This window comes from Pan paniscus, chromosome 12 (genome assembly GCF_029289425.2).
Source record: "Pan paniscus chromosome 12, NHGRI_mPanPan1-v2.0_pri, whole genome shotgun sequence".
Lineage (NCBI taxonomy): Eukaryota > Metazoa > Chordata > Mammalia > Primates > Hominidae > Pan > Pan paniscus.
In genome coordinates this window covers 105,237,716-105,309,804 of record NC_073261.2, presented here as the reverse complement: position 1 = coordinate 105,309,804, position 72,089 = coordinate 105,237,716, and the positions used below count along the sequence as shown (strand labels likewise).

General features: G+C 41.8%; 1 long non-coding RNA gene across 1 annotated transcript; it reads left to right on the top strand.

The window, feature by feature from the left end:
* The first annotated feature begins 16,449 nt into the window (after window positions 1–16,449).
* On the top strand, window positions 16,450–45,741 carry LOC117979095 (uncharacterized). The gene is made up of 2 exons (XR_004669739.2): window positions 16,450–16,832; window positions 45,355–45,741. It is a non-coding gene; the product is annotated as an uncharacterized LOC117979095 (long non-coding RNA).
* Window positions 45,742–72,089: the final 26,348 nt, after the last annotated feature.

Here is a 72,089-nt window from a genome sequence, read left to right as displayed (position 1 = left end):
ATTTTGTGGCTAATTGCCACATGGAACCTAAAATGCTGCTGCTGTCTGGGTCTGAAGTGCTGTCAGTTACACATCATATTTTATGTAAAAATCTACAATGAGGACTAGCAATTATTTCAAGTAAAATCATTGGCTTTTCACTACAATGTGGGGTATAGATAAAATCTAGGACAACCTCAATGGCTAATAGAGTTGAGGAAGGGATTTTGAGAAAAAAGGAACAACTTCCTCAACATTGCCTTAATATTGCTAAAGGTGTTTATGGTCTTTCGTGTGTGTGAGAGACTCAGGTTCTTTGGATCAATAGTTGTGTGTGTGAGAGACTCAGGTTCTTTGGATCAATAGTTGGTGGAGGTCCCTTCTCCTGAAAATGCATCCCAGCTTAGAACAGGTTCATTTTTCATATCCTTACACAGTAGGCTCTGATATAACCTTTTAAGGGCGTGACTGAGTGTGAAAATGCTTTTCCTCACCCATGAGTTTATAAATCTTATCCAGCAGTAGTATAAAATGAAAAAAATCTGAAAACTTTAAAAATCCCTGATGGAAGAGCATACTTATGATTTGAATGTTTTATATTTCTTAAGACTTATATTGTGGACCAAAATATGGTAGATGTTCTGGGTGCATTTGAAAAATACATGTATTCTGCTGTTGTGAGTTGGAGTGTTCCATAAATGTTAATCAGGTCAAGTTGCTTCATTGTGTTGTTCAAGTCTTCTATATCCTTCGTGATTTTGTATCCACTTGGTCTGTCAGTTTTTCAAAGAGCATATAGAAATCTCCAGTTGTAATTGTGAATGTGTCTATTTCTCTTTGCAGTGCTATCAGTTTTTGTATCATGTATTTTGAAGCTGTATTATTAGGTGCAGAAATATGTCAGATGATTATGTCCTTTTGATAAGTTGATCCATTTATAATTATGGATTTATTTTCTAATGGCTGTTAATTGTCTTTTCTTTGAATAATACTTTGTCTGAATATAGCCATTCTAGTTTTCTTTTGGTTAGTGTTATCATGGGGTATAGTTTTTTAGTCTTTTTCTCTTAAACTATCTGTGTCTTTATATTTAAAATGAAGTTTTGTAGGCGGCATGTAGTTGGGTATTGCTATTGTATCCAATCTGACAGTCTCTGGATTTTAAATTGTATTATCAGACCATTTATATTTACATTTAATGTGGTTGTTGATGTAGATAGGTTCACACCTATCATTTTGTTATTTTCTATCTGTTTATTCTTCATTCCTCATTTTCTTTTTTTTTCCTGCCTTCTTTTTGGATTAATTCATCCTATTCTATCTCCTTTGGTGGCTTATTAGCTATAACTCTTAGCTTTGTAAATTTAGTGGTTACTTTAAGGCTTATAGTTACATGTTTAACTTTTACTTTCAAGTGATATTATACCACCTCACATATAGTGTGTTTGGAGTTGTATGCTTCTGTTTCTTTGACACATTTGTTTTCAGATGTTTTACTGATAAATATGTTATAAACTCCATCTCGTATATTTATCCGTGTAGTTACCATTTCCAGTGTTCTTTCTTCCTTTGTTTAAACCCATGTTTCCACCTTTTATCCTTTTTCTTCTGCCTGAAGAAAATGCCTGATTTTCCTGCCTTCTTCCTTTAACATTTCTTGTGGTGTGGGTTTACTGATGATGATTTTTCTGCTTTTATATGCTTGAAAAATTCCTTATTTCACCTTCATATTTAAAGTACACTTTGGCTAGATATAAAAAAATAGATTGACAGATTTTTTTTCCAGTATCTAAACATTTTGCTCCACTCTCTATTCACTGCAATGTTTCTGACAAGAAATCTGCTGTCACCATGACTGTTGCTCCCCTCTGCTTAGCATGCTCCCCTCTGCTCTCCCTCCCACTTCCCTCCCTCCAGCTGTTTTTATGATTTCCTTTTTATCACTGCTTTTGGGCCATTGATAATAGTGTATCATGGTGTAGTTTTCTTCATATTTTGTATGTGTTTGTGGTTAGTTGGAATTATTGGATCTGTGAGTTTATAGTTTTCACTAAATTTAGAAACTTTCCATTATTTCTTCACATACATTTTTTCTGTTCCTATCACCCACTCACTGACTTTGAGGTTAAGGTAAGCAATGATTTGGGTGGAAATCTACCATTACTTTGTCTGGCCCATTAGTTCTGACCTAGAACCCCACCCATACTTTTGTAAATTAAAGTGTTTCTTTTTTTCCACTGAGAAATCATTTGTCAATATTACCAATTTCCAGTGCTCTTGCAGCTGCCTTTCTCATTCTGAGATTTCTTGTGCATTTTGGTAAGCAAATCAAGGGTACGGAATTCAGTGCTACCATCTGCCTTACATTTTAACTCTTTGGTCTTAACTTAGAAGAACATTTTTATAATTTTTCCTGTGCTCTGATGTTGTTTCATTTAAACCTGGAATGACGCAGTTGTTACTTTTGAATCTTAATGACCTGTGTGATGTGGAGCTAAATTTAGAAGGCTGGAGTAGGGAAAGTTGGAGTAGATTTGCTATCCATTGGATTCTAATACGATAAAATACAGTTTTCTTTCCTCAAATTTAAAATGCCCGATTTTAATCTCATAAATATCTATGCCTTCCGAGTTATGTGATAAAATTAAACTAAACTCTAGTAAACATCATTCTATATGCTGCAATATGAATAAGATATCAGTTATTTAGGAGTGGGAGTCACTAATATGTACATGGCAATTTCTGATTAACACTGACAGTATCAGAGCTGTTTTCACATTAGATTAAAATAGTAATTTAGCTGCTTAGTAAATGATTGAATGCCAAGAGTGTTATATAATCTGTTCACTAGGAATTAGTAAATGTTGCCAAGCATGAATGATTCATTTCCTTAATAACACAGGAAGTACCAGGCTATAAGTTTCCATTAAGGAGGTTTGGTCAGGACTGGACTCAGCACTGGCACAGAGGCAGCACAGCTATGTGGGAAGAACACAGGCTGGTCTGCAGGTCTAGATTTGGATCCTAGCTCTGTTACTTACTACTTTGTGACTTGGAGCAAATTCACGTCTCTGAAAGGTCAGCTTTCCTTCTGTAAAATATCCCAACTTCTGTTGTAGAATTATTATTATAAATAAATAGTAACATATATAACAGTAACATATATAAATAAATAGTAACATATATGTATATATATGTGTGTGTATATATATGTGTATCTATATATGTGTGTGTATATATATGTATATGTAGATAATGTCTACCTGTATTGTTGCTAGGGGCTGCCCTGGACTATGTTTATTACTTTCTGTTGTACCTAAGATGGCATTTTTTTTCCTCAAAAAAAAAAAAAAATAGTACTCTTTAGGGAGAGACCGGAAAAAAATGGTGAGTACTGTCTTTGTTCCAGGATTTTACAGGGAAAGATGAGGCAGCTTTATATTATATTGTAGTCAGTTTAAAATTTTTCTATTGTTTGTTTCAATGATGAAAAAATCCAAAGAGAAAACCTAGAAAGAAAAATCAATAGCTTTGTACAAATATAGTATGACAATTGAGAACAACTGGTTTTGCTGTTAAATGTATCTTAAACTAGGAAACTCAGGGTTTTGTCAAATGGTATCAGAATGAGAAACAGACTTAATTTTCTTTTTGGGTCCAATGGCTACATATGTTCTTCAACAGTTGGAAAGCCACTGTATCCAGGTGAAGTAATTTTGCTCAGGAATTAATTGAAGATCATGGAGGTACTCTGAAACCAAGATATAGAAGAGTCAGTTTCAAATGGTCTTTTTTAGTGAACAACAACAGCAAAATCTGACAACTACCAAAAAAAATTGAGATGGCTGTAGCCTGTGGTAGGGAGAGCAAACAGGATGAATGAGCAAAACACAGTAGTTTGAGTTTTATGTGAAGGTGATGATAAGTAAGGAATATTAATCTCTATTTTCAGAGAAGCCCTCTCATCTCATGTTTGTTCATGGGTACATTGTTGTTCCCAAAGACTGCCCATTATTACTTTGTTATTACAATCATGTAGTGTATACAGTGGTAGTACTACTATGTGCACTGTGTTTTTGTGCATAATAGGCTTTTAATTTGTTCTTTCAATAAATATTTATTGGATACCTATTATGAGTTAGGGGCTGACAGTACAATGGCAAAGAGGCAGACAAAAATCCCTGCCCTCATGAGGCTTAGATTATAGTAGAAGAAAGCAGACAATAAACAAATTAAGAAAAGATTTAGTATGCTGGAAGATAATAAATGGCATGGAGGAAAATAAAGCAGGACAAAGGGATAATGTGTGTGTGTGTTTGGGGGGATGGCTCATTCATTGAGGAGGTCATATTAGAGCAAACATCTGAAGGAGGTCTGTGAGTTAGTTATAGTGAGTGTCTGGAAAAGGTGGAGGCTTCGATATAGAGAGACCAGCAAGTGTACAGGCTTTGCATGGGCTTTTGAGTGGTCTCTCGTGTTTGAATAATAGCAAGGAGGCTAGTGTTCCTGGAGCAGAGTGAGTGAGGGGAGAGGAAGAGATGTCAGAGATCACAGGGAGTCAGATCATAAAGACCTTCTAAGCTTCTTCTAAGTTCGTTACTTGGAGCAAAATGGGAAGCCAACACAGGGCTTTGAGAGAAGACTGATATGATTTGACCTATTTTTAAAGGTTCAGTGTAGCTTCTGTACTGAGAGTAAAATATAAGGGGGCTAGAGAGGAAACACAAAGACTAATAATCCATTAAACAGAGCTAAGTTAGTGGGTTGCTCACTTGCTTCCTTATAAATGTTGTGCCAGAGAGAAGATTAGTGGCAAATACCCATTAAACCTCTGTGAGATTGGAAGGGTTGGCTTCCTCGAGGGGAACGTGAGTTTCTTTTGGCAGATAAGGAAATACTCCTCGGTGATACAGAGGCGTCTTTTCTCTTATTAGTGATGACTTGGTGACAGGAAAGTGAAGTTGCAGGCTCCGGCCCACCTGAATGTTTCAGATCTATTTCTGGAAAACAGGTATTAGGAGGTATGCAAGGAGCCTCTTTCTATTATTTCAACTTAAAAGTTCCCTAATTGGATTGAGTTCAAGTTCTGTGTCATGGTTCTGTTTTGCTGGGAGAAGCTAATAAAGAAGGAAGCTGTGGATTCTTTGTTGTAGGACAAATGGAGTGCAGCAATTAGGCAGTATTGTCCCTCCACTGGACAAAAGCCTTAAGCAGCTCAGGCAAACACCAAACAAAAACCTGTCACATGCACACAGATGTAGATGCCTGGTGAAATCTTAGAAAATGTATTCACATTTATTCTCTGGCAGTAATATTCTTTTCACAAAGCATTCCACACTATGATAGCTGTATCATTAGTCTGATAATCTCAAGTTAATTCTCTATTGCTTTTTATATGGTGTGCTCAGTGTATTGGTTTAGAGAAAAAGGCTGAAGAGCTTAAAGAGATTGGTCTAAGAAAGTGCAGGTTAGCTGGGAAAGGAGAATAGACTACCGTTAGAAAAACGTATAGTTAAATCCAAAGGGAGCGATTGTCTTTGGATAAATTGATTTCTACATGTGTTCAGCAGATGGTGAGTAATTCCCACGTGTTCCACCCTGTGCTAGATACATGGGAATTCAACAGGGTGTCTGCCCCAGAGATGCTAATATCTCTTAGGAGAGATGCTAATATCTCTTAGGAGAGATGATTACATTGACACATGACACCATATGAACAATTTTCTGTCCAACCTATGGGTGGTATGGGTGGGGGGATTCTTAATGAGTCTTTCCCCTAACAATTAGCCATATATCTTTACAGTGGAGACCAGATATAAAGAAACAGTAAACACAGCAATTCAAAATTCAATACTAGCCATTCCTTTATGTCTAATATCAGATGACCCCTTCAGAGCATTTTGTCTTATAATATTCTGCACATATAGTTTTGTTTTCTACTTCTCAATCAAGTAGTTAATAAATATCAGGGTACCATCTAGCTGTCTTAAAATGCTATAGCTTCTTTCTTAATCATTCCACATTATTGAATATTGGTTGGTATATAACTTAGCATAGAACTGGTGGTTTTGTTAAGCACAAAATTTCAGTGGCTTAAAGAATGCAATGAAAGTCTATTTCTTGCTCATTTAAAGGTCTGGTGCAAATGTTCGTGGTTTCCAGGTAACTTTCTTCCATGTGGTGATTCAGGAACCTAGGATGTTTCCACTTGAGGCTCTACTGCCCCCTCAGGTCTTGGAGTCTTCTGTGTTCAGTCAGTGGACAGAAAAAGAGAGTAGAGAATAGATAGTTACTACCTGAGCAGTCACTTCCTCTTCTATGGGAAGAAAGCACTTAGCTGATCTTTGTATGTATGATTTCTATTTTTTGTAAGTTGCCAATGGCAGTACTTTTAAATAGCTTTGCACAAATGGATTTTTTTTCTATTTTAGATTAATGTATTTGAGATGTATTTCTAGAAGTAAGTGTATTAGGTTTTAATTATAAAATTATATTGAATTATATTTTATTTAATACATCAATTAAAATCATAATTTATATACCTGTAAAGTTATTGGATATGAACCATCTCACTTCATTATTGTTCAGGCTCAGCTGAAGAATATCTTTGCTAGCCTATATCCAGGATAATGAATACCATGAGAAAACAGACATATTATATTGTCATATTTAACTGAAGAAAACGCTATTGCTACTATACTTTATTCAACTCAAAACATGAGTTACCTAATTTAACAAAAGAGATACACATACTGATAGACTAAAATGATTTTACCAGTATATGTGATTTGAAAAGAAAATTAGAACATATGTCTAATAGTCTTTACATTCCTTTTGTTTATTTATAGACAGAAGAAGAAAGATATCATTTTAGGCTTCTTAATTTAGACTGAATCTGCCCCAAAGCAGGAAACATTCTTCCTACACACATTAAAAGTTACTATTTGGAGGCCGGGCACGGTGGCTCACGCCTGTAATCTCAGCACTTTGGGAAGCCAAGGCAGGCGGATCATGAGGTCAGGAGATCGAGACCATCCTGGCTAACATGGTGAAACCCCGTCTCTGCTAAAAATACAAAAAGAAATTAGCCGGGCGTGGTGGCAGGCGCCTGTAGTGAGGCAGGAGAATGGCGTGAACCTGGGAGGCGGAGCTTGCAGTGAGTCAAGACCGCGCCACAGCACTACAGCCTGGGCGACAGAGCAAGACTCCATCTCCAAAAAAAAAAAAAAATAGTTACTATTTGGAAAAGGTAATCCTTTTCATAACTTGAGATGAAACCAGATATGTGAATAAGTTGAGCAGATCACCAATATGAGGGATTTTCATTTTGTTTTGTTTTGGTATTTCTGGCATAATTAAAACAAGACTAAAGGCTGATACTGGGATCTATTTTGTGTTAACTAAGATAATAAAAAAATACATTGCTTTATAGTAAAAATTAAGAAGTTTGCATAAGAAACGATGGGGTCGGAAAAATTTCTACCAGAATTATTTTGGGGAAAAACACCCCAAAGATCTCAAATATTTGTAGAACTCATTCCAATTTATAAAGCTCTCTCTACTTTGACAAGCTGTATCATTAAATAACTACAGGTGGAAAGCATATGGAAAAATGTTCTCATTTGTTAGTTATAAAATGTTTTCATTGAATTAGCAACCCTCCACAAATTTGGTAGGGCCCAGAGAATTCAGAGACACTCTTGAATTACTGGGGAGTGTTGTAGAGTAGTACTGACTGAAGATGTTCCCAGCACATAGCTAAGTGCCTGACATGCACTGTGCTACCTGTGAACAATGGATCTCATCCTCACAGTATCTGCAGGGCCCTTGAGGGCTGCCACATGGCAATCAACAATCCATCATGGCTGCTTCCTGCATGACTTGATGTGGCCTCTGATGAACATGAGCCTTGACAAACTTCTCTCACTCTGTTCAGATTGCTGCCCATCTGCCAAGACCTCCGGGTCTGGGACTGCACTCCACTTAGGTCTCTATCTCTGGCGTTCCTCACATTTATGTATTTATTTTTCCCGTCATTAATATTTCTTTTTAAATAAAGTATACTATTTTACTGCTTCTTGAATAGTATAGTATTCTTCTTTTAAGTTATGGCATCTTTTTGTAAATACTATGTGGTTCTGTTTTGCTTTGTACACTCATTCTTGATTAAAATGATATTTTTTTCAAGATCTAACATTTGCTAATACCCAGGTTGAATGATTTTTCCTAGTTCTCACTACTTACTGGTTCTCTTTAAAACTCATCTTTAAAATAATTTTTCAAAATTGAAAAAAATTAATACATGCGCTAATAAGTAATTAAATTAGAACAAGAAGATCTGTCTGCTTGATGCCCACATCCACCATTTACTAGCTGCATAAATCTGAGCAAATTACTTAACTTTTTTAACAATCTGGGAAATAGGGATGAAAATATTCATTTCATAGTGGGTTGTGAAGATCAATGTTAAAGTCATATAAGAACGTGCTTTACAAATGGTAAATTGCTATATATAGATGTTAATTATTATTGTCACTAATGGAAAATACATTAGCACTCTTTCCTACCATATTTTGGGATGGAGAGTGGGGAGATAGTTTCAGCTACTTAATGTCTGTTTGTTTATTTATTTATTTAAACTCAAGTCAGAATTTTTCTGAGAACTATGGAAAACTTGAATATACATGAGAGAGAGAAACCTTTGAACCTTGTGGTGAAAAAGTGAGAGGAGGCAGTGGCAGAGAAATAAATGGAGAAGATCTTTTATTAAGAAATTGGCTTCTCAAGCCACACTTACTTACAGTTCTTTGTATATCTTTCCAGAACTATTCCATTCACTGTGAACTATGTGTGAATCGCTTTTGAAAGAGTCAGACACAAATGCAAGCACACCATATGCTCTACTGCACTTTATGCACTGGACAATATCTATTTGAAATCACTTTCCATTCATAGGAATCTGCTTCATTCCTTTTTAAAATTATTATTTAAATACATTCAATTGTGTATATTTAAGGTATACAACATGATGTTATAAGTTACATACAGGCAGTAAAATGATAACTATAGAGAAGCAAATTAACATATCCATCATCTCACATAGTTACCCATTTTTGTGGTAAGGGCAGCTAAAATCTAATCAATTTGCAAAAATCCCAAATACAATTTTATTAATTGTAGTTCTCATTTTGTTTATTAGATCTCTAGATTTGCTCATCTTACATATCTGCTGCTTTGTATCTTCTGACCTATGTCTTTGCATTTCCTCTCCAACCCTTCACCCCTGGTAACCACTGTTTAATTCTCTATTTCTGTATATTTAACTTTTTAAAGATATATTCCACATATGAGTGAAATCATGCAATATTTTTCTTTTAATAGTTTCATGACATTCTTTTATGTGGATATAAATATAGTTTATGAAAACAGCCTACTTGATATATTATTAAACATTTTTTATATTATTAGCACTGCTGCAATGAGTACCATATACCTTAGCTTGTATCTACCAATATAGAAATACAATAAATACCCAGAAATGCTGAATTAAAGTGCCTGGGAGTTTTACATTACAACATGTGTTGCCAAATTGCCTTTATTTACTTTCATTTTATAGAAATTAGAACTTTGTTACATATATTGCAGTTTTTCATTTTTCAATTTGTCCTGTAATTCTGTGTATATTTTTTCATTTAGAATTTTAAAATATTTGTATATAGTTACATTTATTGATTTATTTTCTTTTATGATTTTCAGGGTTTTGGTTAATCTACTCCAAAATGTTTTGTTTTTATCATTTTACAATATCATTTTCTAAATCTTTAAATCTTTATTTACTGGTTTTCATAATGCGCTATAGTTATGTAACGTGTCACTATTGGGGGAAATTGAGCGGTGGGTATAGAGGACATCTCTGTATAATTTTTGTAATTTCTCGTGAGTCTATAATTATTTCAAAATAATACATTAAAAGGTAATAAGGTAAAGTGAAAGGTGAAAAGCATTCTAGTTTAGACGTGCCAAAGGAATATTCAGCAACCCTTGCCTTCTATAAGTGCTCAAAGAAGACAAGTCTTTTGCTTTAAGTGCCAGTGGGATCTGCTGGGTTTTCCAATAGCGTGCTCTGCAGTAGTGTGATAACAACAGAAAATAGCAGCCACTGTGCATCTGGGTAGCACTACTACTAATTTTCTTATTCATATACCATTTCACAACTTCCCAGCCTCTTTACATAAATATTGTCATGTAATTCTCTTAACAGCCTTGTGGAGGTCAGTGTTAGTATTTGTGCTGTATGTATGTGGAAACGAACTCACGGAAGCTGAGTGACTTGTGTGTGGTTCCAGGTATTTTCAAGCAACAGAGTTGAGGCCCTCCCCGAGGTGGGGCTGCTTCTCATATGATACCACAGTGGCCTTTGGCCTTTGGTGACTCTTTATTTTAGGGCAGGAAACGACTCTGCTCTCTGCAGTACACAGCTGGTTGACCTGATAGGAGCTGCATAGGCCCTGCTGAGAGGATTGCCGTAGGATGAAAAGTGTGGGGGAAGGATTGCAGAGACAGAGAAGGACATGGCCAAGAGGCAGAGTTGCTGTGACCCTTGTTAACATGACTGAACTGCAGTCAATCATTTGAATACCTACTTTGTCCAAGATTTATGCTTAGCATTTAATATGTATTATTTTATGCGTGCTTGATAAACGGTTTTTAATCTCCATCTTGTAGTTGAGGAAACCAAAGCTTAGAAATAGTAAGCAATATACTCAAAGAACATGGCTAGAAGGTGGCTGAACTCAGATCAGAACTCTGGCCTTCCTGATTCTCTTAGGTTCAGAGAGAAAGGAATGAGTAAAATAGGATTAGATAGGTTTATAGATCCTTTTGCTTCCTTTCCAGGAAACTTGACTACATTATTTTATTAACTTGCATGTGACAAATGAGATCCGAAGAAACTTTTCTTAGGAGTTATCACTTTCTCCCCAGAAAGACACAGTGGTCCTATTGCTACCACCTTTTCTCTTGCCCTCACTCCAGCCAGGCAGCAGGCTCTACACACTGTGCTTGCTGCTGTTGATTGCCTTTGGCCGTACATGCTTAGAGCTGTGACAGTGCTACATGCATTTTACAAGGACTTGTTTTCTGAATTTCAGCCTCCTATCCTTCTTGTTTTTATAGATGATGACTGTATTTTAATGGAATCTGAGAGAGTAGACTGAAGAAGTGCCAAGCCTGCAATTAGGTGCAATAGTTTAGTGACCTCTCCTGTGCAAGAATTGTAAGGCTCTGGAGGATAGGGGTCTCTTGTAAAATAATGCACTCAGATTCAACAGACATTTACTAATAAGCATTGCAATGTGGTAAACCCAGTGCTAAGCTCTTTATATCTGTAATCTTTGCAACAGTCCTGCAGTGGAGGTATTATTTTCATTTTGCAGATGAGGAAAGTCTGAGTGCATTTGACTGTCCTAAGATCGCATCTCTTGTCACTGACAGGGATAGGATTTTGACTCAGATCTATCTGATCCCAAGTGCAGCTCCCTTCACAGAACTGGGGGGTGAATCCTTGGATGTGCAGGGATACTTACTAATTGTAGGTGCTTTAATTATTTTAATCTGGGAGTTTTCCTTTGCTGAATCCTGATTACCTAAAATGCACGGCCACTGATGAAGATCATCTTTTCAGCTACATGGTATGTTGTCCATTGGTGTCTGAGCAATTTTTCTTCCTTTTAAAATATCTGCTTGTTATTGCCACGGTTCCTAGGCCATCCATGCTCACTGCACTCCCCTTGTTTCCTCCTACATCTCTAGCTGGTAATTTTCAGTCTTATTGCAAGTTTTTTAACCTCATTGGGGTCCTTTCAGTGTTGAGGCTTCTCAGGGTTTTGTTTTGGACCTTCTCTTCCACTCTACACACTCCCTTTCACCACCACACTCCCCTGGCAATCTTCTTCATTTCAATTACACCTGTAAGTGACAGTGTTCACAACTATTCATCTAGACCCTATGTTTCTTTTGGGCTCCAGATCTATGTATTATTCAGAATCTCATTGGGATGTGCCATAGACGATTCAAATAGCCCATATCCTTTCCCTACTTCTATGATTGCATCATTCTTGAATCCTTCTTCTTACATTCAACCAATCACCATGTCCTAGTGATTCTACTAAATATTTAGCAAAACCATTTTTATTCTAACTTTACTGCCAACCCCAGAGCAGGCTGCTACCATCTCTGTCCTAATTTTTCATGCCTCCAGACTATCTCCTCTTTGAATTCATCTCCATACTACTGACAGAATGTTTTTTTGTTTTCAAAAACCTAATTATGCTTATTCTCTGTTTAAAGATTTTGCAATAACTTTACATCTCTCTCAAAGTGAAGTCAACTTCTTAATATAACCTACAAGGCCCTCAGTGTCTGGCCTCCTGTCTCACTTTGTTATTTTCATCCTTTGCCTCTTCCTCTAAACCAGCTACTAATGTTTTCTGACCTCTTGGTAGTCTGGGATAGGGTGCCTTCTCTGGGTCTTGCTTTCCTTTTTAATAGCATTTATCATATGGAATTATAACTTTTTACGTGACTGCATTCCCCCACCAGACTGTAAGCTGCTAAAGGTCAGAGACTCTATCTTGTTCACACCTATCCCCAACCAAGCACAGTGACTGGCACATTGCATGTACTCAATAAACATGTATTGAAGTTCCTTTTTATAGCCCTTAGCCCAGTACTGTGTAAAATCAGGCACACAGTCATTTGTTTCTATTTGGAATCTGTAATGAAAATATCAGAAGATTCAGTCATGTAGAAAATGAAAACCTCTCTATTTAACAGTATTTTTCTCCTGTTTATTACATTTCCTTAGTGAAATATAGGTGATGCGATAAAAATAATTATTATATCACATAAAGTGCAGCATCTAGCCCACCTTTACCGTACTTCAATCTTGAAATTTCTTGCAGATCAGTCTGAATTTTATATTAAAGAAAATTCAGAAGATCAAGAACAAGTGACTTATTTAAACTGCAGAAATTGATTTCAAAGAAACGATATTATAAATTTAGCAAGAAGTAAAGCATCAAATGACTTGTCAATTTACCTTAACTGATTAAAATATGCTCAGGGCATGACTTCTTAATATACAGGTCAAATATCATAGGGAGAGTTTTCAGTGTTCATGAGAAATATGACTAGAAATTAAAATCACCTTTTTCAAATAAAAAAAATGCACGCTGCCACTGTAGCACAGGAGATGAGAGTCATCAGCCAGGTACAAGTGTTGTGAGCATCTGTTTATGGAGAGAGGGAGGATGTAGTGCAAAGGTTAATGATGTTCTTTGGGCCCAGGAAGAAACCTCATAACTGGATGGTGCCTTGATTTCTCTTTATCTCAGGTTTATTGCAAGCATCAATGAAAGGACAATTGGGAAGAAAGGCACAGAGCATTAATTAATCTAGAATGCAGATTAAGAAAACTCAGGAAAATATAGTCCAGTTTTGAGCATAGCTGGAATTGGGGGGTAGTTGTAAGATTTGCTTCAGTATTATTATGGTGCTTTTAAAGTAGAAATCAGCAGATTTGAATTATTTCCACCTAATTGTGAAGAACCTCCTTTTGGGTTAAAGTGATTGAGTAAAAAGAGGTAGAAATGTGATGTGTTATGCAACAGTTGAATCCTAGAGCTGTTCAATGGTGTGACAAATGAATAAAGGAGTGGGGGAATTGGGCCACTGGCAATGGAAGCCCCCTGAGCAGCTACTTGTAGGGTGACTAGGACCCTGTCTTGGGACCCTGTCTTGAGACAGATATAAAGGATAGGGTAGGGTAAGTTGAAGGATGAAGAATAGAACAGCAAATAAAGTGGAGTAGGAGAAGGACTTTTGGTCACAGAAGATTCAAATAGCCTTCAGGTTCCTCTTTCTCTTCCTGTTTTCTTTTCTTTTTTTTTTTGACTGGCCCAGTGACTTTTGGAGTCACACACACTAGCAAAGAACCTTTGCCATCTCCCAGACACTTGCAAACAGAAACAGTTGTATTTCCAACCTGCTTCCTGCACTTACCTAAACTTTGAAAAGCTCTGTGTAGTATATGTCAGTATCATGATGCCAATTTGACAGATGAAGAGAAGGGCTCAGGGAGGCTAATGTGACTTGCACAAGGTCACTTAGTGATTTGTGTCAGAACAGGGACTGCCACCTCTGTCTCCTGCCCCTGCTGCTTTGTGAAGCCACATGCTGGTGGAATATGTGACCATTATGTACTATGTGTTAGTAGGATTGATACTGCCCTTCATAACCCCAGGATCCCAGCCAGAGTTTTTGACAGCGTTTGGTCAGGTGGAAAACTGGGAGGAAGATCTAAACCATTTGTTTGCCTTTCTCTTCGATTGTTTTTGGGAGAGATTTTGTTGTGCTTCCCAAGGAGGCTATTTTCCATTATAAATGATGCTGCTTACAATAAGACTAAAAGCTTCATTAAGCTAAAAAAAAGAGGAAAAGGAAACAAAGTAGCTCACATATCAGTATTGCATGGAAGCAGTTCTGAAGAATACATTAAAGATAATGAGTATTAGGCTACTTAAATTATTTACAAGACTTCAAAAATTTTAATATGTTGTCTGGAAATAGAAGTAGGTTCTCTGCCACATTCTGGTCAGTTTCCTAGACTGTAGAATGATTGGGTATTTTCTCTGGGACCCCCACACTCAGGTCTAAAGGGGGTCCGTAAATGATTTTAGCTTAGGTAAAATGAATGGGCTTCAGTAAAATCCCACGTACTTGTGTGGAGGGTCCAGCCTTGTCCCCTACCACACTTTCCCCTTTTCTCTTAGAAGTCATCAGCTCTGTACCATTCTAAACTTACTCTGAGGATTGAAGGGCTCATACTTCCTGTAGGCAAAGAAGTCAAAAGAATGATTATTTAATGACAGAGTTTTAGGCTGTCATTAGATCTATAATTCAACCTAGGTATGAAGGATCATCGAGTTGCCATTCCTCTTCTGTATGATTTGCTTCAGAAATAATTTTCACACCTGTCACTCTTGTCTGGGTCAGAGAGTTGCAGCCAAGATCACATTTTAAAATCCTCCTGAAGAGTACAGTATAGAGGAAGAGGGCTAATCTGGGAGTCAGGAGACTTCCCTTGTCTCATTAACATTAGTAACTCACCACGTAGCTTTAAGGAAGTCTAGTCTTCTTTCTGGACATCAGTTTCTACATCTGTAAAATGAGTTTTATACCATGTTGGAAAGGACTGTTGGATTAGATTAACTATTAGGTTCATTCCGTGGAGCTTTGGTATAGAAACATGGGACTTTATTAAGATATATTTCAAATGTACAGAATTGTGTCCTTGAGGATAATAAACAACCATTACCAATATTAAAATGTTGCCATCTTTGCATCTGATTTTAATGTAACAAAAACTTTTGCTTGAAGCTGGAGGATGCTGGGCACCCATATCTGATCTCATTGTACATCCTTCTTTCTTCCCTTTCTGAAGGTAATTAGTATTTTAAATTTTGTGTTTAGTATGACTGTACATGGGTTTCACAGTTTTCAAAATATGTATATATTCCTAAACAATACATAGAGTTGTTTTTCATGTTTTCCAACTTTACGTAAATGACATTATATTGACATACTATTCTGCAACTTGCTTTTTTGCTCAATATTCTTGCATGTATTATGATTTTTATTATTGTAGAGCTACTTCATTTCTTTTATAATGACTACTACTGTATATGATACTTCATTGCACAAACATACCACAATTTATACAGCCATTCTTTTACTGATATACATTTGCATTGTTTTTAATTTTTCACGATTCCAAACAATACTGCAATAAACATTCTTCTGTAGCAGTCTCTCTTACTGCATGTATGTGAGTGTTCTCTACATATAAAGCTGGAGGTGGAAATTGAGTAATTGGTTGTGTATATCATCAGCTTTACCAGAGTTACATAATACTTGAAAGTAATCACTTAAAACTCTGACAAATAGTATGTAAGATTTCTGGTTTCTTTTCGTCATTGCAAACACTTGACATTGACTCGCTGCTTTTGCCAATCTGTTGTACTTAAAATTATTTCTAATTTTTGTAATTTATGTTTCCCAGAAGACTTAGAAATGAAGTTGAAACTGTGGTTGAGCATTTTTCCATATTTTTATCAGTCTTTTGGCTTTCCTGTTCTATAAGAAATCTATTGGTATCCTCTACTATTTTCTTTACTGGATTGTTTGCATTTTTAATATTGCTTTGTATGGGTTCTTTATACATTGTGGATATATATTTCACAGTAGCATGTGTTGAATGCTTCTGCTAGTCTGCAGCTTTTTTTAATCTTTGTGACATTTTTGTTTTTAATTTAATCGGTGTGACAGATTGTATTTTCCAAAGATAGCCGCAAGGGTGTCTGCTGTCCAACAGACTCTTCTAGAACTTTGCCACTCCCTCAAAAGATGGAACCTATGTCTCTTACACAGAAAATTGGGAGAGACCCTGTGACTGCCTTGACCAGTACAGTTTGGCAGAAGTGTTGTTAGGTGACTTCTAATGCCAAGTCACACACAAAAATGCTATTTCTGCCAGGTTATCTTGGAATACTTTGTCTTGGAATTCAGCCCTCATGCTGTGAAGAAGTGCAAGCGGACTACGGGGAGGCTGATGAGGCAAGGAACCAAGGCCCCTGGTCTGCAGCTCCAGCTGAGCTTGCAGCTGCCAGCCTGCATGAGCTCTCCAGCCTGTGAGAGAGCCATCCTGACAGAGGGTTACCCTCAGTCAAGTAGCACTAGATGTGGAGAAGAGACAAGTCATCCCTGCTTACAAGGCCTACTTACACTGCAGATTTGTGAGCATAATAAGCCATTAAGTTTTGGGTGGTTTGTTAATAAGTAATAAATAATTGATAGAGCCAGATATATCAGTCTTATCTGTTACTGTGTCTATGTGTTATCTGTTACTGTGTCTATGTGCATGCATACACACGCATGCATGTATGTTCTTAAATTCTTTTCTATAATACCTCACAGCCATAAAGGTATGGATTTATCTTTTTATCTAAAAGTTTTAAAGTCCCACTCTTATCTTTTTAGTTTATTTAATACCGACATGAATGTATAGTGTGAAGTGGGGACATAATTTTTTCCATGTAGATAAATAGTTTTCCCAACACAATTGGCTAGTCTAACTATGGATTTTAATGCTACCTGTGTTCTGTATACACTTCTGTATACTTGTTTTTTGTTTGTTTGCTTATTCCTGTGCTAATATCACATTGCCTTATTTGCTGTAGCTTTAGAGTCAGTCTCCACATTTGTCAGGACATGCTGCGTTATTCAGTCTTTTAATTCACAATTATTGTGATAACTTTTGGCCTTTTCTTCTTCAATATAAATTTTAATATTAGCTTGTTGAGTTCTGCAAAATACTCTGTTGACGTTATTGATAGATTAATTTGGGAAGACTTGTGTATGGCTGCATTCACTTAGAATTTTTCTATTATAAATGGCATATATAAATATTACATTTGAATTGTTGCTATTATCAAGGAATACTTTATTTTTTCATTTAGGTATGATTTACATGAATAAAATAGACCCATTTTAAGTGTGTGGTTTGTTGAGTTTTGAGAAATGTATAAATTCCTGTAACAAACATCTTTATCAAGACCTCACTCTCATCCCAGAATGCTCTCATCCCTCTTTCTAAAAAATTCTTTCCCAGCCAAAGGCAGCTACTGTTCTGGGCTTTATCTGTGTAGAGTAGATTTTTCTCCTCTTGATCCTCATGTAAAATAAATAATTCAGGGTGTATTTTGTCCAGTGCAGTTTCTTTCCTTCATTACAGCTTTTGTGAGATTCATCCATGTTGTCGATAACAATAGATTTTTCTATTTAACTACTGAATAGTATTACATGGTATAAATATGCCACAATTTCTTTATACTCCTGTTTATGGGCCTGTGGGTTGTTTTCAATTTGTGACTCTTATAAATAATTTTACTAAAGATATTCCTCTACAAGTCTCTATGTGGGCATATATTTTCATTTTTTCTTGAGTAAACACCTGGAATGAAATTGCTGGGACATAGGATAGGTACTTATTTAACTTTGAAGAAATTGCCAAATTGTTTTCTGAGTTGATTTTACTATTTAAATTCCCACCAGCAATGCATAAAAGTTTAAGTTGCTCCACCAACATTTGTGCTGTTAACTTTTCAGATTTTCAGCATTTTAGTGAGCATGCGGTAGCATCAAATTAATAGTTTAAATTGCATTTTGTTCTTATTACTGGTCACATTGAACATCTTTTTCTGTGCTTAAGTGTCTTTTCCAAAGTTTGCCCATTTTAAAATTTGGGTTATTTGTTGTTTTATTCTTGAATTGTAGGCTTAAAAAAACTATGTTCTGGATACCAGTCTTTATCAGATACATTTATTGAAATATTCTGCCACTTTGTTTTCTTGATGTTGTTTTTCAAAGAGCAGATCTTAATCAGTTGACGGAATCCTTTTCTTTTAGAGTTTAAGACTTTGCCATGCTATCTAAGGAATTTTTGCCTGTTCCAACATTATACATGTTTTTTCCTATATTTTCTTCAGAAAGTTTTAACATTCTAGCTTTTATGTTTAGGTCTCTGATTTGCTTCTCACTATTTATTGTGTGTATGAGGTGTGGTAAGAATTAAAGTTCGTATTTGTTTTAAATGAATATCCAGTTCTTTCAGCATCATTTATTGAAAAAAGCATCCTTTCAAATTGAATTTCCTTGGCACTTGTTAAAAATCAGTTGAGCATGTATGTATATATTTTTGGACTCTGCATTCTATTCAGTATATCTGTGTGGCCATCCTTATGCCACTACCAAACCATCCTGATTCCTTTAATTCTGTGTTAAGACTTGATAAAAGGTAGCATTAGTTTTCCAATTCTCTTCCTTTTAGAAGTTGTTTCGGCTAGCCTAGGTACTTTGTGTTTTGATGTAAATCTAAGAAGCAGCTTCTCAATTTCTATTCCTACCCCAAATATTAAACTAGCTGCTTAATACATTTTGTCTGTGTTCTAGTTGGTTATAGTGAGTGTGCAAGTTCTGTGCCATCCCCAGAATGAAGGTGTGATGATTAAGTTTTATGTGTCAACTTGGCTAGGCTACAGTGCCCAATTGTTTGGTCAAACACTAGTTTAGATATTGCTCTGTGACTATTTTGTAGATGTGATGAGCAGCTACAACCAGTTGACTTAAAGGAGATGACCCTTGATAATGGGGGTGGGTTTCTCTGAATCAGTTGAAGGCCTTAAGAGCAAAAACTGAAGTTTCCTGGAGAAGAAAAATTCTGCCTTCACACTTTTACTCTAGCCTGCTGTACTGCTCTGTAGATTTTGAACTCAAACATACAACTCTAATCCCATCTGAGTTTCCAGCCTGCCTGTTTGCCCTGCAGATTTTGGACTTCAGAAATTGACTGATGTAGAAGGGAAAGAAAACTCTTACTTTTTAGTCATTCACATTTCATAGTAAGTTTTTCCATTGACTTACTGTTACGATGGTGCAATGAGCCATTAATTGATGGCAAAAACCCTGATTACTTTTGCACCAACCTCATATTAAGTGTGGCGTACATCTGAGGGAAACTTGAAAGATAAGCGTATATAAAGGAGAAAAGTAAGAAAACTTCACGGAAACTCCCCAGAAAGGGTAGTTTCTCGGTGTATGGAGCTACGGTTAAGAGTGATTGAAAATACATCCTCTTGGCAATGTGCATTTTACTAAGCATTTCACATAACTAATGATGTTGCCTCTTTATGCATTGATACCAATTCTATGAGAGGCCCAGTGCTCGGAATACAGATACCCTCCAGGAACTCATGGTTTAATGAGACAGTCATATAAGCAGATAGCATGCCATGAGTGCTATGAGAGGGCTAAGTGAAGGTTACCGTGGGAATACTTAAGAGCCGTGGGCCATCCTTTAATTAGTCAAATACATGAAATGAGTTATTAGAAGTAAGAGATATTCCAGAAAGCAGGGAGCTGAGAAGATGGCAGAAAGCTTCAGCTTTGCCCCTGCGTATAGTGGACAGGACCAGGCCTTGTAAAGCTGGAGTAGCTCTCTGGAGGATGGGCTATATGTCACAGGAACCCTCCACTTTCTCACTTGCAAAATGTAGGATCTTCTTGGCTGTGGATAGTGTCACAGTGAGATGGCCCCAAGAGATTTATTTCCCTTGGAGAAATATTCCTTGCTTATGTGTGGACCTGCAAAAAAAAGTCCGTGCCTGCCTACATACATATGTAGATACTTTGCATAGCAGAACTGATTTAGCACAGCTAGGAAATTCTAATGAGACAAAACTTGTGGTTAGGATCTCACCAACTACATCTTCCCCTGGCAGCCATTCCCCATGGATTAATGAATGGGCCTTGGAGATGGTATCCCTGTGTTTTGGGGATGCAGTTGATGCTCTGAGGGCTGTGCTTGTGCATGCCCCATTATTCACTTTTTGCTTAGTTTACAATGGTGCATTTATAAGAGAAAATGAAAACTCAAGCCTGGTGTTGTGTTCCTAAAATCTTTGACTCAATTTCGAACTTGGCTGTCAGCCATGATGTAAAGATGATAAGCATCCTCAATAAGGATTTTGCAAATAAGAAGTAGACTTTCACTGGTGCTTTTGTGGCTCAGTTTCTGAATTTCTCATTTTTTAATTAGTGAGAAGTGGCAATGAGGAGCATGGAGAATACCTATTATTTCCTGGTCCAGAAGTGTGAAGAGTGTGGGAAAGTAAATAGCCATCACATCAGCCAATTGTAAGGAACAGTGCCTTCAGGGGTAAGGCAGATTTCAGGTAGAGGGAGAAGTCATAGGGAATACTCACTAAAAGGGCTGAGGATATCAGGGACGGTGCTGGACTGCAAGTTCCAGATGGCCTGTGTAAGGGAATTGAGAAGGGGTAGAAGATGGGGTCAGACAATAGGATTTGAAGAGCCATAGAGAGATGAGGGATGACATGGGAGATTTAGGCCATTAACCCAGTTGCTCATCCCAAACCTTGGAAATATCCTGTTAATCAGCAAATATTGTTAATTGTAATCTTAACATAGATCCCAAATCCTACTTCTTACCTCCTGTACTGTGACCTCCTTACTCCAAGCTGCATTTTCCCCTTGCCTGGACTTCTAACTTGTCTTCCTTCCTCCACTCTTGCCTTCCTTCTTCTTCTTCTCCATATAGCAGCCAGAGTCTTGTTTTTTAAAGAAACATAATCAGATTATGTTTTTCTCTTTCTCAGAAGCCTCCATGGGATTCTCATCATGCTTAGAACAAATTCAAATTCTTTGTTAAAAACTTTTATTTTAGGTTCAGAGGTACATGTGCAGGTTTGTTATGTAGGTAAACTAGTGTCACGGGGACTTCTTGTGCAGATTATTTCATCACCTGGGTACTAAGCCTAGTACCCAATAGTTATAGTTATTTTTTCTTATCCTCTTCTCCCTCCCACTCTCCACCCTCAAGTAGGCCCCAGTGTCTGTTGTTTACTTCTTTGTGTCCATGTGTTGTCATCAGTTAGCTCCCACTTATAAGTGAAAACATGCAGTATTTGGTTTTCTGCTCCTGTGCTAGTTTGCTAAGAATAATGGCCTCCATCTCCACCTATGTTCCTGCAAAGGACATGATCTCATTCTTTTTCATGGCTGCATAGTATTCCATAGTGTATACATACTACATTTTCTTTATCCAGTCTACCACTGATCGACATTTAGGTTGATTCCATGTCTTTGCTATTGTGAATAGTGCTGTAATGAACATATGCATGCAAGTGTCTTTATAATAGAATGATTTATATTCCTTTGGGTGTATACCTAGTCATGAGATTGCTGGGTTGAATAGTAGTTCTGTTTTACCTCTTTGAGGAATCCCCACCCTGCTTTCCACAATGGTTGAACTAATTTACACTCCCACCAATAATGTATAAGTGTTCCCTTTTCTCTGCAACCTTGTCAGCATCTGTTATTTTTTGACTTTTTAATAATTGTCATTCTAACTGGTGTGAGATGGTATCTTGTTGTGGGTTTGATTTGGATTTCGCTAGTGATCAGTGATAGTGAGTTTTTATTCCTATGCTTGTTGGCTGCATGTATGTCTTCTTTTGAAAAGTGTATCTTTATGTCTTTTGCCCACTTTTTAATGGGGTTGTTTATTTTTTTTTCTTGTAAATTTGTTGAACTTCCTTATAGATGCTGGGTATCAGACGTTTGTCAGATGCATAGTTTACCAAGTTTTTCTTTCATTCTGTAGCTTGTCTGTTTACTCTGTTGATAGTTTCTTTTGCTGTGCAGAATCTCTTCAGTTTAATTAGATTCCATTTGTCAATTTGTACTTTTTGTTGTGATTGCTTTTGGCACTTTTGTCATGAAATCTTTGCCAGCTTTTATGTCCAGAATGGTATTGCCTAGGTTGTCTTGCAGGGTTTTTCTAGTTTTGGGTTTCACATTTAAGTCTTTAATCCATCTTGAGCTGATTTTTGTGTATAGTGTAAGGAAGGGGACCAGTATTAATCTTCTGCATATGGCTAGCCAGTTATCATACCACCATTTCTTGAGTAGGGTGTCCTTTCTCCACCACTTGTTTTTGTCAGCTTTGTCAAATATCAGATGGTTTATTATTATTATTATTATTATACTTTAAGTTTTAGGGTACATGTGCACAACGTGCAGGTTTGTTACATATGTATACATGTGCCATGTTGGTGTGCTGCACCCAGTAACTCGTCATTTAGCATTGGGTATATCTCCTAATGCTATCCCTCCCCCCTCCCCCAACCCCACAACAGTCCCCAGTGTGTGAGGTTCCCCTTCCTGTGTCCATGTGTTCTCATTTTTCAATTCCCACCTATGAGTGAGAACATGCAGTGTTTGGTTTTTTGTCCTTGTGATAGTTTGCTGAGAGTGATGGTTTCCAGCTTCATCCATGTCCCTACAAAGGACATGAACTCATCATTTTTATGGCTGCATAGTATTCCATGGTGTATATATGCCACATTTTCTTAATCCAGTCTATCATTGTTGGACATTTGAGTTGGTTCCAAGTCTTTGCTATTGTGAATAGATCAGATGGTTTTAAATGTGCAGCTTTGTTTCTGGGCTCTCTATTCTTTTCTGCTGGTCTATGTGTGTGTTTTTGTAACAGTACCATGCTGTTTTGGTTACTGTAGCCTTGTAGTATAGTTTGAAATTGGGTAGCATGATGCCTGTCACTTTGTTCTTTTTGCGTAGGATTGCTTTGGCTATTCAGGCTCTTTTTTTGCTTCCATATGAATTTTTAAATAGTTTGTTTTAGTTCTATCAATAATGTCATTGGTCGTTTAATAGGAACCACATAGCATCTGTAAATTCCTTTGGAAAACATGGCCATTTTAACAATATCGATTCATCCTATCCATGATCATGGAATGTTTTTACATTTGTTTGTGTCATCTCTGATTTATTTGGGCAGTGTTTTGTAATTCTCATTGTAGAGATCTTTTACCTTCCAGATACCTACCAAGTCTTATATGGACTTCTGTACTCTGGCCCAGCTGTCTTTCTGGCCTCATTTACCACCATTCAACTCAATTACTGCTTCCATGAGCTACACCAAGCCCTATGCCCTCCTGATTTGGGGAGTCCTTGCCTCTCCTATATCCTCTATCTTAAAGGCTCTTCCTTCAGATATTCATGTGGCTCATGTACTGATTTTGTTTAGGTCTGTCCGTCTCATCTGAGAGCTTATCCTTGGCCACCAGGCTAAAATAACACCTTCTTACAATTCCCTATTTCCTTATCCTGTTTGACCTTTTTTCCTAGCTCTTGACATGACAGAACACTATATTTGCATATTTGCTTGTATACTGTTTACTCCGACTCTCTCCTCTCTTCATGAAAGTTCTGTGCAGGAATTTGGTCACTGCTGAATTCTTATGCAATAAACAGTTTTTGAAAAAAATGAAAGAATGATTGAATCTAGATTTGATAGTGTTTCCTAATATTTATATTTTAATTCTATTTGAATCTTGTCTCATGTCAAGGAGCTCCATATGGAGACTCTTCATTTCTTTGCTTGAGGGACTGTTTTCTCCTTTGTTATTTGACTGAGATTCACGTCTATCTGTGATTATACATTATCCTGTATATCAATTTTTATCTTTCATTACTTCCCAACTGGAAGCCACTGATTACATATTTGCCTTGTTTATTTTTACTGCTAAAACTTTGCATGTCTGTGCCCCTACTTGCAAAATCTCTCTGGGACCTCCTTCCCTGTTGAATTTCCTTTCATTACAGATATAAGATAGGCAAGGGGGAGAGGGTTGAATACTTTAGGATAATCTTAAAGTGAGGAATGCCACAGGTCTCTTAATTCTGGTACTCAAATCTAGTCTCTCCCGTAGGATTTTTAACTATGCAAGGCACACCTCTTTATGTGGTAGGTTTTTCTAGAGCAGAAATAACTTTCATTCAATTTGTATTTTGGAGATTTTTTTTCCCATTTGCTTAATATCTTAATGCACATTAGACAGGGAAGGAATAAAAGAACTTCAGGATGGGTCTAACTTTGGACCATAATAGCCTACAAAAACCCCAACATTGTTCCCCTAGATATTGGCAGTGTTCCCCATAAGCCTCATTTTTCTAGAAAGACTGAATAAACTGATCAGATGTTACTCATGTGTGCCCACTATAAATATGCACAACTCTGTAATCCTATCATCACTGCTATTATAATCACCTGTACCTGAAAGTATACCTCCCATCATGGGCCCACTCTTGGGGGAAGTTTTATCTGTTAGGGAGTTCACAAATATTTTAATTATTAGAGGACCTGTCTTCAACTAGGTGTCATATTTGAACAAAGCTGTCATCCAGTAACTGGAAACAAATGTCAATGTAGAATTAATTTGTTTTATAATTAGCATTCAATCTTTGATGTCAAATGGATATAATAATTTAATGGTAATAATTAGACTTTATTGTAATTAGCTTAAAAGTGATTGATACATTCAGAGCCATGCAAATTTGTGGAGAGTTGATTTTTTAAAATCTGTGTATCTTCCTTAGTTGAAAACTACTCTGATGATGTTGATTTTAGCCAAAATATTCTATACATTTAGTGCTAATTCAATACCATTTTCAAGTGTTTAAAATATTGACAAATTGACTTTACTTTCTTCTTGAAGGAAAATTGAAATAATAATGGGCAGAAAATTTTTGGAAAAAAGCTTGGGGGGATATGCCCTACCAGATATCACAGTATACTGCGAAGTAAATGTGGTGGCAATAATATGGTACTGACATAGGAATAGGTAGATAAATGAAAGACAAGAGAAAATTCACAAACAGAGCCTAGTTTATATTAGAGTTTTATATATGATGGAGCTAGCACTTCTAATCAATGGAAAAATGTTGATTTCTTAGTCAATGATCTTGGAAGAATTGGCCTGAGTTAGCAAGAAATCCATTTTACACATTAATAAAGCTCAGCTGGATTAAATATTAAATTTTTCAGAAATCCTATTATGAGAAGAACATTTCCTCTTAATCTTTTCAGTAGAAAAGCTTTTCCTTGCTTGGCACCAAGGCCAGAAACCACAAAGGAAATGAACACAAATTTGACTTCATAAAATCTAGAATTTCTGTATGACAAATTATAACATTCATTCATTCAGTCAACCAATATTTATCATGTATCTACTACCCACAAGGCATAAACTGGAACCATATATAGTTAATATGCCATACAATGAGTTAACATTTTAAAAGCATAAAAAATTCCTACAAGTCAATAGTGAAAAGATGAACAACCCAAGAGAAAATGACCAAAATACATGCAAAGATAATTTATCAAAGTAAAAAAGGCCAATAAACAACTGAAAAAATGTTCCATAGTCAAAGATGTAATTTATAACAATGTATAACTTTTCACTTATTGTCTTGCTAAAGATTTAAAGGATTGATAATATCCACTGTTGATAAGGGTGTAAGCAAACAGGCATTTCAACTTCTGGTTTGAAAATACACATTGCACAGTTTTTAGAGAACAATTTTGCAAGACCTGACATTTAAAATTTACATCACTTTTTACTCAGCAATTCTATTTCTAGAAACAAATCCTAAAGAAATTACTGTTCAAGCGTGCAAGGATTTATGCAAAAGGTGTTTATTTGTAGCAATGTTTTTGCTAACAAAAAATGAAAATCACCTAAACACCTGTTTATAGAGAGTAAACAAATTGTTACATCTATATGATAAAATTCTTTGAAACTGTCTAAAATAAGGTAATTATTTGTGTACCTACATGGAAACATGCCCACAATATATTATATTAAGAAAGTCAGCTTTATAGTATAAAGAGAATGACCTCATTTTAAGAATATGTATGTATAGGCATTCAAAAATATGTATGAATATAGTACTACATAGAAACAGCAAAAAAGTGTTAGTGCTGATTGTCTTTGAAGGATGGAATTCCAGGGCACTTGTATTCACTTCCTTAAATATGTCAGTATCTTTTGGATTTACATAAATAAAGAGCATGCTTTTATAATAAAAAGGAATGTTCTCATTTGAAGAAATTGAAATCATAACACCATAAAAATAATGCATAATGATTATTTAAGAGCACAACTCTCTTCTGCATATATTTTCAATAAGGATTTATAGGATCTCTAGCCCAAATTTTTTTTTTTCTTTTTTCACTGAGAAATTTGCTTTGTCAGTTCCCAGTTATTTTGGTGAGCACTTCCTTAGGGTCAGACACTGAGGGTCACAGAGAGGACTGGGACAAGATGCCTAACTCTAGCGATCTTGACACCTTATAATGTGGTCAATTTGATCTAGTAAGGAAGATCTTTTAGCGGGAAGAGGCCAGTCAATTCAACTGGAATAGAACCTATGGGGTCCTGAAGAAATGTATTTGAAGGAATCCCAGAGATTCATAATAAGAATATTTGCACCAATGAGTCTTGAAGTTAGTTCACTGCCTATCTGTGGCCATATTGGACCAGAAAAATGCCCTTCTTTTACAGAAGGAACCAGAGTTAGGTGCTACTTCCCTGAATGCACTGACTGCCTAGTGGTTCTCTTGGATCTCTATTTCCAGAGCAGCCCTTAAATCCCTACTTCTGGTATCTCTTCATTCTTTGGCTCCTTCGTTCTTTAGAAAGTGAGAGCTTGCCTTGAAAACACCAGACAGCGGCAGGCCAATTCTTTTGGCTGGTAGGAAAGTGCACAATGTATCTGAGCATCAGTTTCTTATAGGGACAAGCTAACTTTGCTTGTGGATAGATTGACAGAGTTCTGCTTCTCAAACTCATGCTACTGATCTCGCTTGTTGTGATTCCCCTGGGCTCAGAAACTCTCCTGCCTCCATCCTCTTATAGAAAAAAAAGTTCATCTGGCTTCCTATGATAAGCAGAGCCTTTCATGCTGGTTTGCCATGGTCTATGATAGAGCTCTGACATTGCTTGTTAAAACTCACAAGGGTGAGAGCACAAACGTGTCAGTCAGCCCTGAGAGACATGATTACACATGGGCTCTTTCCTTTTGGTCTCCCTATATCCTGTGGGGAGGAGGGGGTAAGCCATTCACATAATTCACATCACTGAGTGCACAATACAGAATGTGAAGAGGAAGCAGCAGCTATAGAGATTCAGAGGAAGGAGATATATGTCCTATTAGAGACATAAGAGGCTTAAAGGAGCAGGTAACACATAAGACATGTAGGATTCTAATGAACGGGAGTGATAGAAAAAATGTGGAGAAATGCCCTAGGTATCCCTTTCCTATAGGGATCAGGTGGCCTCTGGGATGGGATGGGAGGCCTACATCGTTGGGGTACTTGAGACTCATGTGTCACCAAAATATACCTGAAAACATATGATTGTTCTGTAAAGCCATTTTGGGGCAGAAGAACACGAGGTATATAGAACCTGAGATGTGTACATCACTGGGGTCTGGAAGATAGGTAGGTTTACGATGGCTCCTTGTCAATGGTAATAAGAAAAGAGAAGCCTGTAGGGTCTTCAGGGACTTTTAATAGAAAATCAGAAACAACAGGGTTGTTGCTCAATAAAGCTGAGATTCTGATTGTATCTTTCCCAACCATGGCTCAAGCATATTTTCTCTCAACCATAGCCTCTTCCTGGAATGCCCTTCATTGTCTCTGTTTATATCCTGCTTATCCTTCAATGCCCTATCAAAGTGCACCTTCACTGAGTCCCTACAGGAGTGATGTTCTCATCCTATGAGCTCCTATAGCTTTTCATACTTCTTTTATGTCTAGCATTATTTATGTACTACCTTGTGGTCACTTGATTATTTCATATGTTCCATGTCCCCCGTATTAGGCCATTCTTGCTTTGCTATAAAGAGACACCCAAGACTGAGTAATTTGTAAGAAAAGAGGTTTAATTGGGTCGTGATTCTGCAGGCTGTACAGGAAGCATAGCAGTAGCATCTGCTTCTAGGGAGGCCTCAGGAAGCTTTTACTGATGGCTGTAGGCAAAGTGAGAGCAGGCACGTCATATGGCCAGGGCAGGTGCAAGAGAGAGTGGAGAGGGGCAGGTGCTGCACTTTGCAACAACCAGATCTCATGAGAACTCACTCACTCTGGTGAGGACAGCACCAAGACATTCATGAGGGATCTGCCCCCACAACCCAAACACCTTCCACCGGGCCCCATCTCCAACATTGGGGAACACATTTCAACATGAGATTTGGAGGGGACATCCAAACTGTATCATCTCCTAATAGAATGTAAGCTCTGTGGTCCCATCACTTAGGAAGCACCATGCTGAAAATAAATTAATTGTGCAATTTGTTGAGTAAGTAATGAATGAATATTTAGATAGATTTTTGTCAAGATCAGTGGTTACATTTCTACTTCTTAAGGGTGTTTTGGAAATTTAGGGGGGCCACTTTGGTTATCACAATGATTGGAAGGGGGTCACTGACATTTGCTGGACATGAATCAGATATGCTAGATACCCTGCAGTATGTGATACGGTCCTGCACATTGAATAATCCCATGGCTCACCTGATTTTCAAATAATCCTTCACATATTCAGGTAGATGTAAAACATATCCATAATTATTTGAGCCTAGAAACAAACTCCAGTCTACATATAAACACAAAGTTTATTTTGCACTATTTTACTAGACACTGAATTTTCCAGGAATGTGAGCATTATGTAAATTGAGAGAAAATTCTGTTCTGTTTTGTTTGAAATTTTAGCAAGTGTTGTTCACCATTTTGGAACATTCCATCACCGAGAGCAGTGCTACTGATAATAAATGCAGTATGCCTGTATTTGTAGAGGTTTCTTTCAGGGGAAGCCATCTAACTGCTTTATGTGTTCTTGAGTAGGCATTAACTTACTAAAATACATGTTATTTTATTATAAATTACATTATTTCTGTTTTCTTTTATATTATCATTAGGATATTTTACTATTTTAAAATTGTGCATAGGAAAGTTATACTGAATTTCGTTTTACGATTGTAAACGACAGTTAGGTCTGATAAGTTTGAAAACTGCTGATCCAGATTATCAGGTTTCTATCTATTAACCATGGGGCACTTGGGTGCCCTTCTGCAATTCGAGAAATGTGGGTTAAAGTATTCTCAATGAAAATAAACCCAATTCACACCAACAGCCTCAAATAAAAGTTGACATTTCAACATGGCTGGATGGCTCTCTGAGGAGTTGTTTGCAGTATAATTGTTGAAAGTCACATGATGAATTGAAAATTTTCCAAAATGTTAAAAGATGACCAAAACATTTAACCCAACCTCAGTCCATCCTTTAAGCCCTCCCCACTCTCATTTTCGGGACTGGCCTTATGATTCTTGCAGGACTGGCATGCTTGTCACCTATTAGGAGAGTGGTTCTCACACTTCAGCCAGTATCAGAATCAATGGAAGGCTAATTAAAATATAGATTATTGGGCTGTGTCCCCAGAGTTTCTGATTCAGTATGTCTGAGGTTGAGCTTAAGCTTTTTAATTTTAACAAGTTCTCTGATGATGCTGATGCTGGCAGTCAGGGGCGCACACATTTGAAAACCACGTAGTAGATGCTAGAAATGAATATTTTCCCCTGCCTTGCTCCAATATGGTTTTAAGCCAGGGGATATACTGTTGAAAGGAGAAAAAAAAAAAAGAGAGAAACATGGAACCAGCAATGAGTCTAAAACAAATATGTGAATCCTAGAATCTCATATATTTGCTGTGGGGATTTGGGTGAGCTGTTTTTTATTTGTTTGTTTGTTTTGAGATGGAGTCACGCTCTGTCACCCAGGCTGGAGTGCAGTGGCGCGATCTCGGCTCACTGCAACCTCTGCCTCCCGGGGTTCAGGCAGTTCCCCTGCCTCAGCCTCCCAACTAGCTGGGCCTACAGGCGCATGCCACCATGCCCAGTTAATTTTTTGTATTTTTAGTAGAAACGAGGTTTCACCGTGTTAGCCAGGATGGTCTTGATCTCATGACCTTGTGATCAGCCCGACTCGGCCTCCCAAAGTGCTGGGATTATAGGCGTGAGTCACCGCACCCGGCCAGTTTTTTTTTTAAGTCTCTACTTCCAGACTTAGTGCATGTTTCTATAAAAATTTCCTAAAGCACTGGAAAAGAACCACTAGCTTATTAAAAACTTCTGCATGGGACAGTGTTCCCATGGCCAGCCTGTGGAGCGCAAATATGGTGGTTCATTATAACATCATTTTAAAAGTTAAATACACACACATATGCACATACATGTGCAAACTCATGTGCAACAGATTGAGTCGTGTACTTCAGGTTGGACAATTGTGTCAGAGCCATTTAATTTTAAGTAAATGACTTTAATTAGAAGCCCCTCCACCATTTTAACTTCCTCTGTTAATGTGGTTCATTTTTTCCCTAGTGGATACTTAACTACAAAACAAACTGATGGGCAGTGGAGGGGATCGCCAGCTCAAACCTTCTTCCCAAAGAAGCAAGACAGAATTCCATGTTATTTATTTTCCTTTTAAAAATCAAGTCTAATAGTCACAGTGAATCCTTTACACACGACCAAGCTATTCTTCGTTTCTTATTGTCTCCTACAGTGTTTGTTTTAATGTTCTTTCATGTGTAAAATTTTCCAGAAAATTTAGTACTTAATATTCTGGTGGTGTCCAGTACAAGTTTTGTTTCCCCACTGAGACGGTAAGTGATTCAAGGGCAAAGTCTGTGCCTTACACCATTTCTTTGTCTTCCAGTGTGGAGCCCACACTACTGCTAGATAGAGCCATAGCTCTTCATGTGGGGTAGGGGTGAGACAATGCATCAGAATCACACTGGGAGCTTTTGAAAACTGCACACACCAGTTGTAACCCACAGAAAGGCCCACAGTAATTCTTAAGATACTGGATTTTGAAAAGGCAGCTTACAATTAACACTGGAAATATAAATATGACTAAAAATCAAAAGGGAAGAAAGTAAACTGCCAACGTATGTACATGGTATAATATGTTATGTAGAAAACCCTTTGAAATTATCAGATGAACAATTAGAACTAATAAGACAGATCCACGGTGTTCCTAGATATGAGAACAATTTACAGAAATCAATAACCTTCCTCTGCAATAGTCAACTGGAAAATAACACTAGAAAATAAGATACTGATAATGGGCATAAATATACAAAACACCCAGAAATTAACCTAATGAAGAATTGCAGAAGTCCTTTAGAGAATATATTTAAAACAATATTAAGGGACGTAAAAAATCTGGATAAATGGAGAGAGTCATGTTCAGGGATGGGAATGACTTGACATTAGATATAAGTCAAATCTCCCCAAATTAATCCATGAGTCCTCAATCAGTATTCAATTTAGATTCTTTGACGATTTTGACAGACTTCCAAAAACTTATGTTAGGTTTATAAATAAGTCAGCTTCAAAAAGTGGAGCAAAGAGAAAGAGAAACAGAATAGAAGACTCATAAACCAATGCTTGTAAATATGGGAACTTGGTCTATGATAAAGACAGCACCACACAATTAATAGGTAAGTGATGAAGTATTTTGTAGTCAATAATGGGGACACTGGCTTACCTATTTGGTGGAAAAAAAGATGAACTCCTACATTAAAATCATATAAAATGTTTGTGTCATTTACTTATTGAATACCCTATAATATGCCAAACACTTCCCTAGATTTGGAGGAAATAGGAGTGAGCAAAGCAGACAAAGACCCTGCTGTCCTGCAGCTTTCATGCTGATTGGGTTCTGTGGACAGTTAACATACGCTTACACAATATATTTATGTGCACACACATAGTACTTCGGTTTTCCCAGGTCAAGGTGCTATAAAGAAAACAAAATCAAGATAAAAGAATAGGGTGAGATGATCTTTTAAATAAGGAAGGCCTATCTGAGAAGGTGACAATTAGGCGGAAACGTTAACAAAAAGAAGCAGGATGTGAAGCAACCTGGGAAAAGGGCATTCTGGGTGGAAAAAGCAAGTGACTGGACAGGCCCTTTGACAGGGAGGAGCTTGCTTGGCTCTTTGAGGAACAGCACAGAGGCCAGTGGGGTGAAGCCAAATGAATGAGCAAGTGGGAGTGCATCAGGAGAGCAGTGGGTGAGGGCTGCATGGTTGAGACTGGGAGCTGGAGAGTGAGCTGGAGGAAGGTGAGGGATTAAGAAAATCCAGGAGTGGAGACATAAGGTTTCTCTAAATGTGAGGGTATGGGAGTGACACATCTAACTCCCCTTCAGGAAGGCTGTTAGATTCCAGTTGACAGGTGGTAATTCCCATGCATGCCTTGGACTGATATATATATCAGAGATTCCATAGGATTGCATAAAAATGCATTTATTTTTCTCATCAAAATTGCCTTTTGGTTCACAGAGAGCTATCCCTGAATGGACTTCCAGGAGTTCTTTCTTTCATTCTTTTTACACCCATTGTCTATGGTGCAAGCATCCTGGCTTTTAGCGGGCTCTGGGACAAGGAAACAATATACTACCTGCTTCTTGGAAGGGCAGGAATAGAGCCACGCCATCCAGGCTTAGAGCTCTTTGAAGTCTGTAAAATTTCGCTTATTATACTAAATGCCACACTAAGCATAATTTTCATCTTTCACTATGCTGAAAGATACCCTTCCCAGATAGGATAGAGGCAGGAATAAAAGCAGTGAAGAGGATTTGAAACTGTCCTTCTACCTTCCTTCCCACTGAAAAATTCACCAGGGGAAGATGACTCATAGTTCCCCATGGAAATGCAGAGAGAGAATACGGGGCAACACTCTGGTCCACATACGAGGCAATCTCTGTCACATCCAGAGGGATTTTCCATTGGGCTAGATATGGTGAGTGCCACCAAGCATGGGGAGAGCTTGGCATACAAAAGAGAGAATCAAAAGGCAGGTCCTCGCAGCAGGCACTGGGACATCTGTATCCTCAAGTGTTCAGGAAGGCTGGTTAATTACTACAATCTTGTGTCAACAGTTGCCTTGGAGACTAGCAGCAATCACAACATGTTTGCTTTCCCAAGGAAGTGGTATCATAGGGAAATGAAAGAGGGATGCCAATTATTTTATTTGCATATTAAAGAAAAGAATTACCCCAGAATTGGAAAGCTTGGGGGCTTTTCAGTAAGATATAGAAATACATTGTTTTCCATCTGGTGTCTTGTGCACCAACCATGCTCACTGCTCACTGTCTGTCATGCTGGCCTATCCTTTTGTGTCTCTTGGCTTTTGTGTATATGAAACCTTTGCCTTTGGTTGTTTATACTTTGCTTGGAACAGAAACAGTCACAATAAAGAAGTATAGAGGGAGAGATCTTAAAATCGGGTGCTTGGGAGACTATATTGCTGCTCTGGTCACACTAAAGTGGGTAGAGAGAGGTGGTTCTAAAAAGTAGTTGAATGTCCTTGGGCACCCAGTGGTGAGGCCCTGGAGCAAAATAGGGGAAATTTTGACTGATTCCCTTAATGCCCTCCCCATCCTAAAAACGTGGATTTCAAGGCTCAGCCTTAGGCCTGGAAAAGGCCAATTTGGGATTGGTCAGACTTGAGCACCTCGCAAACAGCTATCACAAGCCAAGTCACTGTTGCCCGGAAAGGAAATTAGCATTTATCACATTTCAGTGAAAATGATGTGGCCCAGTTAAGTTAGATTTCCTTTCATTTACAATAGACTTAAAATCCTATTTAGCTATAATCCAGCCATTGTAAAATTGGTTACAAGGATCCTAATTTTCTGAGATATTGAAGCCTCCCATTCTATCACAGCATCTTGATTTTATCCATTTTCATCCATCGTTAAATTTCTTATGGCTGAGAATGCCAGAGGCGACCTACCTTTCCAATCCGCTGCTGCATTCAGCAGTAACTGGATTGAGACTGGAAACATTTATTTTATTCAATGCCTTATCTGTTCTTTTCCACTGTTTTAAACACTACTGAGGGTCAGACTGAAAATCCTTCTCTGATTCTAACTGTAATCAAGCGGGAAATGGTTTTATTTTATTTTAAACTAATATGGAGCCTAAGAAGAAAGAATCATTTCATACAGTGGCATTGAATGTCCCATTCCGCCATTGCTTAAAATGTACAGTTTGCATATCTTATCATCAGGCCCACATTTACATGACCTTTAACATTGAAAATTTATCTGACCTTTTTCCCCATTTAAATTGATGTGTTTCTCATTTGGGAGCCTGTTAAAACCTTACCACCTTTAGGGGTCTACAATCACAAGTGATCTCTCTTCTTCATGTGAATTCCTGCTGCTCTGAATGTCTGTGTCACCTGTGCAATCTATCCATCCACAGCATGATGGATCCTTAGCTTACTTCTGTGTGAGTCTTGCCTCCCATACTAAGTGGGCACTTTGTGGAGGCTCACTATGGCTCAAGCTGCTCCATCTGTTTCACCTAGATGATGGAGAACACCTGCTGATGGATACAGTCCAACAGGAGGAAGCCTTGTGTGTGCAAGAGTCTGGACTTTTCTGAGTTTCTGGCATTAAGTTCTTGAACATGTTAGTTAGAGACTCCTACGAGGAACTTCTTGCTCCTCAGTCCCTCCAGTTCCCTCTAGGCCTTAATGCCTTCCAGAGAGATTGCAATGGGCTCAGCCACTCCAGATATGAAGTACAATGTGGTCTGGGAGGTGCGGATGGCTGAGAAGGTGTGGAGGTGGGCGATGATAGAGTGGGAGCTGCTGTGTCTTATAGTCTGTACTGAGCTCACTGTTTTCCCAGGCCTGCAGTTTCCTTCCCTGTAGACCAGGGTTTGACTCTGCCTTGAACACTCTTCCTCCTTTCTGCCCTCCCTGCATAGTGGCCACTTACAGCTTTCCTCTGGAGCCATCTGCAAAGAGATGGGAAAGACAGGACTGGAGCATTTTCTAGAGAATGTGGGTTGCTCTGATTCAGAGAAGGAGACAGGACAGGAGGCAGTGCTAGTGATCCTGACCTTGGTGCTCAAACTTATAGTGACTTAGGGAGGTGGCGTGCCACCTAGGCACAGTTCTGCCCCCAGCCATGCATCAGTGAGTAAAGGCTGACTCAACATATACCTTCAGCCTGCTCTGTTGGAGGCATGAGAGCTTAGGGCATGGAGACTTGTCCCCTATGGCCCCTGCATTTGAGTTGCTGAACCTTCTACCTAGGAGGACTGAACTTAAGCCCAGTGCTGGCCTTCATATCTCCTAAGACACATGAGCTTTGAGCCCCAACACTCAAAGAAGAGGAAATCTCTGTGGCATTCCAGTGTGTAGAATGAGGACACAGGAGGATCAGAGAAGGCTTCTAGGTAAAATGGAACTTTATTTTTTAATGGACTTTGAAAATGTCCCTCCTATTAGCCAGAATGTACAAAAGCTGAAAATTTTCTTTCTTTGAGAAGGTGGAGGGAAGGATGATACCAATACAGTGTGGCATGAACTACACTGTGGAGGGCAGGAGATGCTGTGTGAGCTCCAGGCAGGCTCTTCATCAGCTGGGGGGCTTCCTGGGGCTGAAGAGACAGAAAGCATGGAAAAGAATGACAAGGCACTTTTCCTATTCAAACTTATTAAGAATTCTAGCCAGTGTGCTCACAGAAAGAATGGCTCACTGTTTGAGAAAGTTTGGGTCAAGCGTTTTTTTCTCTTTTGTTTTGTTTTCCAAAGTCAAATAGGCCTCTGATGATGATTTTCTAAAGAAGGGAACTTCTGGGGCTCTCCCTGGCCTTAATCACACTTTATCGTAGAAAGTACATGGACGGAGGAGCTAAATAGCAGCCTCGGCTGCCCCCCATTGCTTCCCCAGTTCCATGGGTGCTGGACAACTGTGATTGAAGCCTTTTGCCAAGGAGGCCTTCATGCGGGGACCATAGCTCCCTTCTTTCCCCTTGTCCATGCCTTTCATTCTAAATGGCACACAGGGTGTGGAAAGAGCTGGGAAGAGGGAGCCCTCCTCTGGACACAGGCTTGACCTGACCTGGGCTCTGGCTCACCTTTTGTTCTCCTTTGCCCACTGAGGAGCTCTTGGGTTCTTTTCAGGAAACCTGTCATTTCTCCTTCCATCAGCAACCAGCCCCATTCCTCAACATTGGCTTAAAAAGCGGTGCCAGCAGGCTCAGCACCAGAGGGCAGAGAAAGTGGCCTCAGGACCACTTTATTGCTCCAGCTAGCCCTGGGGGTTCCCTATCTGAGGAACACTGAGACTCTGTGTATGATGGATGTGGAGTCCCTTCTGAATAATCTGATAGGACTGGAGAAGAGAGAGAGTTCAGGCTCCATCTGACCTCATCACTCAAAATCACCTGTCTTCTAAGCCCCCTATTCCTAGAGGAGTCGGCTCCCCAAGCTTTGAGGAGTAAGGACAAGCTGGCCAGGAAACCCTGGTGTAGCCGAGGAAAGTGGCAGTGTGTGCCCCCTCCCCCTGCTTGATGGCAGTACAACTGAGCAACTCCTACTGCATAGTTGTGTGGACCCAAGTAACTGTGTGCTGTCAGCAGAGGGTGACCGTCCCCTCTCTCCTGGACTACTATGGAGCAGCCTGTTGGCAAGGGGTCCAGGGAAGCCATACTACACCACTAAGGAGAAAGGAGCTCACGGTCAGACCCAAGAGAGAATTTCTCTTTTTATGACACAGACTTTCCTCCTTTGACTTTTTGCCACTGAGCTTTGCTGTAGCTCAGAGATATTCTAAAGATGGGCCATCGGAGATAAAGGTAACAGCTGAAGTCATAGGTCAAGAGCTCCTGTGTGTGCTTCACCAGGGGCACCAAAATCTTAGCTCTGCACAAAGCTCTCTTCCTCAATTTTCACTGAACCCTCTGTCAGCTTATATGGCAACAACTTAACAAATGGTGAAACTGAGACCCCAGAATTGGGATTAACAACTTGGATGTTGTTTAAAAGAAGAGCTGGTGTTCAGCCACGTGACCTCTGTCCCATTCATCTTTATACCTTTGCCTCTGGAAGGCCTCATGCTCTGTAGCCATAAGAAAATGATCTTACTTCTTTGAACTTCATCTGCAAAGTGGGGTGACCCTTCACAGGGTCTTCAGAGGAGTAGATCAAAATACAATATTTTGCATGGTGCCTGGCACACGGCAAGCCCTTCAGAAAATGGCAGATATTAATGTAAGGCTTTGATCATGAGGATTAGATGACTCTGGCTGCTCCTTGGGGCTGAGAAACCACAGCCTCTAAGGATAGTGGAGGAGAGCCCATAGGAAGGTCTGGCCCCGTGATATTTGACGTTATTATCCTACCGTCTCTGGTGGCCAGAGTTGCTACAAAGATGATTCACCTTAGTCCAGCGCAAAGGCTGCCTGAGCTTCTGGTTTGTATTCTACTGGGGCCTGGAACAAAGCCAGGAAGACACAATGAAGGATGTTTCCCTTTGTGTCCACAGCTGCTTCCTGGTTACAATGGGCCATTGTTGTGCTAGGCCACAATGGAAGGGAAGTGGAACTGATTGGCTGATGATTCTGTCTCATGTCTTGGGCCTCAGAGGCTCTGCTCTGTCAAGGGCATCTGAGGTTTTAGGAACTTGTCTCAAACAGTAAGTTAGTTATTACCGACTGGTAGATGGATTATTGATCTTAACTCATTTCTCCTTTCCTGTAGTAGAATGATATATTCATGGGCTTTTCATGTGACTTTGGAATACCTCCCACTGGAACAGGAATATATATCCTGTTGATGGCGGTCATGGCTTTAACCATGGATGTTAGGATACATGATATAAGCAGAGGCTTTCAATATGCTTTGGTTATTTGGCTTGGCCTCTTGCATTTCTGCGTCTGCCATACGAAAAACATGCCTTGGCTGATTTCTGGTCCATGGAATGAGGAGACATATGGAGCACACCTGAACTCAATTCTTAGTTCAGATCCAAGCCTTGCTGAGCCCAGTTGAGATCAGCTAAATCCTAGCCTATCTGCAGATCCGTGAGGGAGAAAAATGAATGTTTATTGTTGTAAGCCCAATGAGATCTGGGGATTGTTTGCCATGCCTCATTATTTTGAAGCAATAGCTGATGAATGCACTGACACACGGACTCTCTACTAGAGAAGGGATCAGCAGGAGAATCTGATGGCTCCAGGCTGGCCGATGTAAGTCCCTTGGAGAGGGACCCAGACTTTTCTGGACCAGGATGGCTGAGATTACCTTTTCCTCAAGAGGAGACTATAGAGAGCCCCGGCTGGGCATGGCTTATCCCCTTTTGTGCTCCCAACACCCAACCTGGTGCCCTACTCTGAGTATGTAAATGATAAATGTATGTTAAATCTTATTGAAATGAAGTGAAACATAGCCAGGCTGAAGAGGCTTGATTTCCCAAATTAGGGCTTTCTGTAGGAGCATCCAAGATGCAAATCAGAGAAGAGTCTGTGAAAAGGGCAGGCCTAGTCCTTCCAGGGGAAGGCCAATGCCCGGAGAACTTTTAGAAATGTCCCGAACCCATGAACATCGTTGTAGCTTTTGCTCTCTGAGGGTTGCTACAGAATATGCCTAGAAATATATCATTTTCTGGCTCAATTTGTCCAGACTGCTCTAACAGAAAAACAGAATAACATGGACTAGGTGGCTTAAACAACAGAAATGTATTTCTCACAGTTCGGAGATTGGAAAGTTTGAGATCAGGGCACTAGTATGGTCAGGTTCTGGTGAGGGCCCTCTTCCCGGTTTGCAGAGGACTTTTCTCTGGCTCTTCCCTTACATGGTGGAGAGCAGAGAGAAACAGGGAGAAAATAAACTCTCTTTTATCTCTTCTAAGGGTTACTTATCCCATACATGAGGACACCAACCTCAGGACCTAATCGCCTCTCAAAGACCCCACCTTCTAATTCCATCACACTTGGGATTAGGTTTCCTCATAGGAATTTTGGAGGTGGAGAATACAAATATTCAGATCATAGCAATTTCCTGTCTAGAAACAACTCTTGATCATGCCATTAAATGTCTGCCTCCTTCCTTTTTCTGTACTCCCTTCCCGACTTCCCTCAGAAGACAGCAGACCCCACTGTGATGTTTCATCCCAGCAAAGGCTGGCTGTCAGCTGATCTTTATTTACCTTATTCCATAAGAATGTGAGAAATAAACCTTCTCAGAGACAGTTGTGTTTTTAAAGGAGATTCCCAGAGTTGAAAAAATCTTCTCTTGGCAAATAAATGACTCACTGATGATAGAGTATCAAACACTATGTTAGACTGTCACTATTTTCTGGTAGAAAGTTCTGTGTGCTCCCCTACCCTTCCACCCCACTCCCCCTGTAGAGGTTCCCTAAATCCTCCTGTATTAGTGCAAAGCTTGCTCATTTGCTTCTGTCACTTCTTTTCCTCTGTGATTTGGATGAGGCAGAGAGGTAGGCAATGAATTGTACAAGCTGATTCTATTTAGAATTACTGGGGGCCTCGGGGCACATGCTTGTAAGAGTGCCTGTTTGCCCTGACACTGCACTGTTGGAAAGTAAGAGGATACCCTGGGACTTCTCCAGGGGGTGGGACTCCAGAGCCTGCTTTCTGCTGCCTCATTAAGCCAGCCAGTCCTGATGCCTAAATGCACATCACTCCATCCTCTTCCTTTAGCCACCTCCTCAAGGGAGTGGGCATTTCAGGTTACTGTTTCCAGGGGAAGGCTGACTAAAATTAATGAAGGCTTGTCATTTTGGAATAGCTGGGTTACTTTCTGATAGCTGCAAGAAAGCAGCAGAAGACTGGGAATGTCAGGTGGCAGGGGCCTAAGACTTGGTGTCCGAGGGCTGGAACCTCAGTGTTCTCATCTGGGAATTACAGAAAATAAAAATTTGTCTCACAGGATTGTTGTGAGGCTCCAGTGAGATGGAGTGTGTGAAACCCCTCTGAGTGACAGAATTCTGTAGAGATATGAGTTGTTAACAGATTGATTATAGTGATGAATATGGTGTATTAAATAAGTGATGAAGTTTACTTCATCTTCCTCCTGCCAGATCTGTAGTGTCATGAGGCAAAGTGCCAGCCAAGCAGGGACGCTCTGGCATCAGACAGCTTGGGTTCTAATCCTGGCTCCACCACCCACTAGCTGTGTGATCTTGGGAAAGTGACTTCATCTCTCTGTGCGTAAGTGTCTCCATCTGTAGAATGGGGAAAATAGTAGTACCTACTTTCTATGGTGGTTTTCAGGTTTAAGTGAGTTAATACCTAAAAAGTATTTAAACAGTGCATGGCACACACATGCTTTCAAAAGATGTCTGCTATTTTGTTTTAACTTCTTATTTTAAAATAACCATAGATTTGCAGGAAATTGCAAAGACATGCATGGGAATGTCCCCTGCATTCTTCACCCAGCCTCCTCCATTCTTGACACTTGGCATAACTGTGATTCCGTATCCATACCAGATAATTAACATTGATATAATCCCCAGTGCTTTTTTAGGTTTCACCAGGTTTGCATGAACTTGTGTGTGTGTGTGTGTGTGTGTGTGTGTGTGTGTGTGTGTCGGGAAGGGGGGAGGGTCCATGAATGACTTCATGTAACCACCACAGTCAAGATACAGAACTAGACTCTCACCATAAGGTTCCCCCATGCTACTCCCTTATAGGCACACCACAAAGCTATTTTTAATGCATTCAAGTAGTTGGGAAACAGAATTCTTTTTAGTACATGTTTACAGCAAGAAATGACTGACACTGAACTTGTGAAAGAGTAATCTTCCTGTCCTTGGTAATAGTCATGGAGAAGCTGAATCTTCTTAATTGGGAATTATTTAAAGTGATAATACAGGAGCGGGAGAGAAGATAGGGTAGGCTGAAATCTGAGGTCCCACCTCTAAGCCTCCATGATTATACAGGAAGTTTCCCTGCAGGAGAGGAGGTTTCATATGGGCCTTGACGAACAAGGAAGCAAAGGGAACAGGGAGAATATACCAGGTGAGCAAAAAGGAGAGTCAGCCCTTCTCTGTTCCCTGACCATGGGGGACAAAGGTATACCTACCTCTTGGGCAGAAGTTTAGTGTTCTCTGAACAAAGTTCTCTGGGCCATTTGGAGCCCAAGCATTAGGCTTCTTTATCTTTATTCTGGATTAAGGAGTTAACCTCTGGGCTGTCCAGTGGTCAAGGTATCTGCCATGAGGCCAACTCTAAAAGACAGGTATCCCTGGTGAAAACAGGCTGCTCGCTCTGTTGGGCTGCCATTCTCTGGATCTTTTCTGTCCCAGTCCATCTCTCCTCGTCAGTCTGCACTGAGGGTGTCCCATAATTATTTCTTCTTGGTTATCCAGACTACTTTCTGAAAAGGAAATACGAGCAGGGTTTATCTCTTCTAGCACCCTCGGTGACATTGTCCTTTCTTTAGAATGCATTCGTTCTTCCTTTTTTTCGGGGGTGGTGGGGGGGTTCCTCGGCAGGTAATTTAAAAGACTAACAAACTTTGGCATAGATCACTTTAAGAGCTAGAGAGCAGGCCTGAATATTAATGAAGCCATCTAGTGATAGAGTTGCTTCCTGATGAAGGAACATATCAAAGAGGTTAGGTCTGTGAGTGTTGCTCTTCAGAGCCCCATCTCCATCATCTAGCTCTTAATTACTTCATTAAAATTCAACAGAGGAGCTGCCCAAATCCAGTAGCGTGCCCAAGGCTTGCTGGGTGATTTCCCTGCCTCTGGCCATACGTGATTTTTAGTTCTTTAGGTCTCCAGAGATAGGAGTCCAGATCTCAGGCAGACAGACCTGCTGTTACTGGCTGTGCTAGCTTCCTGCACTAAGCGCAGCTGCCTGCCTTTTGTACAATTTCTGTGCAACTGGATTTTTGTCCCCCTCTCCCTGGTGCCTGGACACACTGCCTATCTTGTGTCCTTGGGGAAGGAGCTGGCCTGCAAAAGTGTATATTTCAGATTACAGAAGTCTTCTTTGTTAGACTTGCACATACTTTCTGGAACTCTTTTGAAAAGATGGATTGCTTCCTCCCTGCTTCCTAAAACAGCAGCCAGGACACCATTTACCTAGGGTGTCTCATCCCTGGGCCTCAGTTTTCCCATCTGTAAAATGAAGCTGTTACTCCACGTGGTGCCTCCATAGCTCTAAATTCTCTCAATCTTTAGGAGAACCTATTTTCTTGTAGGGCTATAATATAGTGACACCTTCCAGCATGAAACGGTGCCAGTTAACTCTTATCCTAAACTATTCCTGTTGGCTCCTCCTTCTCAATGCTGCTCCTTTTAGTGATACCCATTGTCTGTGGACTTAAAATTACTAACTAGCCCTGGGATCAGGAAAAACATCCTAGGCATCTTTATTTTTAAACTTGATTTTAGGTCACAGGGAAGGACATGAAGGTGGTACTACCTCTTCTTTTTTTTTTTGAGATGGAGTCTCGCTCTGTCGCCCAGTCTGGAGTGCAGTGGCACGATCTCGGCTCACTGCAAGCTCCGCCTCCCGGGTTCACACCATTCTCCTGCCTCAGCCTCCCGAGTAGCTGGGACTGCAGGCGCCCGCCACCACGCCTAGCTAATTTTTTGTATTTTTAGTAGAGACGGGGTTTCACCGTGTTAGCCAGGATGGTCTCGATCTCCTGACCTCGTGATCCACCCGCCTCGGCCTCCCAAAGTGCTGGATACTTCTTATTTAGAGTACAACCTATGGGCTCTTTGACAGCTGTTTTTAGATTCAGAGGCCCTTTTAACGTCTCTGGGTTTGCGTCTGTGCTCCAAGTGGAGCAGATTATTTTAGAATTGCACTGAATCAACAAAAGACAATGCATGTAAATGTGTCTACCACATAGAGGAGGCAACATGTTTGGTGATAAAAGTTATAGAAGTTTCATCTGCCTTTTCTGCCTTCCTGTGTCTGTTTTGCTTTTTTCTGATCATTGTATCTGTTAAAGTTCCTTCCGGGAAGAACAGCAGGAGTTGAGTATCTCCTGGGGTTTTGCCACTGGAGCATCCCAGGAGCCACTGAAATGAGGGGGCCCCTGATGCAGACAGGGAGGTGACAGAGAGCTTGGCACTGAGCCGTGCAGCAAGCAGGCTCAGGCAGAGAATGTGCAGGCAGGAGCCCCCGACAGGAGGCCAGTAAAGAGCACAGGCTTCCGAAGAAGGAAAATTGAGAAGAGCTTGTGCTGAAGAAGTTGGAACCAGTCATGCTAGTGAGCCAGACTAAGATTTATGAAAGACAGTAAAAAAAAAAAAAAAAAAAAAAAATGCAAGTGTGCACCTTCTTCTGAGTACTTCCAAGGTAATTAGAGCCACTGTAAAACACTAGTGCTTTTCCTCTGTATCCCCAGTAAAAGGAGAATCCAGCCCTAGTTGCCTTCCTGGGGGAGGAACTTTTGAATGCAGGAGGTGGAGGTGATATTTCAGGACTTAGCATTTGGCAAACAGTTGGCTCCAGAGCCCAACATTGCTTCTGGCCTCAGGAAAATGCTGGATGGAGAGAGTCTCCAGCATTGGCCAGCATGGCATTACTCAGGGAATTTCCTTGTTTCTTTTCTTTTTCTGTTTGGTGGCCAAACTGTTGGAAGAGGATAATCTTCTCATCTTGTTTCTTTCAGTCCCGAATTTATTCATCACTTTAAATGGTTATAACTCCCCCAGTTTTATTTGAACTCTTCAGCTTTCTTTTTAAAAAGTATTTTGCTTCTTTCTCTGGGCTGGCCCTGTGTCTTTTTGTCTCACTCTATTTCTTGCTGTTTGTTTCCATGTCTCATGGCCCAATTCCATTTTGTATCTCTCTATATTTGCTCATAAAGCTCTGTCTTTAATTGTCTGTCTGTCTTTTTCTTTCCTTTCTCCTGGGTCAGGCAGGAAGTTAAGGCAGACAGACAGCTGGTCCTTTTCTTTATTTGGAATAAAAAATGGCTTTGGTGGCTGATGACAGGCAACTTGGGCTTATATGATCCTGGGAAGCCACAGCAGCAGGACAAGAGGGAGCTTTTCCATCCTGCCTCCAGGTCTCATTTTCACAGGGACAGTTCCTACCAGGAAGGAGCCTTGGAGATGAAGCTGGATTTTCCATCCAGAGTCTTCCGAGGCACTTAGTTCTTCTTTGAGGGGTTCAAGTGGTTCAGCTCCAAGTGTGTGTGGTGGGGAGAGGACCACTCCTAGGTTATCAGCCTTGGGCTAGGTCTGGGAGGGATAGAACTGTAAAGGACACCAGCCCTGTTTCTGAGGACATGGAAAGACTTTCTCCTCAATTTGGCATTTAACACCCTTCATGAGTTGGCCTCAGCCTGTCCCCTACTGTTCCCCTCACACCTTATTCTAGTGTCTGAGTTTCTGGCTGCCTCCATGGTTCTGGTTCTTCCTAATGTGCACTGGTACAAGCTCTGTCCTCTGACACTCTGTCAACTGCGGCAAACTCCTGTTCATCCACTGGTTCCAACTCAGACGCCACCTCCTCTGTGAAGTCTCTCCCAACTCCAGGGAGAGTTACTTACTCTCTTCTGAGTAGATGTTATTGCCTCTATTGTCCTCCCACGGTCTTATAATTGTCTACTTAGGTGTCTGTCTTCCCTCTAGACTGTGACCTCTTTGAAGGCAAGCATGATGCCTTATTTATTATATCCTTAATATCTGGCAACTAGTAAGAGGTTAATGCTTGTGGAATAAGAACTAGGAAAAACAATTTTAGGAGTTATATGATCAACACCAAGCTGTGTGCTGAAACTGTGAGTGCTGTCGGACCTTGGAGAAGAAGGGGAGGGGTTAGCATGGGGTTTGAGGGAGACCAATGCCTCCTTCTGCATGTGTACCCCACACTTGCAATGGAAGGTCAGTGGGACAGAAACAGTGGCATCACCCAGTGCTTGCTGGAGTCCAAAGTGCCCGGTTTGGGGAATGGAAGTTCTAATGTGTTTCTTTTCCTGTGATCTATCTCCCTTGCCAATGCTGCTCCTTGGAAGACCAGGACCAGAGACCATGCTGGGAAGCCTGGCTGCTCTTTGAGGACTGAGATGAACTTAGCAATGCAGAGAAGAACAAAGAGAGGCTTGTGCTCACTGTGTTCCAGAGGGATCACCGTGTTCCCTTTGTTCATTTGAGGACATGAATACAACTATGGTCTTTGGACAAAAGGCATATGCCAGGCAGTATGAATGGTCTCTCTTGTCTGTGCAATTAGTATGTAAGAGCACGTGAACTGGTGCCTGGGACCTCTACCTGTTTTAGTATGATAACACCACAGTAAAGGGCCTGGACTTTGTATGAGCTTGGGAAAATCATGTCACCTCTGCAAGTCTTGGTTTCCCTGGGTGTTAAATGTCAATTTAAGTAAAATGCTATCTACTTTGTTTGTTTTGGAGACTTTTTATGAGAATCTGATAAACTATAGCCTGTGAAAGAGTTTCAAAAGTTGTAAAAGATTGAAGGGTGAGTATACGGTGCATGATCCTTTACAGGGTTCTTGAAAATGCAGTTACTCCAAAGGGCAGTGCTAGCAGAAGCTCATAGCTCATTCTCCTGATTAGAAAACCTTTTTGGGGAAAGGGCTCAGGTTTATTTCTGGTTCTAACATGCTCAGTTTAATGCAACATATTTCAGCTTCTTATGGAATCTCTACCATATGCTAAGCCTGTGCCAGGCAAAAGGGGGTGGTGTGGCATGGAGATTAGTCATAGAGAAGTTCTGTCCCCCAGGATCACCAAAGGACCCATCTGCCTCTGATAGAGCCCTCTGCCGACTTAGTTGATCTTCACTCTTGGCAAAGCCACATGTATGGTAGCCCAGGTCCTTTTGAAAGGTAGTGTTTGTGGCAAGAATTAAAGCAATAACACCCTACTTTGGAAGTACAAGCTCAAGGTGGTGAGGGTGATGGCAGGAAGAGGCAAGTGAATCAAGGAAAGATGGAAGCAATGCAATGCCACCTGCCCCTCTGCTAGCCAGAGGTTTATATGAACCTTGCAGTGACACATTAGTTCCTCAACAGGCACAGCCGCTTGGCGCACTGGGCTGCATGGGAAGGTTGGTGAGGAAAAAACACGCTTTGAAGTAATCCACATTGGGAAGAAAAGAGGATATTTATCTGTCCAATTACTTTCCAGTTCCATTTCTCACTGGTCAAGGTTATATCCAGAGGAAATCATAGCCCCTGGTGGATGCTCAGTAAGCCAGATCCCATGCTCATGATACTGTGCTTCATGCGAGTGGAAAAGTGGGGGAAAGCTTGGCACAAGTGGGCTCCAGCCCACAGAAAGAGAGAAAGAGACAGCCGGGAGCATCTCAGAAGGCACACAGGTGTTTGGTCCTATTCCCTGTCCTTCTCCTACTCCAGGTTAGGAGAGCTTGGAATCCAGTGGAGTGTGGGGGTGAATATGGCTCCACTTCTAAATCCCTTCCTTCATCTCCATCCACTGGAAGCGATTGCATCCTGCTGACAGGTTCCTCAGCTCTGAAGCCTCATCCAAGGGCTTAACAGGAGCAGAGTGACTGCCGTGGCTCCACCTCAACCTCTCCTGCAGACCGATCCAGCCTTATCCTTTCCACAATCCCTTACAAGAGGCCTGGATTCTTATTAAGAAACACTATGGATTTTTAGAGTAAAAATGTCTATAGAAAGACTTCAGAAACAGTCTGGGGAGATTATAAAGAAATGTGGGCCAGTTTTCCAAGGAGATTTTATAGAATATTCAATAGCACTCATGTCATAAAAGGCCTGTGGAGGTTTGCATAGCTGAGGCTGGCCCTGAATTATGATTCCCTGATGCAGAGCCCAGCAAAAGGTCACATGTGCATCCCAGACTAGGGCTTGATGCTGCTGTGCTTGTAAAAATAGAGCCACCTCACCTCACTCAAATGCAGTGGGGATATTAATTTCCAGGGCTGGAGTTCAATTCAATAGAAAGACAGAGTGGAAAATAGAGCTGTCTTTTCAATCCCAGTGGTCATAATAGAACCCCACCCTGCACCTCTCTGGAAACTGTCTCCCAGCCAGCTCCCAGACACACTGAAACGTACCTTGTGCTTTGCTTTCAATGATAACTGGAGCTGGGTAGCCACAGGGACAGCAATTACTGTCCAAAGATGAGGAACCTGAGGCATTTGGAGGTTAATCTACTCTCTCACAGGCACAGAGCAAGGCAGAGGATGTGCCAGTTTGAAAATCCTCCTCCTGAGTGGGAGCAGACGACCACAGTTACATTGCACTTTTATGGAAGAAGGAGAGTTATGAAGGTGCAGGCCTACTGTGTGCTAGGCCCTGCATGAAGTGCTTGACATTCACACTCATTCAGTTTTACAGTGAACCTGACAGGTCAATATTTTCTCCATTTATTAGGAAACTGAGATTCAGTGAGACAAGGACATTTGTTCAAATAAGTCTCGTAACTCTGAAGAGGCCTGGATCTGAGAAGAATGGGTGCCAGGTAGTCTGACTGGGCTAGTTTTGCCCCATCATGGCCCTGTGACATCCGTTCTGCCTCCCAGCTAGACTAGACTCCCCCAGACCAGGAACTGTGTCCTGGCTCTTCCTAGCACCCAGCTCAGGGAGGGCTATCAAGGCTGCTGAAAGCAGGTGAGTTGGCAGAATCTGGTGAGTGGGAAGAATTGGACCTATGCTTTTTAAAAATGGGCTTGAAATTTTAACTGAAACTTTCTCTCCTTACCTTAAAGCTCAGTGAATGTCAGTCTCTGAGCAGATGGGAAGAACTGAGGATGAATTTGTCCACTTAAATGGGAATGGAAGCTTAAGAATCAAGATATTTGAAGTTGAGGTCAGGGATCTTGCTTGGTTGTTGAGGTACTGAAGGTCAAATGGAGAGGCCCTGAGATTTTACCATTCTTTTTGTTGTTGTTGTTGTTGTTTTTCGAGACGGAGTCTGGCTCTGTCGCCCAGGCTGGAGTGCAGTGGCGCGATCTCGGCTCACTGCAAGCTCCGCCTCCCGGGTTCACGCCATTCTCCTGCCTCAGCCTCCCGAGTAGCTGGGACTACAGGTGCCTGCCACCATGCCCAGGTAATTTTTTGTATTTTCAGTAGAGACAGGGTTTCACTGTTTTAGCCAGGATGGTGATTTTACCATTCTTAAGGTGGACTCACAGTTGGCTCTCAATCAGCATCTCCTGGGCATATGATGACTTCCTCCCTGGACTCTCACTATTGATCTACAGTGGCTATGAGCCTAGGCTGGAGCCCAGCAGGAAGGCTGAGCCCCATGCTTAGTGGTGGTGAAGGATTCTCAGCTGATGTGAGGGTCCAAGGTGCTTCAGCAAATGCTGCCCAGGTAGGTGATCTGTGCAGGGCCAGGAGCCAGGTGCTCCTTGCAGAGGCAGTGAGCATCAGAGGTGAAGACTATCCCTGGGGTTGGGGTCATGTGTGGTCCTTGGCTCAGCCCCACCTAGACTTGGAGCGACAGAGCAGAAGAAGAAGGGTGAGACTCCTGCTTCAGTGGAGGAGGAGAGATTCTGGTTTGTACAAATGGCCTGGTCAAGCAGGGCTATTATACACTAAAGACTGGAAACTATACCATATTTATTTCTTCATTTTGAAGGCCTAATGTACAGGTTCTGTATGTTAATCCTTGTTGAAGGGAGAATAGAGAAATGAAGAAAGACTATAAGAGCAGAGTGAATGACACAGACCGGACCCTAGAGGTCAGAGGAGGGAAGGATTGGGGCTGAGCAGGGTGGGGCTGAGGTTGTTAGGGGAGCTTTGTGTGGAGCAGCAAAGCTGGAGTAGTGGATGCTGTGACGTGTTGCCCAGATCTCCCTTTCAGCACTGAGGCACTCATTTTCCCATCTGCTGGACACATTGTTGGCTGACCGTCCTCAGTTCTCTCCAATATTTGGTCTTATCTTGTCCAAGATCAGGCCCCCTCCCTGAGGACAACCCACATTCAAGGACTCAATGGGGGTGGGAGGGATAAAGGCTACCTCCTCCCCTTGTTTCAGTGCAAGACAGCTCAGAACAGCCAGCCATCTCTAGGGTACCCCATGGGATTTGTGGGCTGGAATGTTCTTAAAAGATAAGATCAATAAACAAAGTGTAAGGAAGAGAGGAGAGTGTCCCACGAGGGAAGAATGGCTTGTGTAAGCGTGCATAGGAGAGCCCTGATTATCTGCCACCCCTGCTGCCTTGATTTGGCTGGCCACCCTTCTGGTCCCTCTCAGTGGCCATCAGCAGTATGAAGTTGCCAAGGCTGTGATGATGTTTAGTCAGAGCAGAGTATTACCTGGGATGAGTTTAACTAGCCTGTGAACACTTCCCACTTTGTGGTGTAGAGGAAAGAACACTGAACAAGGAACTACGAGACCCACATTCTAATCCTGGCTGTGACACTAACTTGCTCTGTGACTTTGAACCAGTGACTTCATTTCTCTGAGCCTCGTTGCCCTTGTCTCTCAAAAACTAGTCCCCACACAAGGCCTTGCTGAACAACGGCTGCGGGTGGCTTGTCTCCGTGTGCCTGGTGTGTCTTTTCTGCTGGACTGGAATTTTCTCGAGGGGGGAGGCCACGCATCCCATGTAACCAGTTCTTGCTCTGCTCCTTCACCTTTCCTCCGTGAGTGCCTCCTTCCGGTTCTGCTCGGTGAGCACTGGTCCTGAGGTCCCTCCATCAGGGAGTCAGTCCCTGGTCTCCCAGGAGGCACACCTCTATGCTCCTCAGACTCTGCCGACAGTGTGTGAGTGACACTCTCCTGGCCGTTACCCATTTGGCCCGTGCAGCCTGTGCCTGATGCAACGCATGACATCAGGGCCTGTCATAGTGCCTAGCACACGGGGTGCACAGGAAATCCCAACTCAATTGAGGGAGGTGATAATGAGAAATGTACATGAAAGCACCCCACAACTAAAATGTGCCTTGATTATCTGTTGCCCCTGCTGCCTTGATTTAGCTGCCCACCCTCCTGGTCCCTTTCAGTGGCCATCGGTGGTATGAAGTTACCAGGGCTGTGATGATGCCGGTGAACTAATGAGGATGTTATGTGAGTCAGTGCTGGCCATATGACCATGACCCTGGCCTGTGATTACAAGTGGAAGCAGGAGCTTAGGTTTGGCTGTGGTCTGTGATCTTTGTCACTGCAGCCATATGACACTAAAAAAGATTTCATTAGTGCCTGGAGAAATCTTCCTCCCAGGCCCTTTTCTATCCTAAGAGTGAGTAGTTTTAATTGCATTCGATCACGTTTTGCAATGAAGCCAACGTCGTCTTACTGTTTTCTTATCTTCCTGCTACTCTGAGACTGTATTTATGCATGCAGCCTGCACCTCGTGGGTGTGAAATGGTTACATGCACGACTCTGTGCGGGGGAGGAGGATGAGGTTTGATGGCATCATGCGGGAAGTGTCACGGCCTCCGTATTTGTGCACAACAGAGAATGTATTTTCAGCTCACGCCCCATCTGCAAGTTACTTTTCTAGGCAAAAAGAGCAGAATTTACCCACCCACTTCTTATTACTGCAGTGTGACCAGAACACAGAGGTAGCTAGAGCAAGCCAGAGCTTTGGATCAGAGCAGTTGGCTTTCAAATTTCAGGGAGTGGAAGAAGAACTTGAGAGGTAGGTTAAAATGCAGGTGCCTGAGCCACCTCTTTGGAGATTCTGATTTGGTAGATCTGACTAGAGACTAGGTGATTACATTTTTTTAACACCCTCTTCAGGCCATTTCAGTCCATGGGCCAGCCACACTTTGAGAATCACTGGGTTAGAAAAATGAGTCAAAGTCAGATAGCTGTGGGACCCTGTACACAGAGAGAAAAGCCTTTTTGGGATAATATTTAATTATCAGCTGGTGAATATAAACCTGTAAAGCAAAACAATGATACAACACAGTTGATAAAGCCTTACAGTTAGGGTGGATATATGCCTGTTTTGTCTGGGTTCATGGTTGATGTATTAATAGATCAACCAATAGCTGTTTATTATTTATTTTTTAACCTCTTTTCTTTTTAGAAAGGTGTACGTTTGGATAATAAATTATGTAATTACCCTACTTAAAGTGAACTTTGAACAAACTTTGTGAAGAAAAGAAATACTATTTCCTGTAAACTTATGTTCTGAGATGAGTTAATCATCTCCCCAGCGTCCTTGGAATCTGAAGGTTGGAGAACTAAGCACATCAAGTTCGCTGATTTCTCCTCTCTAACGTCCCCAGCTAAGAGATAAACTCAGGAAGGTTAAAAGGCCCCTGATTTCATTGAGGTTTCTGTGGCATAAATGATTCAAAAAGGCCATCGGCATGTTTCCAGAAGTGTAACAATCATATTAAAATTGTGGCTTACTCTCAATAAATTCAAATCTGTTTACATCCAACTTACTACATGTGGCCACAGAAAAGCTCCACTTATTCTAATCTCAACAATTTTCTCTCTTGTTCAACATTCAGATTTTATTTCCACAAACCCAGAACTGCATTCTACATTTGAGGATGTCATTTAAGGCCAAGAAAGTCCAATAAAAAAGCATTTATCAGCAGTAAAGTTTGTTTGAGGATTACCCACTGCGAATAAAGCCAAGCTCCCCTTTTAAACTGAAGCATGCTATTTCAGGAATGTGACCCCTTTCATGAATAAATGACATAGTGACATTTACAGATAAAGCAAGATTTAACTGCTATGAAAGGAGGTGACAAATGTCAGGATGTCAATAATGATCCGTGAACATAATGGTTTCTTGCCTGAGCGTTGAGCAGATACATAATGTAACTGCTGCCTGACAGAGTTCTGCAGAGAATGAGCCCTGAGCTCTGGGAGAAGTCAAGACTGCTCCCAGCACTATGACAGTCATAAGTCTGGGGTGGCCAGTGTCTGAGGAGGGTCTAAGTACAATCTGGCCAGTACGTTAACTCCTTCTCATTGCTAGCATGTCTGTGTGCCAGGAAAGATGAAGTTTTTCTACCATGTATCATTAAATTTTGTCAGAGTAGAATTTAGATGTTGTGAAAATAGCTTTTTGGTCATGCTTTCATTTTCCAGAAGAACCAAGAAATTAGACAAAAAGTCAGGAGAAAGTCCGTGTTGTCACTATCACAGTGAGGCCAAGGTCATGGTCGGAGCCTGATCAGGTGGTGCAGCATAGACACACCCACCGAGGTCATCTTCCCCTCTGGCTTGGTGCTAGCCAGCTGTCCCAATGCGTGTGTCTGAAGTCACAGAGTGCACTAGTGAGAGAGTGCAGATGGCTCATCTGGACCCAGTCCACACCAACGAGACCTTTTCCTCTGGGCCATGTCTCCTGCCTTGCATTCAGGGCATTCTTCCCTCCAGCTTCTGCACCTCCAGCTTTGAGTCTGCTTTCTGTTTTCTTTGGCTGGCTTTTTCTCTCCCCCTTTAAAATGAGATGTCCTTTGGGAGTGGTAAAAATGTCTAATAACCAGCTCGTGAAGAACCATCCCCAATTAGTTTGCAGTTTTCCGTTATGTAAATACTGCCGTACCCCCACAGCTGATTTTCAGTGACTTTTTCATATGAAGTCACTGAACACTGAGTTGGGAAGAGATACACACAAATGGCCCCAGCTTTGGGATTGCACAGCAACTTTGGGGGTCCTCTTTGCTTTTCCATAGTCACTTCCTGGCTCATTGACCACTCTAGTCCTCCAGATGAACTTATGATTTCCATGCTAGGAAGCCTGAGTGTGCATTTCTGAGCCTGATGTCTCTGCAAATCCAGCCCCATGTACCTAGTTCAGAGGACAGCTTCCTTCACTTTCAATTCTGCAATTTCCCTGCCTGAACCCACTTCAACTCTCAACTCCTAAGGCATGGTCAGCCCTGACCCTTCTCCCTCTGTGACACTTTCTGGGTCTGGCTCATGGTCTTCACACGCATGATAAGCACTCCCTATACCCATCCCTGGGTCTGGACAATGTTTTCTTTTCTTGTAAAGCATTAAAACTCCTGTGTGTTTGGCCAGTATCTCATTCAACAGTGAGAAAAGGAAGCAGAGGCTCTGAGGGGCGAATTGACTTGCCTGAGGCCTTATGATGTGTCAGACCCACACTGTGACTAGAACCCAAGTTTCTCAATTTTCAATGCCCTGGGCTTTTTCCCAGTAGCCTCCTATCTTTCACTACTCCCCAAGTCCCCAACCTAGCTAAAGCCTCTATATCCTCAGCTCCTCCTCCGCCATCCAAGTCCTCTCCCCACCGTGATGCCCTCACCATCCTCCAAGTTCCTGTGGAGTGCTTCACTGGGGGTGGGAGATAGAAGCTGTTGACAACTGCCCTTGTGGGGCCTCTAGTACCCCATCATGGCACATTTTGCTCACCTTTGTTTTTCAGTCCCTCGGTACAAGTGTAATTTTCTTGACAAATACCATGGTCCTGTCCCCTGTGGCTACCAGAAAAGCCATGAACTTTAAGAACAAGAGCAGGTCAGGAGATGGAGCTATTGTAGTCAGCACTGACGAGCCACCAGCCTCCACCAGCAGCAATGAGCAAGGCTCTGGGTGTGGGCCTTGGTTGGGGGGCGTTTTCTCCATATGGGGACGTTTCTCTAAGACAAACAAAGGAACACCATTCCTCCATCTTTCTGTACTGCACAGGTTTGAATTATGTGCTCTGCCTCATGTGTGAGAAGCCCCGTGCATGGTTGCACTATGAGGTGGAGGGAGAAAGTACAGTGCCAGTGCTGTAGGGCCAGGTGGGTGAGGAGGGACGTGATGGGTCCTCTCTAGCCAGAGGCCTTCCCAGGCCCATCAGCTGGGCCAGTTCTGTCTGAGCAACAGGAGTCAGGCCAGGCAAGGGAGACGTTTCTATTGCTTGGGAGAGTTAGGGATGAGTTTGTGGCTGAAAGAGGATGGGAGAAGAGCTTTGAAAGATGAGCAGCATTTGTTATGGAAAGGACGAAGAGTTGACCAGGACACCTGGGAGAGGAAGACTATGGTTAAGAAGAGGTTCAGGCTGGGCACGGTGGCTCACACCTGTAATCCCAGCCATTTGGGAGGCCCAGGCGGGTGGATCACTTGAGCTCAGGAGTTTGAGACCAGCCTGACCAACCTGGTGAAACCCTGTTTCTACTAAAAATACGAAAATTAGCTGGGCATGGTGGCACATGCCTGTAATCCCAGCTACTTGGGAGGCTGAGGCAGAAGAATCACTTGAATCGCTTGAGTCCGGGAGGCGGAGGCTGCCATGAGCCGATATCGCATCATTGCACCCCAGCCTGGACAACAGAGTGAGACTCCGTCTCAAAAAAAAAAAGAAAAAGAAAAAGAAAAAAACAGAAAAACAGAAGAGGTTCAAAGGAGGAAAGGAACAGGTCTCCCCTCTCAAATCCATCTGCCATCTTCTTGCTGCTGCCAACAGAGTCCAGGCTGGGGAAGCGTATCCCAAGGAGAGAGGACACAGGAACCGTCACTCTTCTCACTCACATGTAAATGACTTCAGACCTTTTCCTAAAGGGGGCAGACAGGGATCCTCTGCAGGTCCTCCTGCTCCCTAAGGGAGCTGCACAGTAAGGAGGACCGAGGTCATGAGGTCAGGGTTGCTGGTGAGCACCCCACTGCCATGTGTGCAGTGTGCAGACTGTGCCCTCTGGCCACGAAGTGGCCTCTGACTTGGCCATTCTGAGAGTCGGCGGCTGCTAAGGGTAGCATGGGTGCAGGCTGGGGGCCCTGCACCTCCTTAGCAGGCTCAGAGGCAATTAGGAGGCTGACTGACATTTTTTTTTTTCTCAATACAAACTCACTTCCATCCTGCTTTACTCGTACAAGCTGACAATATTTCAACTCCAGGTAGGAGACTCACGATGCTGTCATAAAGTACATGTGGAGAAGAACTGTGAGGTAAATGCATTTCACTGGAAGTCATTTTTGTCTGGAAGTTTCCTTGTGGTTGGAAGTTTCTTTGAAAACTTGGTGATTATTAAGATGTCAGTGACAGGAAGATATTTGCCGCTGCCTCCCTGCTCCTGGCTGCGTCTGCTCTGACAGTTCTCCTCCTTGAGCCTCTGCACAGAGCAGGGCAGACACTAAAGGGTGGTGGGTGGCAAAGAAAGGTCACTGAGCCTGGGCACTGCGATGCTTGGGGTGCAAAGACCCTGCCAGGTTTTTCTCCCCTTCCACGTGTGGCAGATCCCAGACAAATATGCAGCCAAAAAATGTCACAAACACACGCAGGTGTTCAGTGATCTTGGGGTGGCTGTAGAACCTATCTTTGAAGGGGCATTAGTAAGCCCTTTGGTCACACAAAAGCAGGAGAGAAGAACAGGGTGATGAAAGAGGACCTCAAACTGCCCTTCCTGACGATGGAGGGGCTGTCTGCCCTCCCTGTGGCCAGAGCAAAAGCTCTGGGAGGGTTACTTTGAGCTTAACCATTTTTGTTTGGGCTCCCTAGAGTTGTGGATGACAGGATATGAGACTCTGGACCTGTGGAGAAAGGGAGGAGAGAACTCCGGAGAACTGCCCTCTGGGAGTGCCCAGCAGCTTGTTGGGGCATGAGGGTGTATTCCTGAGTGTAGGAGTCAGGGGCGCTGCTGCCTGAAGGGATCTGCTCCCCACCGTGGGATTGCATTGCTGACTGGCACTGGAAGCAGTGTGTTCCCATATTCACCTTGGAGGCCTTCCTTCTCAGCGTTGTCTCCTCTTGGTTTATCCTCAGAGGGCATGAAGTTCTACATTTCACAGCTAAGTGCCAGGCTTATGTAGGGACTAAAAGGTGAGAGGGTGCCCACATGTTGGGAGAAGCTAAGCAGAAGCATGGGGCACAGGAGGGACCTTACAAACGAGAGGTCGGCAGGGAAGGGCTCCAAGCACTGCTCTGAAACCAGCAGGGAAGAGCTGCCCCTGGGGGACCTGAGCACATGCCTTTCCTGGGCTCACAGCAGTCCTAACAAAGGGGAATCTGTAGTCCTAACAGAGGGGAACCTTCTGGGAGTCATGGTCTTTCTACAGCCACAGAAGAGGTCCTCAATTATTTTTATCTGCATAGAGAAGACTATGGTGATCCTGGAAGACAGGAAAATTAGGAATACTTGCATTTCCCTACATATCTCTCATTAAGCACTCTATGTATTCACTCATAGACACCTGTTGAACATTACTTTGGGTCAGGCTCTGTCAAGGGTGTGGAGGAGAAAAAGACCGAGTGTCTGTCCTTAATAATCTTCCTCTGGCTATTGCTGGATGATGATGATGATGATGATGATGATGATGACGATGATGGCAATGATGACTATTACAGCAGAGTCTTTCATGACAGGAAGTTCACAGCCTTTAAGGGGGATGCTGGCTCTGCCCAGAACTGGCGTAGCTCCTGCATGAACTTTGGTCTTGGACTGCTGTCCCTGGAGTCAGCTGTGGGCTGTGGCGTCCTTATGAGAAACAATAGGAATCTCAGGAGCAAGGAGAAGCACTCACCCTTATTCTGCTGAAATAATCCTATTCTGAAAACTCCCCAGAGTCAAGAGCAATATGCATCTAAGTTAGAGTTGGAATTTTGAAGATGAAGTCAAGTTTCCGCCCAGGTCATGCATCTTGAAATTTCATGTCTCTCTCTTCATATTCTTTATCCTGTCATCAGGGTGCCTGGTCCACTGGACTGTAGTTTTCTGGAGGACAGAAACTGTCTCCAGGGAGCTGAGCATGGGTCTGAGTATCTGGCATGCCCTATCTCAGCTGAATTGAACACGGGGCACAGCACCTACTTCAGAGGGATTTCCTGTTTTCTGCCAGGCAGCTTGAAATTAGCAGCCATGGGTGGTCATGGTCTCCTTGAGCAGGGGTTTCTGGTTGGCAGCCTTAGCCTTCTCCTCTGTGCCCTTTAATCCCTGCCTTTGGGCCTCCTTGATTCTCCCACCTGGAGACAACAGGGCCCACATTTCCCTCTCTGAATCCTGTGTTCCAGAAGGACTCTGGTGTTAGAGAATGGTCCACCTGCTTCAGCAGCCGGGAGCTGTGTTCTCAGCTTGACTGCTCCAGGGGGAAAAATGATATTTCCTGGCAGTCAAGTTCTCAGCTGTAGGCTGTGCCTCTGAAAGATTTATTATTTGGTCAGACTGCTCCAAACCTTCACTCTGCTGGGTATCTTCCTGATGGAGCTCCCTGGGGCCAGTGCCCAGAGGGAGTCCTGGGGCCACTGCTGCACAGAATGTGAGCCAGAGTAGTGGGCATCACTGATTTTCCTGATCCAACTATGGCCTGGAAAGGCTGCGGGAGACAGAGGCTCTCCATCTCAGAGCTTTGTCCATTGAAATGCTAGTGTTCTGATGATCCAGACAGCATGGGAAGAGTTAGGACCAACTGGAGTTTTACTGGATGTGTCAATGAAAGTAAATGTGGCATGTATTTAGAAGAAGTGTGCACGCATGTGTGAGCGTGTGTGCCTGTGTCTGTGTGTAGATCTGTGCAAGTATGGGTCTGTATGAAACCACCCCCAAAGATTAGTATTTTAATATATAAATCTGGAAGAAAACACTGAGCTACAGCTTTAGTTGAAATATTTTCTTAACTACTGTACTGTAATGAGGAAAGTACTTGACAAAAGAATAAAACATGAAGTCCAGTTTCCTTTTGACAGGTCCATCGCCGCACCCCAAAGTCTGCTTCTCATCCTGTCTCACTGCCCTGGGCACCCACGTTCACACGTGCTGAGCCACAGGCAGATGGGGCGTGGCTGGCTCCTCGGGGCCCGCGCAGGCCCAGGGGGCAGCAGCTGTGCCTTTGCTCCGCTCCACTTAGCTCTACAATTAGGAGAACTGCTCTCCGTGACTTTTAAACTTTGAGGGTGAAGGGCATGATGCCAATTTTCAGGTGTGGCATTTCTGTGAATGAGCAGGAGGCAGTTGGGGAGCTATAAACGTGCATATTACGAAGCAGCATGGAGCAGCCGGGTCTCAAAGGCTGATGTTTTTCTCATATCCCACGGTTTTATGGCTGCATACCTTTAAATATTCATTTCCATTGCTCTACACGAGGACATAAAGTCAGACTGTGCTCTCACAAGTCCTGGTAGGTGCCCATCTCTGCAGTCCTTACAGTGGCTTCCTTAGGAGAGCTGGGCAGAGTCTTATCATCCCCCAACTCTGCAGAAAGAGGGACAACTCCAAGCCGAAAGAGCTGGCCTGGCAGCCCCTCGGAGGGTGACACAGTCGAGTCAGCCTGCCAGTGTCCTCTGCTAAGGGTCACCTCTACACACTCTTCTCCTTATTCTTCTGCTATCAGACCTGGTTAATGCATTCTATGTATACGTCTGTGGGTAACTCATAAGGGAAGAATTAGACACCCCTCTATGTTTAGAAACCCAGTTCTTGCCACAGCTTCTGAAATATCCTGGATGTTCAATTACTATTTGTTGAACTAATGAATGATTTTCCTTTTTGGTGACTTATATGTTCTTCAGTGACTGGAGCTTTCACATATACACAATATCAGGTTGTGAATAAAATATGCAATGGGAAGACACAGGAAGCTACACTGTCAGGTGAAATTACCAAGTTATTTGTTCACTTCTTCACTCACTTCCAGTTCCCAGAGCCTGGCTTTCTTCCTCGACATGAGGCCTGCAGCTTAGAGGTTAACAGAGGCCAGACCAGTCACAGGCTCCTGAGCTTCAGCTGCAGTTAAGGATTCTGTTCAAGCGTGTGGTCCTCTGCTAGCCGAAACTCTTTGGCTGAAGAGAATGCCTTGGCTGCAGCAGTTGCTTGTAATTTATAACAGACGGGCACAAGCAGAATGCTCCCATTTCTTCGAACTTGGACATATTATAAAATATCTGATCAGGCTGTATTGTTTTAGGTCTATACACAGCCACTGTTCCTGGACAGTTATAGAGTTATCAGGAAATCTGGTCCTGGTGGGGAGGACCCTGGACAAACATTGAACTCAACCATTTTATGACTGTGTGTTTGATTTTCTTAGAATGACACCCTTGCACACTTCATCTAAGGTCAAACTAGTGAAAGGTAGCCATTGAATGAGAAAGGAGGCTCAGATTCAGAGTCATAAAATGTTGAAATGTGTTGTTGTACTATATAATGATAGAACACCTGTCTGCCCCAGAATTTCATAGACATTTACAATCTCCTGCATATATTGTATTTCTTTAAAAGACCTGGACACACCACACTGAATGAACAAATTGTCCCCACCCTTGTGCTGCTGGTTTGATTATAAGAATGTTAATGACATGGGGTAGTGGCAGGAATGTGACCAACAGGCCCCATGTACTGGTATTTCTCATGAAGCATGAAGCTACAGCCGCCAAACCCACACCTGGCTCCTCAACCTCACGTTACCTTGCAACCTATGACTTAAAGGGATCACTTCTCCTTCCACATACTTCTATGCAGCTTTGTGTTGTCAGTGTTGCCACTGACACCAACTGTATGACCACAGCTCCTAAATCACAGGTTACAAAACTCTTCCCCATCCACCAGTGACCTTGAGCTTCACACCACTCCTGTGAGGTAGATCAGGTGCCTATTGCCCTCTATTTTTACAGATCTAAGAAATAAGACTCAGCGAGATGAAGTGACTTAGAACCATCTCATTGATTGGAGAGTGGGCTGACACCAGAACTCAGGACTTCTGAATTCTAATCCTATGCTGTCTACACTGCCACCCTAGGGTACATGCTGCCACCCTAATCCAAGAAGTGTCTTTTGGAAAAGGAAGGTCAGGTTCTCCCTACAAGTGCTTGACTTTAACAAGTTCTTTCGGTGATCATCTTCAGAGTGTCTTCAGCCAATACTGGTTTTAACCCTGAGCACTCTCATTTCCAGCCTCTCCCCTCCATTTCTGAGTGCTGACCTGATGCCATTCCAGAACTGCAAATGAAGCTATTCCTGATGCCTCCTTCTGCTTTCTGCCTTTCTATGTATTCTTTAAGAAGACTCGAAGTATGTGGGCCTGGGTGACGAGAGAGTGTGGGTTGTTCTTGCTGGCCCCTCCTTGGAGAGAGATTATAGGACAGAGCACAGGTGAGTGCAGCTATGCAAGTTGCACAGCAGGGACTTAATAAGGTTAGTTACATTACAACTTCAGAATCAGAACAGTGATCTAAGGTGGAGAATGGGCTAAATGGTGAGTTAAGGACATTTGCTTTTGGGGTCTCCTCTTTCTTCTGGCAATTCTTCCAACACCTCTTTTCATCTTCAGAGGATTTGTGCTTTTCCAAACATGTTCTCAGAAAAGGCATGAAATTCACCCATTCCGTTTTAAAGACTGGTGCTTTAAGGCAGACTTGAAGGATGGGGAGAAGTACAGCCCAGAGGAAGGGAGAAAGCTCTGGGGACAGGATTTCTGACATTGGCCAGCACATGGACCAAGGATCAAGAGAGGAGAATGGATTTTTTTTATTATATTTTATTTTTTTATTTTTTGGGATGGAGTCGCGCTCTATCACCCAGGCCAGAGTGCAGTGGTGCAATCTCGGCTCACTGCAACCTTGGCCTCTAGGGTTCAAGCGATTCTCCTGCCTCAGCCTCCCAAGTAGCTGGGATTATAGGCATGTGCCACCATGCCTAACTAATTTTCGTATTTTTAGTAGAGGTGGGGTTTCACCATGTTGACCAAGCTGGTCTGAAACTCCTGAGCTCAGGTGATCCACCTGCCTTGGCCTCTCAAAGTGCTAGGATTACAGGCGTGAGCCACCATGCCTGGACAGGAACGGATCTTTAGATGGCCACCTCAGGGTCAGCTGCCCAGGGGATGCTGCTCTGGGAGGGGTGAATAAATTTCTCCTGCCAAGGCTGGGGGTCTGGCACTTGGAAAAGATTTAAGACGCTGCAGCATTGCACTGGTAAGCTGTGCTTTCCACTCAGTTCTGGGCATATCACAATTCCTTTCCTTCCAGACTCAACTGAATTAATTAGGAAAGGGAAAGAGCCCCAGTGACTTGTGCTCTGACAAGCCCTTGGTCTCTTTGAGCTCTGGTGACAGGCAGCCAGACTTCAAAGGCCCCCATACCCTCCTCCTTTTACCCTGCCTGTCAAGAGAAGCTGCTGAGGAGTGATGCTGGGGCTGGAGGGAGGGCGGCCAGGGAGCAGGTCTCCCTGACATTTGTCCTTCCCTCACTGCCGACAGCCAACTCCAGATCAGCTCTGTACCCTGCTGCCACAGCCCCCGGACCTCTCACACCAGGGAGACAGCTCGCCTCTAAATTTAGCAGGAAGAGGGGAAGGGGAGGTCAGTGTGTCCAGGGTGAGGGCTGAAGGTGGAAGTGGAATAAAAGAGACAGTGGACAAGCGGGGGCCAGGAGAGAGAGGGGAGAGAGGGGAGGGATTTCTAGTTAGAAGTAGCTGTGACAGATTGAGAGAGGAGAGTATTTTAAAGAGTTTGTAAAATGTAGAGTGTGACTCTTTCACTGTTAGTACCAGGGAGCATTACTAATGTGTCCTAACGGAACAGTCAGTTTGCATTTGTGAGGAGGTTGAATTAGAGCTCTCTTTTAATGCAGCAGGAGCCTGTTTGAGCAACTAAAGCTACTGTAACTGGAAGAGGACCAAGGGCATTGCCATTTCTGTCCAGTAGAAAGCAAGGCGGTAGACGGGGTGCTTATTAAACACGTACTATGCGTCCTGACTGGAATTGGCATGTTCTCTTACTTAGCTCATTTAATCCTTACAACAGTTTGGTGGGATAGCTTTCAGGATGATTTTCTTTTTTTGAATTATGGATTAAGCTGAGGCTTGATTTGTAGACTTTAAGTGACGAGTCTAGGATTTGGCTAGATCTGTCTGATCTTAAACCCGTGCACTTTCCACTCCTGTAATAAATGAATATGAATACCCTGAAATCCTCCTACCAGAATGCGAGTCTATGGTTCTAACCTCTTCCTTCAAAAAAAGTCACACTTCTTATATTCCTTTTAATGGACATGACAATGATTTGTCTTTTAATTCCCTGGCAATTTTGGTTCCATACTTTCTTGACTTCGGAAACCATTCCATCTTGAAGGGAGCTCAGATGAGTTTCAGAAAGTTTTGGTCACCAGGACAGAGCCGAAATGTTGGATCGAAGCCCCTGTGAGCTGGTCAGAGCTATGATGGCTGATGTCTTCGATTACCAGGGCAGGCCTACATGCGCTTTCTCAAAAGGGCACCTTTGGGAGGGAGAAGCATTTGGATGGAAACATGTCCCTAACCAGATAGGAGCACCACGTCCAGCAAGGAAACAACAGCAACATGGAAACAACCTTTGAATTCTCCAATTCTCCAAGGAAGCTTTTTTTTTCCCATTAAAAACCCAGCTAAATGACAACATTGAGATTATTCTGCAGTATATTTATTTGTGATTGTGCTATTACCATCTGTTGCTAGGCAACCAAGAGTTTAAGCAGTTATCAGTGAGAGGTTAACGTTCCCAGGTCCTACCTCTGGCTCTGCTGGCATTGACCTGGGACTTGGTGCTTGGCAAGAGATGTTCAGCTGCCCTAGGCTTCATTCCAGAAATGTGCCTAGGAGATGATAGGCACATCCACACATGCTTCCCTTGACCAAACAGGCAGATGAACGAATGAAGGAAGGAATATCTTTAAAGGAGTTTACTTTTTTTGAGATAACCTCCCAATGAATTCTGGAAGTAGTTTTTTAAAGTGGAGCAGGCCTCTGAAAGGCATGTGAGTGTGAGTGAGTGTGTGCGTGTGTGTTTGTGAGTGTGAGTGTGTGTGTGTGTATGTACTGTCATATGCTGCATAATACTGTTTTGGTCAATCAGAAATCATCTATATGATGGTTGTCCCATAAGATTATAATACCACATTTGTACTGTGCATTTTCTATGTAGGTATGTTTAGATGCACCAATACTTACCATTGTGTTACAACTGCCTATGGTATGCAGTGGTCACATGCTGTACTGGTTTGCTGCATAGGACCAATAGACTACACCATACAGCCTCGGTGTATAGTAGGCTACACCATGTGACTTTGTGTAAGTATACTCTGTGATGCTTGCATAGCCATGAAATTACATAATGATGCATTTCTTGGAACATATCCTTGTAGTTAAGTGAGGCATGACTGTATGTGTGTGTATGTGTTTGTTATGTATATGTGCATATGTATGATGCATGTGTGTACATGTGTGCATGTGTGTATGTATGTGTGTGTGTGTGTGTGTGCTCCTGTGTGTTTGGAGGAGGAGAGACAGGGGAAAGATGAGGTCATGGGCAGTGGAGAAAGGGAAGGTTGGAGGGCTTTGGGGCTCTGTTGACTACATATGCTGCCATGCATGTCACCCTGCAGGTCTAGAGCCTGGTCCCTCCGTCCCAGTATCATGCTTTTTCTGCATGTTATGATCACTGTTGTTGCCTCCAGTGCCCAGGGCTGACTGGAAAGGTGAGTTGTCTGCTCTCTGTCTGGCCTGGCCAGGCTGGCTTCTCCCGCCTCGCCTGGTAGATGGGGGTGCTGACCTCCAGAGTGCTGGGAGCATAGGATTCCCTGCTCTGAGCACAGATGCAACCAACTGAGCAGTGCAGGCCTGTTTGTTGTACAGGAAATGACTGCTGCATTATGAAACACAGTTCATTTCTAGCTAACGTGTATTGTTTCCCCTGCAGCTCTTTTTATGTTAAAGCCTGTCTCTCCCAGTGTTATCTGATGGTTTCCTAGGAGATGCCCTCCCCGGCCAAGCTCTCGCTGATGCTGGAGTTGGATATTATCTATAAGCACTAAATATCTGCTTTGTTCACTCAGTGCTGCTGCTTTGCTCTTTTTCCCTAGGCTGGTGGCTAGTTTCTTACCAGCATCCCCCATGGCTGTGCAGAGATTGGGAAAGGCTATATCTGCCTTCCCACATCTTCCACAGCTATGGAGATGGGCTCCCAGTCCTCTCTGATGGATTTTACTTACTAGTAATTTCACATTTCAAGCTAATATTAAGACCTTTTTAGTCACTGGTGGATTTTTGAAATAGAGACAAATTTGAGACACAGCAACATTGCCAGTATTCGCATGATGAACAGAGACCCCTTTCTCAGAAGGATAAGTTAAGTAATTTTTTTCTCTTTATACCTCAGCTTCTGTATCTGTAAAATGGAGCCTCTGCAGTAACATCACCATGAACAGTTGCTGCAAACTTCAAGTAGGAGCTTTACTTCCTCTTTCTTAGTCTTCTTTGACAGAAAGGTCCAAATATAGCTCCAGGCTGGCTTTTCACAATGTGATGAGAAGACGGCATTCCTGAAGTTTGAGGGAGGCTGCTGTCACCATGGGAAGAGGGTTTGACAACTTGGGCAGTAGCCACACAAAGATACAATTCCTAATCTGTCAAAATTGCTTTTTCTTAGAAGCTCTGATTATATTAACACATTCTCTATCTGATCTGATGGTGTCTCTTTGAAATTTTCTCCTTACAACTGTAACCAACATCAATCCAATTATATTTAAAAAGTAGGCATATATATTACTTCTGGAACTAAATTTAAAGGTAAATCACATATATCATGGTTTAGCCATAGATATCTGAAATGAGAAGTGGTGGAAGAGGACAAGTAGGAATTAAAAAAAACAAGAACTGTTAGAAGATACTGCGGTATCAAGTCTCTGAGTATAAAATCACAGTTCAACTGTTCTCCTTTATGGTACAAGAAGAAGATATAAAAGAAAGATAATAGACCATTATTTAAGGGAAGTAAATAATCCCAAGAGACTGGATAAGTTAGTATTTATACCAAAGAAAACTTTCTCCCTGTCTCTTCTTTTCCCCAACCCTCAGCCCTGTCTCAGCTGGAGATCCGTGGAGGGACAATGTGTTTTATTGAGTTAATGGCAGAGTCTCCTGAAAATGGAATGAGCACAAGTGCTTAACACATAACAGAGGCTGTGCCTACACTGCAGCTGTTTGCAAATAGAATTATGCCACCTCTGCTCTGACAACTTCATGTGTCCATCCCGTAGCCATTGATCTTTGTCTCTGCATGGACCAACTCTGTGGACAAAGTTTAAGATGACAGAGTAGAACATCATGAGTAGCAAGCTGAGCCCAATTCTCATGCCCCAGACTCAACTTCACAAGGTGCTACCATGACACGTCACCCAGGCCATCCTCAAATTTCTAGAACCTTCTAGCCATTGAGAAAGACCTGAAACTGGGGCCTTGGGAGTACCATTCAAAGAGGTGGCATTCAAACGTGTTAGATTGAGACTGTAAGTAAGAAATATATTTGATAGTGACATCTAGTACACATATACATATATAGATGTACATGCATGTCTATAAAAATGAAACATTTCATAAAACAATCACCTCACTATGTAGGATGTACTAGGATATTTTTTATTCTATTCCATTTCATTCCATTACAGATAATTAATTATCACTCTGTAATTAATTTCACTACTCTGACACAAATCTAGAACCAGGGTTGGGGTAGACAAGAGACTCCTTTGGACAAGTCTTCCAGGTTGTCTTCTACCTGCAGACCTGAAAGGGACTCATGGAGCCTCTTGTAGCAGCCCCTACCATATTTGAATGACATCTGATAAATATTTTAAACAATAAAACAAAACAGGGAATTTAAAAATTGTTATGGATTGTCATTTTGCTTTAGTGTAATATGAATAAAATACAAGTTATTTTGAACTGAACTTTAATACTATAATTATTATATTAATTTGGTTAGAAGTCAGTTGTTGTCTTTAAATTTATTTTGGAAGATGGATAGAAGTAACAGATATCGGCCAGGCACAGTAGCTCACGCCTGTAATCCCAGCGCTTTGGGAGGCTGAGGCAGGCGGATCACGAGGTCAGGAGTTTGAGACCAGCCTGGCCAACATGGTGAAACCCCATCTCTACTAAAAATACCAAAAATTAGTCGGGCATGGTGGCAGGTGCCTGTAATCCCAGCTACCTGGGAGGCTGAGGCAGGAGAATCGCTTGAACCCAGGAGGTGGAGGTTGCGGTGAGCTGAGATCGTGCCACTGCACTCCAGCCTGGAGACAGAGCAAGACTCTGTCTCAAAAAAAAAAAAAAAAAAAAAAGAAGTAACATGTATCAATATTTATTGAAGCCTTGTATGTGCCCACTATATTACACATGTTATCTTATTTAATCCTCAGGTTCACTCTAAAAGAAATATATTATTTTCATTATTTTACAGATAAGGGAAACTGAGGTACATAGGAGGGGAAGAGCCACGATTGACTTCATGCAACTCATCAGGGAGGGCACCCAGATTTACACGTGGATCTGTGTCACTACAAAGCAGTGCCCTTGACTTAACACTCCATCACTTTCCATACAAGCTTCAAACTGAACTCCACCTTCATTAGCTTGGTGAGCGCAGACCGTTGAACTCTTCTAACATCTGTCTTAGAGGTTATGTGTTGGCTGCTGCGTTCAGAGCTATCCTAAAAGTAACTGAAACAAGGGATTTTTGACTCCATGGCTAAACAGTTCCTGGGGAGCAGACCTTGATTCTACCATTACTTAGAAAACCAATCAAATTAGAGTCAGACTAGTGATGTTGTCAGAACTTTTCAAACATAAAGACCCATGAATGGACATGTACACTTGGGATCAAAAGCACTCTCCTCTTCCAAACAGCAGTCTACACTTGGCCTTTTGAGAGGCTGAGCTATTGCCAAGGACTATTTAGATGGAAGATTTGATTGTTGGTCAAGGAGGCACTGAAGAAGAGATAAGATGGTGTCCTGGAATGGAAGGAAGGCTCTGGACATCAGAACTTTGGGCCACTGTACTGCTGTGTAAATTTGCAAAACCTACTTAATCCTTATGGACTGTTTCCTCATCTGGAAAATGAGTTAAATCAGATCCATTTTATAACATTGTTGTAATGATTATATAAGTAAACACATAGTAATGTTATTTGATTTTGTTATTATTATTATGACTTATCACTCAAAGCATTTAGCTTTGGTGTCTCTAATATTCAGTACTCACATTTATGTTCAAATTTGGATGCTAGGTAGAAATGAAGACTTTGTATCTGCCACCAGAGAAGGCTATTTATTATTTGTCATTGCCTGTTGCAAACTCACAAAGATAGTATTTGCCTATCCAAAGGTATCTAATTCCTCAGTTTCTTATGTGAGTATAAAGGGGCCTACTTTGATCTTACCATGAACTCAAATCCTTTCGAAATTTCAATTTGTCAGTTTTGATATTTGCTCCTCTCTCTTTTCTACTCCTCTTATCCAGGAAAGGAGGCACATTGTAGTTTTTGACTTAATAATGGGACCTATATTAATAGTAAAGAAAGTTCAGAAGCCAAGAGAAAACCTGTGAAATGATAAAAAAGGTAGACGGATATATTTTTTAAAAATGTTCTGCCAAACACCTTTGAATTGGCACCATTGAGAATACCTTTCAACATGTAGGTTTAAGAAAACATTTTGCTTTATAAAGTCTCAGAGAAAATCTTGTGATAAAATTAGTGAGAGTTGAGTAGAAATGGATTAAAGAAGGAACCAAAGAATTTAACTCATCAGCGAGAGCGGATAAAACCAGGTCCTCGACCTGGAATTCCCACAGGGTCAGGGCTCTCCCCAGTGTTTTTTCACTGCTGGTTCCACAGATGACAGAGGGGATGGGTGGAGAGATATGTTGTCCTAGACCGGTCACTTGCGCAAGCAGACCACAATTGGGAGGAGGTCCACTAGTATTTGAGGAAAACTATTTAGAAGTGGGCATCTTCTAAATAGTTGGGAATTATTGAAAAGCATTAGCCCATTAGTTGTGAGATAGATGGAAGATCATGAATCAGAGCAATATTAGAGTTTTCCTTTATCTGGAGCTGGATAGCCCTAAAATAGCCAGGGAGGTGGTGTAGATGGCCACAGTGGATAGTGCACTGTGAGGCTTCCTGCTGGCTGTAGTTGTCCAAGGAAGATGGACCCATTATGGGCATGGGCTTCTCAAAAGGCTTGTCATGGTCCAAATGCTTCTGAGTTATTGGAAAAACAATGGTGTTCAAGGGCTGGGCCATCATTTGGATCTTTCCTTGAGGTCACTAATCCTGTAATGAAGAAGCATCTTGTCACTGGACACAATGCTGGTTCCTGGCTGCTGGGGATGTTCTAACTCTGGTGGAGAGCTAACAACAACATGAGTCACCTTACACTTACCTGCTGTGCCTTTTGCTTAAGACTGTTTCTGTCACCGGGTGTCATGGACAGCAGTTGGCTCCTAATGTGACAGGCTGGCTTCAGGGAACCAACTCTCTATTCCTCTGTGCTACAGAATACATGCAGACCCAAGGAAGATGCTTGTCTGCCTGTCTGGTCCATCCAGGGCCATGACCTTCAAATACACTCTAACCCCTGAGCCCTGTCTTCTTTCCTAACATTTGCTGGTGTAAGGTCTGGCCTCAGCATCTCTCTCAAAAAAAAAAAAATTTTTTTTTTTTTTTTGTATTTTCAGTAGAGACGGGGTTTCACCGTGTTAGCCAGGATGGTCTCGATCTCCTAACTTCGTGATCCACCCGCCTCGGCCTCCCAAAGTGCTGGGATTACAGGCGTGATCCACCGCGCCCTGCTGGACCTTCTTTACTTTATAAAAATAGTACTCTTGGCCGGGCGTGGTGGCTCACACCTGTAATCCCAGCACTTTGGGAGGCCGATGCGGGCAGATCACGAAGTCAGGAGATCGAGACCATCCTGGCTAACACGATGAAATCCCGTCTCTACTGAAAATACAAAAAAAAAAAAAAAAAAAAAAAAAAAAGCCCGGCGCGGTGGCGGGCGCCTGTAGTCCCAGCTACTCAGGAGGCTGAGGCAGGAGAATGGCATGAACCCGGGAGGCGGAGCTTGCAGTAAGCCGAGATCGCGCCACTGTACTCCACCCTGGGCGACAGAGCGAGACTCCGCCTCAAAAAAAAAAAAAAAAAAAAAAAAAAAGAAGGTCCGTGAACCAGGCAGACTTATATCTCAAGGGCCACCTGGATTTGGGGGAAGCTATGGGTCTTTTGAGCAGTTGGGTAGCATGATACCATTTGTTTATTTTGTCTTAACTACCTACTTGTGAACACATCTGTCATTTGTGGAGACTCTAAGCAGGGACTTATTGTGACCACCACCTGGAAAGGTTTGGAGATTTAAGTGCCACGATTCAAGAAGAGGCAGCTCAAGTGAAAACAAACATTATGACATTTAAGAAGCAAAATGAGCATTTACTTTGGGCCAGATGTGTTACTGCATATCACAATAATGGTCTGGTCTGTACCCACTGCCAAATGCCAGACGATGAGCTGCAGCCAGAGACAGGGCGGGCCTTGGAGGCTGGTACCTGAGTTTCTCTTACCTTCCTCCTTTCTTGCCTGTAACACATTCCTCGCAGTGTGACCAACACAAAGGGGTTCTGCTGCTGTCCTTAGCTCTTTCGGCAACCCCAGTGAGCTTTCAGGCTGCGGAGCACAACTTTCCCTGTGGATTCCAACATTGTAGGTTTCTGGGAAATTCAGAGGGATGCTTCCATTCCAAGATGGTCAGTGTTTACCTTAAATTCAGCCTGATATTTAGCATAAATTTATGAGGCATGTGCTAAGTTTAAAACACTGTTCTCAGTCATATAGAAACAGGAAAAAAAAAAAAAAAAGACATGGATCTTGTCCTCAAGGAATAATCTCACCCTAGTGGGCTACAGAGAAACCATACACACATACCCCAAACAGAGCAGAAAGTGCAATAAATCTTACAATACAAATAAAAACTAAGTGTCATGAGAGCAGAGATGAGGAAATAAGGAATTCTGATGAAGAAAAAGGCAGTCAGAAATTGAGAAAGTCTTCTTAGGGGAGCTAGCAATTAAGCTGCGCCTTGAAGAACAGATATCTAGATGGGCAGAGAGGAGGAGAGAGCAGGGAAAGGGGAAGGATTCCCGGAGGAGGGAACAGAGTGAACAAAGGGCTGTAGGCAGGACCCAGGAGGCAAGGCTGGAATGTGTGTGGAGTCGGAGGGGAGGGGAGGGGAGGGGGAGGCATCAAAGGTGTGTTGAATAGCCTTTAAGTTTTACACGTATTCAACAAATGACAATTATTGTGTAAAACACAGGCTTAGCCACTGAGAAAGGAGGGAGGGTTACAAAATGCCCGCATATCTTAAGTCTTTTGTTCTCCTTGGGGAGAACCTTGGGGCTGTTTTGGGACCATCAGTGACCATGAGTTTTCCATTGCTTAAGTTCTCTCTGACCATCTCTCTTGCTCCTGTCTTCGTTCGTTGAACCCTGATGTTGTGAACCATCTGACCCTTCCTAGTCCCCAATTCTTGCCTAGTTTTTGTTGACTCTGACTGACTTGTACAGTTTCTAGTTCTCTGCCTATAAATATAAGGTGACCTAATCCTTTGATGCTCTGGCCAGCCCTGAGTGGAGTTTGTCTTCATGTGAATACAGACATCTTTTGCCTTGGTAGTTCTGGCTTCTGCTGGATGTTTTCTCCCTCCAGGCACTCGCTTTATTGTTCTGTAGGCACACAGTTTCAACCCTGGGATGGCTTGGAGTGTTACAGATGCATCAGGAAAGAAAAAAAAAAAAGACCAAAAAAAAAGAAATAAAACCCAAAAAAACGACTAAAAGAGTTCCAACTTCAATGAGTAATGAAGTTGCATGAATCCTAACTTGTGGTTCCAAAGCATTTCCATAAGCCTCTTGATTTCCAAATGAGAAAATCATGATAAGCAGTTAATTAGCTCTTTAAGCAAAGGCGAGTCACCACAGACACTGCTGTGCACTCCACGCTCTCAGGAGAGGGAGGCCACTGCCACATTCTGAAAAACATGCAGTGCAAGCATGAAAACGGAGTTCATAGAAATTCAAGTAATGTCCTTTGACTTTTCATTAAGCTGGGCATGTCCCAGTTACCCCTTGGGGACTTTCTTAATGTTATCATGGCAACATACAATTAAGTCAGATTACATTTTTTATATGCAGGGAGAGGTGCTAAGATACTATTCTAAATTATTCATCAGTTCACTTTTCACAAAACAACCCCAGATATGACTTTAAGATGTGCAATATTAAAAAAAAAAAAACCAGATAATTTCATATGGCTATATCATGTAAAGAAACCTTTCTTCCTTTCCCCAGGGAGAACAAAAGACTTAATCAAACTCCACATGTGTCACTGTGCATATCACAATTTACCGTATTACTCTGATTTATGTGGCAAATTGTGAACTCCTCGAGAATTTCCCAGGGCTGGAATATTTTGATTTCAGCATTATAAAGCCAGGGACAGCTCTGAAAAGGAGCTCAATCATTTCTTTCTCAATCATTTAATTCTCTCCCTCTGTGTTTGTGTGGGGGTAGGGGCAGGGGTGTGTGTTGACCCTTGGTAATAATAAAACAGTCATTAGGTATTTATTAAGGGGATTGATTACATATAGGCACCTTCAGAATGGCATCACACTAATGAGTCTTAAGGGTCTCCCTTAGTTTTCCGAGAAAAACTGAAAGGAGAGAGAATGAATTGGGATGCTGAGTTACACAGCTGGAGGCCAGCCCTGGTGGGGTAGGGCTTAGTGTTAGGAGACACTCTTTTACGGGTTTCTTGCACTCCTCTACATCTTGCAGAGTATGCCAAGATTACAAGGCCCTGACCACTCTTTATCTAGGCCATTTCTCAAAATTTATTTGCAGCAAGCATCCTTGAAGGATGAGGTAATGTCTCCTCCAAGAAAGAGAGCAGGCTTTCTTGCACACTGCTGTAAAGTGACGCATTCCCAGGGTTAGTATTTTTCTCTTCTGATGCATCTCACTTTGTGTGCATTCATCCAGATTCACCTGTGCTGGCCCTGAGGTAATTGGGGCTC